This window comes from Lacerta agilis, chromosome 11 (assembly GCF_009819535.1).
Source record: "Lacerta agilis isolate rLacAgi1 chromosome 11, rLacAgi1.pri, whole genome shotgun sequence".
Taxonomy (NCBI): domain Eukaryota; kingdom Metazoa; phylum Chordata; class Lepidosauria; order Squamata; family Lacertidae; genus Lacerta; species Lacerta agilis.
Genome location: NC_046322.1, coordinates 26,360,417 through 26,421,220, shown reverse-complemented (window position 1 = coordinate 26,421,220; position 60,804 = coordinate 26,360,417). Strand labels below are relative to the sequence as shown.

The window sequence follows — 60,804 nt, the reverse complement described above, 5'->3', positions numbered from 1 at the left end:
ATATTACGGGGATAGAAAAATCCGTGGTTTTCTTCTCGGGTCTCAACTTCTCTGCCCACCCAGGAGTGCTAGTGAGGGCTGTCCATTGAAGAAGAAAAAAGGAGAAATTTGGGCTTTCGACATAACTGATTATTGGGAAGCTGAAAGTTTGTTCGTCCCTCGCCCGCCTAAAGAAAGGTAGCGGCAGAGGAACCCCCTGCTTTGATTTCTAGTGACTGTTTTGTACACGTTTAAAAGCACCTTGCCAGTGAACTCCAGTATCCCCATATTGTAAGTGTGCCCCTTGGGGTGGGGAGGGGTACGGGGATGACCAGCTGGTGACAGGCCAGAAATGTATTCCATTGTTAATATTGCTGGTCAAAAGCACCCTCAGATTGCAGCAGGGGCCAGCGCTACCATTGGGCAGGAGAGCAGTCAGACTTTATCAGTTGGCGTATAACTGTGCATATATTGCCAGCCCTTGACCTGGTGAGCTCACCTGCTGCCCTCAGGAGTGGTAGGTGTGTGCTATTTTATCGTAACAAGTAATGTGGCCTACAATATATTGTTACTCTCATTGGCCATGCTGACCAAGGCTAGTGGAAGCTGAAGTTGAACTCAACACCAGGAAAGGCACAGGTTCTCATCCGTGCTTGAAAATGAGTATTTAATACAGTATCAGCTTTCATGGACCACAATCCACTGCACTGGATCATATATAAATTGCAATCGTAAGTTGGCCAAGTATATACACAGAGTTTAGGGAGAACTATATAGCTATGGTTTTCCCAGTAGTGATGTATGGAAGTGAGAGCTGGACCATAAAGGGTGATTGCCGAAGAATTGATGCTTTTGAATTATGGTGCTGGAGGAGACTCTTGAGAGTCCCATGGACTGCAAGAAGATCAAACCTATCCATTCTTAAGGAAATCAGGCCTGAGTGCTCAATGGAAGAACAGATCCTGAAGCTGAGGCCTCCAGTACTTTGGCCACCTCATGAGAAGAGAAGACTCCCTGGAAAAGACCCTGATGTTGGGAAAGATGGAGGGCACAAGGAGAAGGGGGCGGACAGAGGACGAGATGGTTGGACAGGTTCTTGAAGCTACCCTGCCTCACTGCGGGAGGCAGTGAAGGACAGGCATGCTGGCGTGCTCTGGTCCATGGGTCACAAAAGAGTCAGGACACGACCTGAATGACTGCACAACAACATAGAGGAGTGAGCAAACTCCAGTGAACCTCAACCACTTTGCTCAAGCAGCTCCTCTTTTCAAGTTCCCAAGTGCCAAGGCAGCCACTGCACCTGACTACAGCAGTAAAGATAACATACTGTAATAAATGCCATGTTTGGGTTACACAAAATGAGTCTGAGAAAATATAAATGCAGCACAATGTGTTACAAGTTTATTTACTCAGAAGCAAATTCCAAAAAATAAGTAGGCATGCACATCCTGATTGTTGTTGTGTTGTTTCAACTTTCCAAACAAAAGATGAATTTATTACTATATTTATTTTCAAGGATTATACCCTGCAGCTTTTTATTTAGGCCACTTTGTAGATAAACTAAAGAGCAAAATAAGCACTTCAAAATTAACAGTTGCAGCTTTATTGTTAATCAACCATCACATTTAGAAGATTCCACAATTTGATGTAGGTGAAGCAGAACCCATTTTGTTTCAAATTGAAATGTCATTTCATGATGACCAGGGAATCAAAAGGGAAGTAGATATCCGGCTACAATGTGGATGCAACCAACATTTTATTTGTAAGGCATATTTATTGCCTTCCTTGGCAGATTTCATTCATGCATTTATTTTTAAGAAGTGCTATAGCTCAGTGGTAGCACATATGCTTTCTATTTTAAAAAGTTCCAGATTCAATCTCTGGAAGCTGTATGCAATAGATGGGAAACCTCTTTACAATGAGATTTATATAAATGGATCTCTCTGTATTTCCAACACTTTCCACCTATAGAATTCTCACTTAAGAACACAGCTTTATCAATCCCTGCCCCCCCCCCCACTCAGAAACAATTTGCAGTGATCCTTGCAAACTTAGGAGTGGTTGGAAGATGGGGGGGGGGAGTTCCAGGCCTCAACTCTAACTGATGTTAGTAGTTAGAACTTGTAATATGTTTCTAAAGCACAAAGATGAGCAGAAGCAAGGTCAGGACGACATGGGTGCAGCAGCAGGAGTGTCAGATTGATCGTAGTGCTCCCAGCCATATAACTGGGTAGGCCTGACCTTACTATAGATAAGCTACAGTGACACTGGTGTTGGAAGGGTAACTCTCTGGCTGCTACTATGTGTACTGATAGATGCCTCATTTCATTAAAATAAATGGGCACCTGAGCCTTCAGAAGACCCTCATTTCACATCACAACTGATGAGGATCACAGGAACAAAGTCCATTTTGAGACCAAAGGGTAGTATCAATACTAAACTTGATTGATGAGTAGATGGTGCAAACATTTTAATTTCTTATTCTTTTGAGATTTCAAAAGAAAAACCTCTAGTCATTAGCATAACTTAGAGATACATTTTAAAATGTGTTCTTGCATATTTGGACAACATTTCATCTGACAAGCAAGCTGAGTGAGAGTAGTACCTACAAGTGGAACTGTCAAGAATGGAGGCCTGTATTTCTTTCCAAAACAGCAGGCAGGTAAGTTTGCAATAATATGTAACTGATGTTTAATAAATACAATTCATCCACTATCATCTGCAAGTTCTGTCTTGATACTGTTTCTTACACCCCCCACCCTTTAAAAAACTCTCCCAAAGGACATGGTTGATGCTGTTGGAGAGAAGAAACAAATATTGCTTTCCTTCATGCCAGACAGGCATTATATGAACAGTGAAAACATCACAAGATTTTGCTGTTCTTCCTTAGTGTATCAACAACAGCTACAAAGAAGATAACAAAACCATTATTGCTAAATAGAACAATAAAAAAATTTTAATTGTAGAGTTGTATAAAGTGGAGTAACAATTACTCAAAACAGAATGGTCTTCTGTTCTAGGACACAGCCACTTTCTGAAGAAGCATTTACCTTCTCATCCCTCATGAAAGACCTTTAACAAAGCTATTTGCTTTTAGACATTTATAACATTCAGAGAGTGAGGAAGGCCTTTGTTGTGAATATAAGAGTTTGTTGTACACCAGTAGCTAACCGGAGTCTTGTGCATTATTCTGGACCTCCACGCTGTAAGAAAAAAATTGGTTATTTATCTTTCAACAAAAAGAAAAATCAATCTTGCACTGATATCAATTTGCATTTGGATAAAGTGACTGATGTCTAACTTTATAGGGATACAGAATAACAGCAAGCCACACATAATTTTTCTGTTGCCATTTGGACTTTTCTGTAGTGTGCTATATCCCACTTACTATTTACGGGTCCAGTAAATTAACTGCCTGTCAGTATTTCTCAAAACAATATAAATTTGAGTCCCTTGGGCCCAACCCACAGTTGTGCACTAAGTTTTCTCCCCCAAATACTGCAATCTTGAACATGAAACCATTCCATGTAATCCAGGAAGGTCATGTGGGATTTGCAGTAAAGTGTCATCAAAATGTGGACACCCATTGCTATTTCTCCTTTTTGTCCAAGTAAGGCAGCTGATGTTCCGAACAGCCATTTTAAGATAGGTGGTGGCAACACTTGGCTTTCCAGACATTGCTGAATTACAACTTCATCATTTTGGGTGATGTGCTATTCTTGCTGGGATTCATGAGAGCTGTAGTTCAGTGACATCTGCAAGGATAAAGGTTCTCCACACCTGCACAGGTAGTGAACCAATGGAAGAAGTAAGGAGCAAAGTTATGGATTGGTTACAGTACCATCAATTATAAGATTTGTTTAAAACAGACTAAAAAATGGATTTTGGACCAAAGCTCAGTTTGAAAGAGAGTTACTATGGAATTAGGATAAATTATTGTCTAAAATGTATAACACTGCTAGAATGGGAAACAAACAATGAGCTAGTTAAAGCTTTTGACACACTGGGCAATGGATATAGGCATAACATAGATTAAACTCTGGGAGAAACTCTGGAAGAATCATTTCAAATTCTCTGCATGTTATACACTGAAAAGAATTATATGAAAATGATTCATAGATGGTATTTGACTCTGAGTAGGTTGGCTAAGATGTATAAAGCAGAATCAGATATGTACAGTGGTGGCTTGCTAGACGAAAATAATTCGTTCTGCGAGTATTTTCGTCTAGCGAAGCACCAATGCAAACCGCGGTTTTCGCTAGACGAAAAGAAAAATTTCGTCTTGCAGGCAGCCCCATACACTTTTCCGTCTTGCGGGGCAGCCTTCCGCTAGACGAATGCCTTCGCCTAGCGAATTTTTCGTCTAGCGAGGCATTCGTCTAGCGGGGCACCACTGTATTGGAAATGTAAATAAATGGAAGGAACCTTTTTCATATGTAGTGGCTATGTAACAAAGTCAAGAATATTGGGAAATGATTTTCAATAAGTTGAAAAGAATGTTTAAAACTTTCCCAAAAAGCTTTCCCTGAAGCTTTTTGTTAGGAATAGTTTGAACTGACGTTCCCAGATATCAGAGAAATCTATTAATGTATGCAACAATGGCGGCTTGAGTTTTGTTAGCCCAAAGATAGAAAGTGAGGCAGGTCCCTCATAAGGAAGATTGGAACTTAATATGATAGAATTTTCAAGTTTAATTTATAGATTACAAGAGCAAGAATAATTTTTATTTATAGAGGAGTGGAATTTTTTTGCTGATTCTTTAGAAAATAACTGTGTACAACTGAAAATGCTGGCAGCATTAAGATAAACTCAACAGTGTGATTAATAATTGAAGTTGTCCATGCTTTAGTAACACAAAGGGCTGACTACCATAACACATTATATATGGAGCTGCCTCTGAAAATTTAAACTGGTTCAGAATGCAGCAGCTAGGTTGCAGATCATGGCTTGTTATGCAAGCATACACCTGCTCTAAAGATCAACAGTGGCCTTCGGGCTGTTCCTGGGAACAATGCAAACTTCTGTTTTTAACATTTAAAGCCAGGCTGTCTCACTTCCATATCAACTGGCCTGGGAACTGATCATCATAGCTACAACACAGAAAACATTAAAACATGTTTTTATATATGTTGGAAGCTGCCCAGAGTGGCTGGGGCAACCCAGTCAGATGGGCAGGGTACAAATAATAGATGATGATTATGATAATTTTGATATACAGTATCTACAGGAATAGAAACATCAGGCCTCTGAATACCAGTTGCTGAAAAACAATAATGAAAAAGAGCTATTGGCAACAGGTCCTTCTTGTGGACTATCCATACGTCTCTAGCTGATCCAGCAGAGTTTTTTGTGTTTTTATCACCAGAGACTTTCTCTGGGTACCCTAATTGGTGAAGTTTAGAAAAGGTTAGGAGAGAGGGGGCCCTTTGTACAGTTGCACCCCATCTGTGGAACTTCATTCCATGAAAGATCCACCTGGCGACCTAATTTTTTCTAGGCACTAGGCTGTCTTATTATCCAGGTTTTGACAGTTTGGTTTTTCACCTAATGCTTATTTTATTGTTTGGCTATGAGCTGTTGGAACTGTTTCAATGTTGGCTATTGTTTTATCAATGCAGCACTAGATTGCAGACATTCCCATTGACTGCTCTAGGCTTTTATTTTGGAACTGTTTAAACTATTTCATTTAATGGCCACCTTGTGTCCAATTTATAAGAGAGGCAACATAATAGATATTTCAGTAAAACAAATGCAAATAATAAATTATGTAGGAAATCTCTGGGACCTTACTTGGATATACTCCATCTCTTCCACTGACATGGGTTTCCTTCTATATTTTTGAGGTAACATTTTTACTAATTCTGAAGTGTCAGGTGTGCCTTGAATTCTACTGGAGAATGAAATATTTGTAGATGATGACGGCCCACCTCCTGCAGAGACTTGTGAGGCTGAACCATGAGCCAGAGGCACTCTTGACTGTAGAGGCTCCTGTACTGAAGGAACAAGAGACAGATTCTAAACCATTTACTTTAGCAAAAATATTCAGGAAACCCTAGATCATGAAGCATTCAGAGTAATAGTCTTGTTATTCTGTTAAGGAAAAAACAACAACAAAAATAACTTTTTTAAGTGAAAAGGGGAATTTTGGAATGGTATGTTCAAAGAAACAGCAAATGTCAGTTAACACCAATTTCCAGTCTAAGCAAAAGTGTCGGAATACGTTTCACGGATCCGCCATGGATTCATATTTATTTGGTTATTTCATGAGTTTTTCGAGGTCTACTTTTGGTATAATTGCGCGCAAAAGCGAAAGTGAAAGCATGAATGAATAGTGTGGTTCACTTATGAGATTAATCCGCTTTATTTTATAGTTCCGGTCATGTTCAAAGTTGTTAATGAGCGTTAAACTTGCTTCCCGCCTTTTTGGAGGGCAGCAACAGTGATTTTATGGTTGAGGCATTAATGATGTCACGTTTGTTCCCTAATAAAAGGCAGAGGCACCCCGCTTAGGCACGTTTTGTTCGTGCATTCTTTCATTTTGTTTAGTTGGGTTTTAGTTGAGTTCAAGTTTAGTTTAAGGGATTAGGGCGGGCTGGACGGGTTGGATGGGTTTTTTCTTTAGTTAGAGTTAGGTCGCGGAAGATCATTCGGTTTTAGTTTAGATAGGTTCTTTTAGGTTAGCCTAGGGTTAGGCCCGCGGAAGATATTTCGGTTTTAGTTTATTTAGTTAGCCTCGCGGAAGATTGGGCGCGCAGGGACTTTAAGCTTAGGAGAACTTAGCTTAGGGGACGAGCCTATGCGGGTTCTGCCGAAGCCACTAAAGATACAACCGGGTCTGTCTTCCTTTGGGGTTAAAGGGGGGAGTAAAGTAAAATTTTTAATTTCTTTAAGCTGGTCCGTCTATTCAGAGTCAGGGTATATATTTTATTTCACGAGGCAACTTTTCATTAAAGAAGGCAATTAGGAACTCACACATCATCGGAGTCATCAATTGGCTTACTCAACATCCTTCAGACTGTGAGACTTGGCTGGCGACCGTGCTCAAAAGCACCGGAACGCTGGCCGCTTTCCCACAACTGGTACCTCGTGCATAACCAGTCCAAGGCCGTGCACGAGGAGCTCCAGCACCCAAACCCCGACAAGTGGTGCCCTCTCTGAGGCAAAGCGTAGTCGAAAATCGCTTCCACGAAGACTCCGGTTAAAGGCAACATATCGGAAGTGGCTCGGAAACAGACATTGAGAGGTGAGGTATAACGGCCCGGTTTATCCAGGATTTCGCTGCAGTAGCGCGAATCCACCGCTTGCCAAAGTAGTGTAAATAGAAATTGCGCCGTGTGTTTTGCCCCAAGGGGTCCCCGGGTAGAGCGGCAAGGAGTTTAGTGTAAGCCTACGGGCAGGGTAAGGTCTTCCCTAAAGCCTACGGGTGGGAAGGGTTCTGGCAAAAGCCTACGGGTGCCAGGGTTTCGGTCAAAGCCTACGGTAGGGCCGGTGTCTCCCGAAAAAGCCTACGGGTGGGAGGGAAAGGTTTTCTGGCTAAAGCCTACGGGTGCCAGGTTTTTCGGTCAAAGCCTACGGGTAGGGCCGGTAGCCCCTAGTAGAAGCCCACGGGTGGGGGTGGGTTTTCTGGCTAAAGCCTACGGGTGCCAGGTTTTTCGGTCAAAGCCTACGGGTAGGACCGGTGTCCCCTAGTAGAAGCCTACGGGTGGGGGAGGAAAAGTTTTGGAAAAGTGCTAAAAAATGGGCTCCTCACTCTCAACTGCTCAAGTTAAATTTTGTGAAGATTTATTGTACCTTTTGAAAAGAAATGGTCACCCTGTCTCTGAATCAGAAGTAGAGCTTTAGTTAAAACTATTGGGAAATTTGCCCTTGGGTCCCTAAGGAGGGAACGAAAGATTTAGCTTCATGGGAAAGGATCGGGTTAGAATTTATGGCCAACCCGAAAATCGGAATTCCTGTACAATTAGTATGGAGCAAAGTAAGAAACTGCTTTCAACAAATCGCTCCAAGAAATGTTTTGCTTAATGGAACAGTGAATTTGGGAAATACTGCTTTTAATAGTGCCCCTGTGCTGCCGCTTGCGGTTGTGCCATTTTCGGCCCCCTCGCAGCAGCCAGTTCAGGCCCCGTTGTCGTACACGCACTCGCCTTGTCCAATTTGTCATTGCCAGATTATTGCCGCCTGTGCCGGTGCAGCAGACGCCGTCGGCCTTTCAAGCCCCGCCGCGGACTGCCCCACCGCCAGTCGTCTCAGCAGTCATCGCAGGCCTTTTAAGCCAGCGCATCTCAAGTCAGCAGCAGCCGCGGACCTCGCTCCAAGCAACGGTCCCGCTTCCTCCATCGCAAGCCGCGCTTTTGCCAGCGATCCAGCAGCAGCAGCAGCAAGCAGCCTTTTTGCCAGCAAACCCTGCTGCCCTGCAGGCCGTGCTCAAGCCAGCAGCTCCAGTTTTGCAGCAAGCTGATTCCAATCAACAGCAATCCAAGCTTCAATGCAAGCAGCACAACAGCAATTTACCAACCCTTCAGCACCTCCGATGCCAATGCAGATTCCAAGACAAGAACAAAGCCAAACGATGATGATCCAGATGCCAGGACTTGCAGTACAGAGCCAACACTTATGCTCCAACTTCAAAGTCAGCCAATCGTCTTCATCCAACTTCAAGTCAGCCATCTTGTCTTCATCCAACTTCGAGTCAGCCATCTTGTCTTCATCCAACTTCAAGTCAGCCATCTTGTCTTCATAGTCAGCCATCTTCAAGGCATCCAGATGTCAAAGACTCTTTAGCACCATCTAGTGGCTCACCATTTGGAAAGCATCAAGAAGATTTAAACTCACTGATGCCACCTACAGATCCAACAGCAATGCAACCCATCTGCAGAACTCAAGCGTTGGAAGCAGCTTTGGGACAAATAGACTTTAGTGCTGACCAATGCACATCTTTCCAGTGATTCGTGCCAATGGAGGACAACCTGCAAGATATCAAGCCATTCCTTTTTAAACACTACGTGAACTGCGAAAAGCCATACGCGAAAATGGACTTCAAGCTCCTTATACTAGAAGTTTACTTGAAGGACTGTCCACTAGTAGACTTCTGCCATCTGATTGGAAGTTGATACTTCGCACCTTCCTGTCGCCTACAGATGCTCTTCTGTGCCTGCAAGAGTGGAAAGAAGTAGCAGCCAGACGTGCAACGCCACTCGCCACAGAAGATATGCTCACAGGATCAGGACATACTCCAATCTCAATCAACAGCTAGCCATACCTGATGCTGCACTCGTCACCATAGCAGACATCGTAGTCAAAGCTTGGCGCAGATTACCCAATCGCACAGATGCCAGCTCAGTATCAGGATTCGCTGCAGTTAGGCAAGGTCCAAAAGAGCCTTATGGGGACTTCGTGGATCGCCTGATTGTTGCAGTGGAACGCCAGATAGAAGATCGTCATGCCAGAAACATGCTGACAAAACAACTTGCCTTTGAAAATGCCAACGATGACTGCAAGAATGCCCTAACAGCAGTTGCAGCTCGTCCAGATGCCACATTGACTGAGATGCTACGCGTCTGCCAGAATGTTGGTACCCACTCCTACAAAGCACAACTCTTGGCAGCTGCGGTACAGATGCCACGTCAAGACAGCTCTACGCCAGTCAAGAAGTGCTATGGGTGTGGAGGCGATGGGCATTTCAGGTCGCAGTGCACGGCAACACCAAGGCCTTCTGCCAAGCCGCCAGAGAGATGTCCCATCTGTCAAAAAGGATTTCATTGGGCGAATGATTGTCGTTTGAACCCACAAAATACATCACCTACCTCATCTCCAGTTCAGGGAAACGGTTCTGCGGGCCGCACCCCGGCCCCGGTAAAACAATAGGGTGCAAGTTCAAGAACATCATGAAGGTCAACCATCCCAGAAAGGTGAACAACGCTACTCCTATCCAGGTCATCAGGAAAAAAGAGTGATCCAGAGAGATATCTACTCTTCAGATGTCCAGAGAAAAGATGTGACCTCATCAAACATTCAGGTTCCAGAGGTTTCATCATCTGCCTTACCTATTCAAAGGGTTCCAGTAGAGAACACAGCATTCAGTTCACCTTCTGCTAACCGCCCTTCAGTTCCTGCTGATGTCACCCCCGCTTCACAGCAAGCAATCACAGTCAAGTCTCTGATCGCAGAATTGCCTTCAACGTTGAGAAGACATCCTACTGAAGTCAACCTTGCAACACCTGAGCTTTATTCACCTTCAAATCAAGGTCAGCCTATCGTTGAAGAACATTTGCCCTTGGTGAAACAGCAGTGTTCAAGTTGCAACCCAGCTGATGATCACTTTCCATGTGGCCAAAGAATACAAGTGAGTGAGACAGCTCCCTCTTGTGGAAGCTTAAACATCACTCCAGTTAACAATGTCCACACCTTTGTGTCACCTCCAGCTTTTAAGCTCAGCCCGCCACAACCAAACAATTATCATGAACAACAACTTCGACTGCCTTGTGTCAAAGAAGAAGTTCCATCCTGCCAGTTTGATGCACAACTGACTGAATGCCAGCAGGTTCAACAGCATCAGCAACTCTTACCAACGGAAGAACCTCAAGTTTGCCAACTCAACGCCAAGCAGCTTCAAAGTTGCCAACTTCAGCAGTGCAAAAAACCCGAAGCCAAAAAGATGTCTTCAGACACTGCCAACGAAGAACAAGAAGCTTCTTCTGTCCCAGGTATACCACTTTCTTAACAGAGGACTGTTACTTTTCAAATCCATGGTTTGCTCAGCAATTGCCAACATCCATTCGTGGTCCATTCCCAGACACCTCGATTTGCCTTATCCTGCCTAGGATGGATCGCCTCCCTGCCACAGTCACACTGACTGCAGGCCTAGTTCGAATCACAGATTCATCGCAGTTGCTGATTCCAGGATTTTCAACTGTTCCTTGTGTCCTAACAAAAGGTTTGGAAATTGCCAGACTCTATTTGCTTACTTCTAGCCTACAGCTCCTGTAGACTCTTTGCCTCCTCAGGCAGCAATGGCGCTAATCAAGATTACAGAAGAACGCCCTCATCTCGTCTTAGAAATGGGTGGACGAAAGATCAAGGGTCTTCTTGATACAGGCGCAGATGTCACAGTGATCGCCAGAAAGGATTGGCCTGACCAGTGGGCAACGACTGTCACCCAGGAAGTCTTCGGAGTCGGAGGTTTCGAACCCCGCCCACCAGAGCGTGCATCCGATTACCTTCCAGTCAGACTCAGGCTCCATGGTGCAGCTCCGTCCACTTGTTATGAATGTGCCTATCACCCTTGGGGTAGAGACTTATTGTCAAAAGCAAGAACTGTTGTCCATACACATTTTTGATGTGGGCCTTTGCATCAGCGCCAGTACATGCTCTTCCACTCACATGGAAGGAAGGACCCCCTGTATGGGTCGACCAATGGGCGCTGACGTCAGAAAAGCTCGCTGCAGCAGAGGCCCTAATCAAAGAGCTGCTACACCAGGATCGTATGCAACCCTTTACTCTCCGTCAGTACCTCATGGATAAAGCTCCACAGCCATTGACCTTAGAGCGTTCCCTTGATAGTCTTAAAACTGTCCTTTGCAATAAGCCTATTGCAAAGTTCCCCTGGAAAGTTTCACTGCTTGTAAGGTGAATTCTCCTGTCTACAAGTTCTGTTCAGCAGCATCTTCAAGCGCTCTCACGCCGTTGAAACTTTCCTTTGTCCCAGTGATCCAATCGTCGACCATGGGACGCTCCTTGCTATGTTCCGTGCTGTCTTTTGCATGGGCATTCTGTTGGCTGGTTTTCAATGGTACTCACCGTGTCTACAGATTGCTGCCATCACTTCTTGCAGCATACCTGTTTCCAACCAAACCGCAAACCCTTTTCACCTGCTTTCTGTTGCTCTCTACCTGATTGCAAATATGCTCCGCATCTCCCCAGGTATCTTTTGGAGTATCTTTTCCTGCATCAACCAAGAACTCTACTACAGGCTCCTCAGGCGGTTCCCTCCTTGTGCTCAGAAGTACTGTCTTCCGCAAGGAACTCTTCACCTGAAGGTCAAGTCATGTAACCCTGCGTGGTACTTGCCAGCCTGCATCTTCAACGACAGCCCTTGTTGCTTAATCCTTCTCAGCGGAGGACTGTCCTTACTTCTGCGGAAAAAACTCCTACTTCCCACACCCTGTTGTGTGTTACAAATAGCACCAGTTGAGTTCTGGGCAGTTTGCCTTACCCTCCTACTGCCTAGGCCTTTTGTTTGCCTCTAGGCAGCCCCTTGGTTCCTGGCTGCCTGGATTTGTTCCAGTTACTCTCTTACCTGCATTAACTAGCAGATCACCCCTGATTTGCTTGCTTAACCTCCTTTCTTCTACAGGTATCGTTGTTCTTCAGAACTCGATGTTTCAGAACTTTCCTGAGCTCCATGAACTTTTCCTGAGTTCCAGGACTATTTCTTCTACATGGTCGTGTGTAGTCGGAGAAGAAGACGACCGGCAACTCATTCATCGTCTTCATCCTCCTCTCCAACACCATTTTGCAGTTCTAAACCTGTCTTGTACTTTATATTGTACTTGTAAAAATTGCATATTTACCTTTGTATGCTTCTTGAAATATCCGCCTCGCATGTTACATGTGTTTTCCTTATAGCTTGGTAATTAATGATATGGATGTTTATATATACAAAGCTTTTCTGAAATGGTTTCCATTTAGAGCGTCACAATTTTGATGATATGGAAATGTTTATGTAAGGTCTCAGTATCGCCTTTGTGCAGTTCTAGTCATAGACATATTCATGCATATATGTTTTATTTCAGTAATCTTAAATCTCCTCGTTGTGCTTACAAAAGTTGTAGTTCAAAATGTGGTAACACTTATATACCTTATTTGAAATACTTTCCTTGGTCAAAGAATTGGTCATTCTCGGATTTGTTCAAGATATATATGTCAAGTCTGATGGCATCCTACCCTCTTGGTACCCCTTTTTTTTTCTTTGAAAATCCCCTCTATATGCTACCTTTGGCAGTAAACCAGGTTCCCAGCTTTTCCTTTCACTCTAAATCCCATCTCGTTTCGCTGGAAACCCTTGCGTAGATGGCTTAAATCCTTCCTCATGGTTGGGAGACCTTTACTTAGGTGGCTTAAATCCCAACTCAACGGCTGGAAAGCCATTACATAGGTGGCTTAAATCCCCTCTCTGGAATCGGATCCTAGTTCCCCGTACCTGTGGTCGCTGTGGTAAGTCCGAATCTACCTTCCTGAAAGTTCCCTCGATTCTGTAGCCTCGGAGCCACAACCCTTTCCGTTACCTTATCCATTTTCCTCAGTTTTCCAAATAAAAAAATAAAAAAAAAATGGGGGAGGGGTCTGGGTAGGCTATGTAGCCCCAGCTCTAGTTATACTTTAATTTTGGGTCCCGGATCGGGACCTCTCTTATGTTGGGCAGTCGTTATCCGTTATTTTTAATTTTGGACCTGTATCAGGTCCTCTCTTGTGTTTGGGGAGTAATTTGTTGTTTTACGCTGCACGCGAAAGTATACATGCTTATGAGGTGATTTGTTGTGTTACACTACATATTGAAGTATTTATATATGCCTAAAAGGTTTACAGTGTATCGGATCGATCACTTTTATGTTCGGCTAGTGGTTTGTTATTTTCATGACTTTATTGCTACATTATTGTACAAGTATTTCCTCCTATGAAAGGGGTGGATGTTGATGGTTTTGCTGGTGTTTATATCACAGTTTGATGTAGACTTTGGTGTGGACACTGTCGACATTGTCGACGTTCGCCTTTTCATGTCGAGGTCTATATCAAACAAATGGTAATGTTTGTGTCAGATAAATGCTTATGATATCTCTAACCTTCTTTTTATATAACTAAATCAAAATTAATTTAATTTAAAACAAAAAAGAAAGATGATATGTCGGAATACGTTTCACGGATCCGCCATGGATTCATATTTATTTGGTTATTTCATGAGTTTTTCGAGGTCTACTTTTGGTATAATTGCGCGCAAAAGCGGAAAGTGAAAGCATGAATGAATAGTGTGGTCACTTATGAGATTAATCCGCCTTTATTTTATAGTTCCGGTCATGTTCAAAGTTGTTAATGAGCGTTAAACTTGCTTCCCGCCTTTTTGGAGGGCAGCAACAGTGATTTTATTGGTTGAGGCATTAATGATGATGTCCCGTTTGTTCCCTAATAAAAGGCAGAGGCCACCCCGCTTAGGCACGTTTTGTTCGTGCATTCTTCATTTTGTTTAGTTGGGTTTTAGTTGAGTTCAAGTTTAGTTTAAGGGATTAGGAGCGGGCTGGACGGGTTTTTCTTTAGTTAGAGTTAGGTCGCGGAAGATCATTCGGTTTTAGTTTTAGATAGGTTCTTTTTAGGTTAGCCTAGGGTTAGGCCCGCGGAAGATATTTCGGTTTTAGTTATTTAGTTAGCCTCGCGGAAGATTGGGCGCGCAGGGACTTAAGCTTAGGAGAACTTAGCTTAGGGGACGAGCCTATGCGGGTTCTGCCGAAGCCACTAAAGATACAACCGGTGTCTGTCTTCCTTTGGGGTTAAAGGGGGGAGTAAAGTAAAATTTTTAATTTCTTTAAGCTGGTCCGTCTATCAGAGTCAGGGTATATATTTTATTTCACGAGGCAACTTTTCATTAAAGAAGGCAATTAGGAACTCACACATCATCGGAGTCATCAATTGGCTTACTCAACATCCTTCAGACTGTGAGACTTGGCCGGCGACCGTGCTCAAAAGCACGCGGAACGCTGGCCGCTTTCCCCACAACTGGTACCCTCGTGCATAACCAGTCCAAGGCCGTGCACGAGGAGCTCCAGCACCCAAACCCCGACACAAAAGAAATATGGTGACTAAGGCTGCAATCCTATACATTCTTCATGTAAGTAGGTCACATGGAACCCAATAAGACATAGTTATGAGTACACAAGCCTGGGATGGATGGTATTATGGCAAACTTTTTCTAAACATTACTAGATACAATGAATATACCTTTACAAAAAAAGATACTTACTTGTAGGTTTGGGAGTATTTCTTCTGTCTGGAAACTTAATTAAGGGTGTATGTGGCTTCACTACCTAGAGTAAAACAGGTAAATGGAAGGCAATGCAATATAACTAGGACAGCAATTCAATATACATATTCACATTTCTTGCAAAGGAAAGGTGTAATCCACCAAGCACTGTTGCTAAATGGCATTTTAGTGGGGAGCCCAACCCAACTCCTTTGGAACAGAACATTGGCAACAGCAATGGCTTCTGAGTAGAATGGGATGGAATGCAAACTGGCTTGTTTGGGACCAAATACAAAGGCATTTGAAGGTTTCAACTTTTACATTTGAAATGTTGGAGTAGTTGAAGAACAAAACCTAACATGTAAATTCTAGAAACACTACTCACTTACTCATTCACAATCTAATGCTATCCAAAGACAAATGAAACATAGCTGGTGGACTATTTTACTACATGAGGCAGGTTTATCTGCATGAATAGTTAACAAGCACTAAGTACAAGGTCCAGTGGTCATACTTGAATTAATTGCAGAGATTTCTCCAGAAGTGTTTCTTTAGCCATTATTATTTCTATTGCAGGGAAGAAAGGTTTTTTTGTTTGTTCTGTTTACTGTTTACCTAAGGGGTGGTCAGGAAGGGGTATATCACTTGCTATCCTCATAGAATGTTGCTCACAAGCGGCAGTCTGTAGCTGCTGTGATGCCTGAAATGTAGATCATTTATATGTTCTGCAAGAGTAAAGTGTGCTGGAATAAGGGAAACCTGCATGACAGAAATATGATAGAAAAACTACCTTTTTCTAATTCCCATTTAAAACAATCTAAGAGCCAAACTAGAAGTGGCACTAAAAGAATTGCTAGTAACAATGTTTACATTTTTTTTTAAAAAAACAACAATGGCAAGTATGAAAATGGGATTTTTGTTGGAGCTGTAGTTTTGGAAAGGCTTAAATCTAACTTCAATACAAGCTGCTGTACTGATGAAAAACACCTCCTACACCTGGCATTACTTTTATTTAAAGCATAAAATAAGTGGCTAATAATGACACATTTTGCATCAAGTCTAGTTTGGCACAACTTGTGGCTGTGAATTCCCTAAATTAATGAATGCTTTGTGCACATTAGTTTGCTTTTTATTTTGGCTATTCCAGTTCTACTGTCAAATATCAATTCCATGGGATTACCTGAGTTCCAATATTACGAAAGAGGAAGAAAAAGTTATTTCGCACCCCAAACAATGCCTTTCCCTATACACCTTTTGCTTTTCCACCCTAAACTCAAGATGTACAAATATTTAAGTAAGGTGCTCTAGCCACCTTACTGCTAAAGGACAGGAAAATGCCAGTTACTTTGGTTATTATCACCATCCCGCTTGCTGCCCCAAGCACTAAAACGGACTGAGCCACTTCTCTCCAAGTCGCCAGAAATCTTTTAAGGCATTGCCTGGGAGGAAAAACGGGGTCAAACTGCTCGTCAGCATGTCCAGTCCAACAGAGTATATATTTATTTTTATTAAAAATGCCTCTCCCTCTTCTGCCAGGGAACTGCAAACGCTGATATTTCACTCAACTCTTATTTATAGTTGACAGGCTTGTCACTGACACGAGGGCTGAGACTTCCTAAAGAGACTTAATCCGGAGTTAGATTGCAGGGTACAGAAGGGTCTAATCCCGAGACGATGGTGGCGATGAGGAAGATGATGGTGCATCGTAGGACAGCATTGCGACCCTGTTGCTTTGAGTTGGGACCCTCGGGGGAAAAGGCGGAGGACAGGCGAAGCGACGGGGAAAGGCTGCACAACAAACCTCTGCCTCTTCCCTCCGATGCCGCCAAGGTGGCGAGGCCCAGCCGAGCTGCTTTCTCGACTTCCTCTCCCGAGGTCGATAGGCAGCGCATCCCCCCTCGGCCGCCTTCCCTCCTGAGCTCTCTCCCCCTGCCCGCCCAAGGGCACCGGCCTCGGCAACTCCCACGGGGCGAGGGACCCGGCTCCCCGCCGCCGGACGCCGAAGCCTGGCTCAGAGGTGCGAGGCCCGGCCGTGCGCCAAGCCTGCGGGGTCTCTTGTGGCAGAAGCGCCTTAAAGGACTTACCTGAACGACCCTACTGGCGGCCGCCATCTTGCTGCCCATGGTGACCGCCTGCCCGGCCCAGGCAGGGGAAAGTGCGCGCCGACGGGGGCCGGGGCTTCGAGGAGTGGGCGGCGGCCTAGCGAAGCGCCGCCCATGGGAGGGGCCTTGGCGGCGACGCTCAGCCCACGGAGTGCATCCGTGAGGCGGCTTCGGAAAAGAAAAGAGGCCGGGCGTCACACGCTGCGTTACTGAATGCAGTTACTCAGAGTTCAAGCGCACAAGCATGGGCGGGCTCCTGACACTCGCTTTGTCTGATTTTGCCCTTAACAGCCGAGGGTGGTTTTATGGATGTTGGGGGTGTCCTAAAGCTATCAAGAAACCAATAGCAATGGTCTGCTGCTGGATTAATTTCCGTTGGGAAAAAAAATTCTTCATATGAGCCGCTGGATCAGGGCCCTTGGCCCACCCCTAGAAGCATCCTGGTACTACAGTGGCCAACTAGATACTGTTATGAAGAAAAACAACTGCTCCTTTTCCCTTATAGGGTACCCAACAGCCCATACAAAGTCCTTTTGTAGGTTCTCGGTAGCAGAAAATAACAGAGACCAACCAGAGAATATTGAGAAACAAAGCAGCTAGTAAGCCTGATCTTTATTAAACTGTTGCACAGGGTCCTCACTCACCACAGCAGGAAAGAGGAGGAACCCAGAACAAAGGTGTGCGGCCCTTATATGTTGTTATTTAGTCGTTTAGACCCCATGGACCTTGCCCACCCTCAAACTCCAGACCACCCCCAGAAACATCATACATCCATCACAGAAGGGGTGTATCCCAGGACCATCTCCCCCAGTGCATCATACATTACAGGGGGCGGTCTAAAACAGAATCCTGAGTGTGTTATCTCCTGTTTGGCAGGTTACCTGATTGCATTATCTGGATTTTGGCCACTCTTTTGTTATTATAGGTAAAGGTAAAGGTAAATTCTCCCTGATTATTTAACTTATATGCAGAATTCATCATGCGAAAGGCTGGGCTGGATGAATCCCAAACCGGAATTAAGATTGCCGGAAAAAATAACAACAACCTCAGATATGCTGATGATACAACCTTGATGGCAGAAAGTGAGGAGGAATTAAAGAACCTTTTAATGAGGGTGAAAGAGGAGAGTGCAAAATATGGTCTGAAGCCCAACATAAAAAAAAACTAAGATCATGGCCACTGGTCCCATCACCTCCTGGCAAATAGAAGGGGAAGAAATTGAGGCAGTGAGAGATTTCACTTTCTTGGGTTCCATGATCACTGCAGATGGTGACAGCAGTCACGACATTAGAAGACGCCTGCTTCTTGGGAGAAAAGCAATGACAAACCTAGACAGCACCTTAAAAAGCAAAGACATCACCTTGCCGACAAAGGTCCGTATAGTTAAAGCTATGGTTTTCCCAGTAGTAATGTACGGAAGTGAGAGCTGGACCATAAAGAAGGCTGATCGCCAAAGAATTGATGCTTTTGAATTATGGTGCTGGAGGAGACTCTTGAGAGTCCCATGGACTGCAAGAAGATCAAACCTATCCATTCTCAAAGAAATCAGCCCTGAGTGCTCACTGGAAGGACAGATCCTGAAGTTGAGGCTCCAGTACTTTGGCCACCTCATGAGAAGAGAAGACTCCCTAGAAAAGACCCTGAACCATATAGAAGACACAAAGCTATTTTATTTCACTGCAAACGCAACCAACAATATGGCATAACATGTATAAACAATACTAGAATTCAACCTATGGTCATGCTACAGTAAGATTTCTCCACCCATGTCCTTTCCTTCATTATGTTCCTCATTATTTTAGATTTTAAGTTCCTTGGAGTCAGGCATCTAACTTTTTTAATGAAACACTTAAATGCACAATGTTACATGAATACTGATGGCACTGCAATAATAGCAGCAGCCAACTATTTAAATGCACAACAGTTAACTAAACATGCATAACACGCCACTGTAGTGAAATGGCTTTGGAAATCCATTGAATATAACAAAAATGATCACAAAAATGATCCCTCAAAATGCTAAGCTGCTTTCCAGTGGCACATAAAAATGATGTGCTACTTATAGGTGGTAAAGTCAGTCAAAATGTAAGGAAAGGCATTCCTGCCTTCCCAGCAGGAAACAATATTTAAAAGGCAAACCTATTGCTCTGTCTTCATTCCAAGGCAACAGCCAATAATTTTTCTGGAAATTGAGGAGGCGATGGTAAGAATGTTGTAGTTACAATACTCTTTGTTAATAGCTCCTTCCATAAAACTGGAATGATTCTTCCAAGGTATAGCAAAAAAAATCTAGCCATTAAGTTAGTCACCATATTTTACAGCAGGAAGTCCTCAAGTCCATCTGTGCATCAATATAATTAAGCGCCATTACAGTTATGATTATGAAAACAAACCTCTTTGTCACAATAGCTAGTCACACTACTGCTTCTCCTCTGAATTAGCAAACTATAGAAATTGTACTGCTCTGCTTCTTCTTCACATTGTAGAAACATTTTTCTCCAGTTGCAGAACAATTTCCTTCAAAGCTGGATCTTCTGCCCAATTGACCCCATTTCCAATAATGAGATTCTGAAACAAAATCAGTTTGTTTAGCTTTTAAAAAAAATACATCAGATACTCCATGCTCCCAATTATGGGGTTGCTTTAAGATGCAAACACACTCATTTCAATTCAAGGTTCACTTAGGTTGCGCCTTATCTTTGCAGATATTATATATTTTCAGTATTGTGGCAGATATTATATATTTTTCATATTTACAATCTTTAAACATAACACAAGGCCATTAATTTCACTTAATTGATAGCAAACGGAACTCTCTTCAGGATGTCAATACTAAAAAAGGAATAAAAATGTGGGCTGATAAAGTGGTCATGCATCGTGCAAGTTATACGTTTGGTCATTCTCCATCTAGGCGCAGAAATTTTAAAGTTTAATATATTAAACTGTCAATAGATCACAAAATTCCCCTGTAAAAGCAGCTTTCTCATCAGTAAAGTCATTCTTGCTAGTAGGATATAAATTGACTCAATTTATATTTAGTACAGATTTGTCATAGGTGATCAAAATGAACTATTTTACCTGGAAGATGTTTTGAATCAATGTCGTCTTCTCAATTTCCTTTTGCAGATTTCTACGGGCTTTCTTCAACATTTCACTCACTTCCATATTGTCGAGTTGCTCTTTTTGTTTCATTTTCCTATTATGTATATCTGCCAGTTTGCAATTCATAGCTTGATTTAGTGCTATTGAATTATGAGGAGAAAAATATGAAACTTGGTCATTTTCCAAACCCTAGTGCAAGAATAGGCTTTGTAGTGAGTGATTTATGACATGATTCTAAAATAAAGAAATACAGTTGTACCTTGGTTGTCGAACACCCTGAAACTTATACGTTTTGGCTCCCAAACCCGGAAGCGATTGTTCTGGTTTGTGAATGTTCTTTTGGAACCCGAACGTCCGATGGGGCTTCCGATTGGTTGCAGGAGCTTCCTGCAGCCAATCAGAAGCAGTGATTGGTTTTCGAACATTTTGGAAGTTGAACGGACTTCCAGAACGGATTCCATTCAAGCAGAACAGCCTTCCATCTGACACAACTTCAATTCCCTTTCCTTTTTTCCCCTCCTGCAGCCATCTACGCATCCTCAAAAGCTGCTCTGCAGGATTGGGGGACCTTCCAGAGCAGACTTATGGGCATGCATAGTATTAATACAACCAATAAAGAGCTACAATACACTTAAAGAAGCTACTACAATGCAAGTATTGCATTTCAATACTGCTTGTAAAAAGTAGCAAGTCAGCACTGAGTAGCAACAAAGATCAAAGGTAGGTGATCTTATATACTAATTGCAAACTTTGAGTGGGGAGCGCCTGGCTGTTTAGAAGCAAAATGGACCAAAGAAAAATCAAGGCACTAGTTTCTACATACTAAGGGGATTCCCCGTGTATTTAGAAGTATATGTGAGTGTGCAAATAAAAACAAGTTCTGCTGATTCTACAAAAACTTAGTTTTGGAAGAAAGTGTGCACACATTAAGGCAGGTCTGTGAGGGTGGGGGCAGCCAGGCCCACTTGCCCTGGGCATCGGAGGGCTAAGCTAGCCAAGGGGCCCTCCAGACATGCTGTCATGCCAAGAACGCCCTGTGACAGACCGGGGACATATGGGGTGAAACAACTATGCCTGTCCGTATGCAATGCAAGGCTTTGATAGTAAAATCTGGACCTGCATTCTGCATACTAGTGTGTAGTTTCAGGTCAGATTAGGCATTGGCCTGTCTCACGGACAAGCCTCCTGCCCTGGGCTTCAGACAAGCTCTGCATGGACCTGCATTAAGGCCATAATATGGCTTAAGGTTCTTTTCTAATGAAAACATGAGTAAAGCAAGTGGCAGTAATCATCCAGTAAGTCCAGAATTGGAGTAGTTAACGGAAAGCTTTGTGGGGATGCTTACCTATCTCCATTATTGTTCTTGCATGCCCACAGAAAGTAACCTTAGCACCTGTGTAATTGCACACAATGGTACTGTGATGTGGCCTTTATACTGTTCTTGGGGTACCTTCCTCCCCACACCCCTTTTGCACTAACCACCAGACTGACTATTCATGGGAATTTATAATGTGCACATCCATTATTGAGTGGAATGATAATGTTTCCAACACACTCTCATTTTTATGGCACACCACCTTTATAAGATACAAAAGGGAAACCGATATTTCACGACTGTTAAAACTTACATTGTCTTCTCTGCTTAACTTCATTCAATTTTTCTTCCAGTTCACGTGACTGCTATATTAAAAAAGCAGTTCATTAAGATATTTTGTAAAAAAATATCTACCCCGGTTGTTAGAGTAATACTTGTTGGCATCCGTCTACTTCGAGAGACAATGGAGTGCTCTTCTAGAGGTGAAGTCAAAACACTTTACATATTCAGAAGTCCCTTATTCACTGAGTGTTTGAGACCCATTGACTCCCCTCACCTGGTTTAGCTGGCCAGTCAAAGCCGTTCTCAGAGTGTGGCTACTGTTGCATGCTGACAGCTTCTAGGAGCCACAGGTGCAGGGTGGGGACCAAAGGTGGACAAGCTGCCTTGTAAAGAGCACAATGTGTCCTCCCCACTACTCCACCCCTGACACCCCAAAGTAATACTGTAACTGAATATTAATTTTAGGACTTCCATGGGTTGCAAATATATATTTTCTAGACAATGAGCCTTTATACTGTTCTTGGGGTACCTTCCTGCCCACACCCCACGTTTTAACAGAAAAGATATACTTGCCTGCTTTGATTTAATTACTGCAGTACTAAGCATCACAATGTGTTTTATAGTCTGCTCGATCAACCTAATGAAAGCATAAACAGAAATCAGCATGACCCTGAGGCCCATACAATCAAATCAAACTTATATGCAAATGCACTTAAACAGAAGCCTGATGCCCTTTTCTTCTAAGAAAAGCATATATAGGGACATATAAAGTTGTCTTATGTCAAGGAAGACCACTGGTCCACCTAGCTCAGTACTGTTTACATGACTGGCAGTGGCTCTTCAGGGTTTCAGATAGGGGACATTCCCAGCAAAGCATGCAAAGCTCTACCACCGAACTACAGCCCTTTCTCTTTGGGATGGGGTGATTTAGAGTGATTATGCAGTGTTGGATTAAGCTGCTTAATTATTTCCCTGGCTGTGGTTCTCTACTGTAAATCCCCCCTTCCCACATTGTTTTTTTTCCCCTACAGAGTTTCAAATGTGTTTCCCACAGGGGGAGTTGCAGCAGAAAGCAGTTGCCAAAGATTAAGCAGCCCCCATACTGCTATTTCTCTACAAATCATCCCATCCTAAAGTGGTTGTTATATTCTTGTGCATTTTGTGTACAGCATTTCATTTGGTCCTTAGTTTACACCAGGCCTGCGAAACTCTTGAGTCTTCCAGGTGTTAGCCAATTCCCATCAACTGGGATGGCCAATAGTCAGGGATTATGGAAAATATATTTTGGAATCTTGGTTAAGACTTTATTGACACATTTTCCCTGCAGTATGACCCAGCCTTGTATGTTTTACTGAACATGATATACAGTTTTATTCTGTATTTTATGTTATATTATATCATATTGAGTTTCTTGCTTTGGTGCCTAGATATCTTTATGTTGAGTGGTGTAGAAACTCTGATTGATAAACAAACAAACAAACAAACAAACAAACAAACAAACAAACAAACGTAGGCTAACAACATCTGGAGGGCCACAGATTCCCCACCCTTGGTTTAAATCTATTCACAGACTCAATTTAAGTGAAGGCAGTTTGACTTCAATCCACTTTTCTCTAACAAAAAGAGTTGAAAACTGCCTGCACCAGATCAGCTCTAAAAGCCAGGTGATGGGGGTATTTCTAATGGCCAAATATTCATATATCAAGAGATCTGTCTTTGGCTTTTACAAGTACTTCTATGTGTGTATTATGCCAGCTAAGCATGCAACACACCCAGGCATCAAGATATTCAACAACAAGAAAAATGCAGTATTTAGAGAAAAAGACTCAAAAGTACATGTTAGCCAGGGACGTGGGTGGTGCTGTGGGTTAAACCACAGAACCTAGGGCTTGCCGAGCAGAAGGTCGGCAGTTCAAATCCCCATGACAGGGTGGGCTCCCGTTGCTCAGTCCCTGCTCCTGCCAACCTAGCAGTTTGAAAGCATGCAGTGCACATAGATAAATAGGTACTGCTCTGGCGGGAAGGTAAACAGCGCTTCCGTGTGCTGCTCTGGTTCGCCAGAAGTGGCTTAGTCATGCTGGCCACATGACCCGGAAGATGTACCGGTATGCCTGTAAAGTGAGATGAGCGCCACAACCCCAGAGTCGCCCGCAACTGGACCTAATGGTCAGGGCTCCCTTTACCTTTACGGCAACAGCACCTGTGTGCTGTAATGCAGATTTGGTCAAGTTCCTATGAAGCAAAGGGGCTGGAGCCATTTAAAAACCAGGGTGGGGACAGCAGCATGCTAGACCGCCCACTTTTTTATTGTCCATGTTTTCCCCTCCTCAGCTGTTTTCCTAGGGGAGTTACTTTCACTGTTATGACTTTCCTGTGAGAAACAGCCAAAACATGTTATGGGGAGGTAAATGACATAGGCGCTTACTCTGTTAGTGGACGCTGCCAAACAAACAAACCAAAAACAAAAGCAGCAGCTTCTACAAAAATCAGCAGCAGCACAATTCTAAGGAACAGGTTTGCTGAGATCACAGCTACCGGTAATTTTAACCTGATTCTAGTTTTAAACTGTATCCCAGTTGTAGTTAAATGGAACCACAGTAGGAGAGTTTTACAAAGGACAAAAATAGGGCATTGCGACAGCTGATTTAAACCAACTATAAGGGACTAGAAATTTCATCTAGGAATATCAGTTGTCTAACCAGAGTGCCTTTCTGAAATATTCTATTATCCACAGAAGCAGTATTTGCATATCAATTCCATAGTCATTAAACAAGCCACAAATACTCTTGTCAGTTATATAAATCAGTTTAAAGAACTCCTTGGACTTTCAAATCCCCTTACTTTAAGTTGTCATCATTGTCCCTCAGCTTGGATCTAAGTGCATCATTTACTTGCAACCTATAAAGTTAAAAAGAAGAAAAGTAAGATGTGTTCTGAGGAAATGCATGACAGTGTGTCTAGGACATTTACAGAAGAAATAAGAACTGGATTCTAAGAATTTTTTTTGTGCTTTCATATACACATTTCCATGAACAAGTGTTGCACCATAACCTACTGGATAAACATTACAGATCACATCAGAGTATTTCAAAGATCAAGATGTATATAAAACTCTGTATAGTAAGGAAGCTTGTGTTTATATTTCTGAGGAAATTCCAATAATATATTTTTTTTCAATTAGTGGTTAAGCTGTTTCATGTGCTAAACGTCATAGGTTATATTTATATATTCACTAAACCACTAAATCATTAAAAAAAAGAAACAGACATAAATGAAGTTCAATAGAAGGCAGCTGCAGAATAAAAAGTTTTTTTAATGCTCAATTTTGTAAAGCATAATTTCACATATGTAACTTTGCTGCACAATCAAGCACTGAGTTGGATGCACAAGCCCATTAATTTCAGTGGATCTTAATTCCACATAACATTTGCTGGATTGTGGCTTGGATTTTTTATCTTCCATGTAGTAAGAATCTGACCAAACAAGCCATCCCTGTGGTAACAGACACAGTGTATTTTCAGTTCCTCCAATCTACGTTAGTTCTTCATTCATGTCATATGTTATAGCCTATGTGGCTTAGGAACCTCGTACTTATGGGACCGCCTCTCCTGGTATGCCCCACAGAGGACCTTAAGGTCCACAAATAACAATAGTTTAAGGGCCCCGGGCCCATAATAAGCCAGATTATCCTCCACAAGGGCCAGGGCTTTTTCAGTGTTGGCTCCAACCTGGTGGAATACTCTGTCCCACGAGACTAGGGCCCTGCAGGACCTGACCTCCTTCCGCAGTGCCTGTAAGACAGTTATTCCGCCTGGCCTTTAATCTAGCCTGATCCCCTATTCCTTTTCCCTTTCCCTTCTTTCTGAAGAAACCCTTCTGGGTCCCTACATTAAAATTCCTCCCTAGTCTCCCTACTGGCCTAGCATGACTAACCTGGCCAGTTAGCCCTGGTGATCCCACTGATGTTTGTTTTTTATGCTGTTTCTAAGCTGTTTTTTAAGTTGTTTAATCATTGTCTTATATTTGTTGTTAGCTGCTCTGAGCCCGGTTTTTGGATTGGGAAGGGCGGGGTAGAAATAAAAATTTATTATTATTATACTTCAACTTTTCAGAAAGATTGAATCTTTACCTTTGTAATGCCAAAGTTTTGTGTTTGTGTGATAGCTTCACTTCTTCCAATTCCCTTTCCAAGTCTTCTATTGTGCTAAGAGCAACATTAAAGAAATCTCAGGTAAACAGAAACCAAGGATCAGGTGATCTGAAAAGTTTATTTCTTAGAAGGTGATTCTTCTATCAAACTTTTCTAACAACTGGAGAAGTTTTTAACACATTTTCCTAGTTATTGATGTTTGAAGAGCAATATTGCTCTGCTCAGATATTGGTCCTTACTCTTTTTGCAAGTTGCACTGGGAACTTGGAGATGTAGAACAGCAAGTAGATATGTAATGCTAAAATTATTCATATAATGATATCTGCTGCTCCTCCGCATTTAATGTAACATCTGTGTTGCCAGCATTATTGGGTGGAAAACTTTCTGAGACCATGCTGCACAAGCACGTAACTTGTTATTGGATGCAGCATTCAGCATACAGATTTCAACTTTCATTGAGAAATTAATACAGTTTCTAGACCCCAAGGCTATAAAACAAGGTTGGGTGTGTGGACAATACAGGGGAAGGGGATGATAAGGGATTGAGCAAAATTCCCCAGACAGGGAATGGAGTATTAACACCATGGACAGCTTGTTGCTCTTCTTGATTACAAGGGGCAAACATACAAAATATGCGGACAGCCATTTACACAATTTAAACTGGCCACAGAACTTCCAGTTTATTATTTTTTTAACATGGTCTGTGCACAATGAACAAAACCACAAGCTGCTTATCCCATTTACCTTGCTTTCACATGCATTCCCTTGGAGATACATCCCACTGAAATAAGTACAGTTTACTTTCAACTATGTTTATTAAGGATAAACAGTTCCAAAGCTTGCCATTTAAACTCGGAACAAGCATAAAGATAAGATATTTTAGACACTTTTAAACACAAGCCTGATAGTTTATAAATACTACATGTTCAGTTATTTTGTTAAATCACAGATAATTCTGCAAATAGAAATGAACTAGACTATGCAACATGTAAAGAGATACAAGTTGATGCTTTGTGCCCATTTCCTTCTCACAAACATAACACTGCTGTTAGCTCTTTGTATTTTGCATAGAGCACAAAAGTAAATTTTTGCTTGTTTGAACTGTACGTGGGGGAAAACTATGGAAACATCATAGTAGCATATGCATTAATAAGTTATGACGACATACCACACAAGGGCCTTTTCATCAATAACTTGATCCGTAATGATTTCTTCAGCTGTCACATAAAATACGAATATATTAGAATTAACTGAAAAACACTTTCCCTCCCAAGAGCAACATGCCAATAGTATAGTAAGTTTTAAAACACCATTTCATAGGATTATACATTACAAAGAGAAATAAGGTCCTCAAGAGACTTCATCCTGGTATTTACTTTCTAAACAAGGGATAATCAAATAACTTTACATGTTTGTACTGTATTTTTTATTTAGCAATATATAAACATAAGAAAGTTTTTTTCTTTTTCACAATGGTAGTCACACACTTACTTGCATTAATTGTTGCATTATATTCCAAAAGTTGTTGGTTTATTTGTTCTCTTATTCTACAAAGTAAAAAACAAATTAACAGGGGGGAAAATCAAGAGTGGATCTGGTAGTAGTTTACAAAAAAATTATCTTGTTCACATATGAATTAATAACATCCACCTTTTATCTGATAATGAAATCTTAAAGATAGTAGCATTCTGATCAGTATTTTTAAAGAGGAGCTAGGTATGTATTTAGAAAGACCCAATCTTCGGATGAAGGGCAATATACAAATTTAATAATAATAAAAAAATTAACATCCCAAAAGGGTCTTGCTTTTCCCATTACCACAACCTTGGATTCCAGAAGAAATCAGCCATGACTCACTCTCTGGCTTTGCAGCCTGCAGCCTCTCTCCCAACTTCTCATTCACATAACATAACTGAATTTTCAACTATGGCCTTTTACTTTTACCTAACTAATCAGGGAGGGAGGCCCACCCATTTGGCCTCTGGCACAGAGCCACTCCCTTTGTTCTCTTAATGAATCATAATTAGCAGGCCATTATCAGACTGTCTTGGATATTCCAGCAATTGAATCCATGTTGGATCCAGGAATTTTAAGGGGGGGCTCAAGCATAGTCTACCACTTGAAACTCATAACCTATAACTTGAGAGTGTGTGGGTGCCATTGAGGTTGGTTTGGAAGCTGCAGCTAATGCAAAACACAATGGCTCAACTAGCTGTAATGTCAATACAGCTGGACAAAGCCCAATACAGCCTGGAACCATAATCTCCAAAATATAATCTTATCCCTTTATGCCCAGCCTATGACCGCACTCTGAAGGAGAGGGTTTCTTACAGATAACATATCCTCAGGAGGCCTGCTCCATGCAATGTAGAAATTGGGGCTTTAGTGTGGCAGCACCTACTCTTTGAAACTCCCTCCCACTGCATATCAGATGCTGCCTCTATAGTCTTTTGAAGAATTTCCTTTTCCCACAAGCCTCTTAAGGGTAGAATTTTGTTTTGTATTGGACCTGAAGTTGTTTTTTATGCATGTTTTCACTGTTAAATCGCTTCAGGACTTTTTTGCTTGGGAAGCAACAAATAAAAGTCACAGAATCATAAAGTTGGACGGGACCCTGAGGATAATCTAGTCCAACCCCCTGCAACGCAGGAATCCTGCCACAGCCATGCCTGGGTGGGCTCAAACCACTAACCTTCTGCTTAACAGCCAGATGCACAGACCCATTGCACCAACCCTGGCACTTTAATAAATAACTATATGCACAATTACAGGGACGCGGGTAGCGGCTTAGTCATGCTGGCCACATGATCCGGAAGCTGTCTGTGTACAAACACTGGCTCCCACAGCCAGTAAAGCGAGATGAGCGCCGCAACCCCAGAGTTATCCGCGACTGGACCTAATGGTCAGGGGTCCTTTTACCTTTATATGCACAATTAAGGTTTACATGCTTCCAATACATTTCTTTGGTCTTTCTAAATATTATAGAGGTGGCACAGAAATTCAAATCTACCATGATTGGAAACAGCAAATGCGGCAGTTTGGAGGGTGTGTGTTTGTGCGTGGGTGCTTGTAGAGAGGGCAGGGGTGCCAACATGAATAAAATATTTTTTTGGGGGGGCATAATGCCCATCAACTCTAGGGCGGCGGCCCCTTCAAATATTTTATGGGGGAGCGAAGGGCGTTGGCTCCTATGAGAGGGAGTGTGAGTGTGTGTTGAGACTCCGCCCGACACCAATACACAGAGAGGGCCTGACCTTAAAAGCGACACTATGTCCAGCTTCTCCTGCCCCTCCTCGCCGTCGAGCCGTCGGGCTTCTTCTGATGTCTCTTCAACGAAGCCGTCGAGAGGAGCCGCCATCGCGCTCCCCCTCGTTTCCATCCCTTCCCTCTGTTTCAAAAGGCCCGCCGCCGCAGCCTTACGTCACGATCGCGAGGGAGAGCGGCGATCGATTGCTCCTGCCTGAGATAAGCCCCACTGCCATCTCCTCCTCCAGCTCCGAACGAAATCCGAAGACGCTCTACCTTCCGGCCTGGTGGGCCAACCTCCCAGCTGCGATGGGCGTGCCGAAGACAGCTCCTCTTCAAGGGGGCGGGGCGTCGCGTCAACTACGTGGAGCCGCGATTGGACCCCGCAGAAGGGGAAGAGAGTTTTTTTCGTGGGCCATCATTTTATTAATTACTACTACTAATACAGCGTTAGGTCCCCTCTCGCGTGCACACACATAAAACAAAATAGGTAAATGAGGGTGGTCGATTATAAACCAATTAAACCAAGGGGCGGGGCTTAAGGCTGCAATCCTAAACACACTTACACCTTGAAACAAAATAGAAAATTCTTCAGTAGCACCTTAGAGACCAACTGTGTTTGTTCTTGGTATGAGCTTTCGTGTGCATGCACACTTCTGAAGAAGTGTGTCTCTAAGGTGGTCTCTAAGGTGCTACTGAAAAGAATTTTCTATTTTGTTTCGACTATGGCAGACCAACACGGCTACCCACCTGTAACATTTACACCTTGAATTTGGTTGAACTAGTGAATTTGCAGTGTTAGGATGAAAAAATAACAAGTTGTCCAGTAGAACCTTATAGACCAACTAAGTTTGTTCTGGGTATAAGCTTTCGTGTGCATGTACGCTTCAGATACATTGAAGCAGAAGTCACCAGACCCCTATATTCTTATTTGGCAATCACTTGTAGCCCAGTAAGATTGTCTTCCATAAACACGGTTTTAACAATGAGTCCGTAAGTGACTGTGGAGGCCAATTCTGGATCCACTCGCCTTTCCATGGTGGAGACATTGGTTTGCGGGTGGGAGTTGATCAAGGTGTGGTTTTGCGAAGAGTTGACCTATATATAAGGGTAGGGTGATCACTGGAGAATTTATGGTTTTGAATTGTGCTGGAGGAGACTCTTGAGAGTCCCATGGACTGCAAAAAGATCAAACCTATCCATTCTGAAGGAAATCAACCCTGAGTGCTCAATGGAAGGACAAATTCCGAAGCTGGGGCTCAAATACTCTGGCCACCTCATGAGAAACAGCCAGTTACTTGTGTAAATAGAAGTAGGATGGGCTTACTAGAGCTCGCTATACCTTAGCATCTGCCAAGACTGACGTATATCATACATGACCACGTTCATTGTAGTCATTACATTGGTTGGTTTTAACAACAGCTGCAGCTATCTTGTGTTTAGACAAATTCAAGTGTGCAATACCCTCCCTTTTGCCCGATTGAACTGGAAATATTTCCAATCAGTGTAATTGTAGTAGTGCTCTTCCCAAGATCACAGGTCTTGCAAATTTGTGACCATTAATCCTTACTAGCATGGTTGAGTTGCTCTGAATAAATATTTTTCCTCCCACCACACCCAACTGCAGGAATAGCACACATGTTGCACCTGGCTCAGATAAATTGAAGTCCCTCAATGATTGCACCAATTCAGATAGGCAGCCATTTCCCATCCTTTTCAGCATGGCTTGCTACTTTTAAAGTGACAGAACCCTAAAGTTGACTAGCTTCAGGCTAACCTTCCCCAATCAAGTTGTTTTATTAAACTTTCACCAAACTCTGGAAGCTACAGTATGAAACGCCCCAGGCAATTTATTATAAATTCAAATAATAAAAACTAGGGTATATCTCAGCTGCCCTCTCCAGAAAATCCAATTTGTAAGGCCTGAGCTGACAGCTATAATTTCTCTATGGACCTTTTTGCATTAGCTAAAACAATGTTAATTTAAAAGTGTGTTCTGTTATTCCTTCATAATTGCTGCTGCAACAAGTATTGAAGTTTAAAAACTACACTAAGAGAATTGGCCACCCCATAAGAGAAGACTCCTTGGAAAAGACCCTGATGTTGGGAAAGATGGAGGGCACAAGGAGAAGGGGATGATAGAGGACAAGATGGTTGGACTGGCGTGCTCTGGTCCATGGGGTCACGAAGAGTCAGACACAACTAAACGACTAAACAACAACAGGAGGGAAGGGAGGCCTTACATCCCAGGTATCAGAGACTGATCTAAACGTCAAGTAGTCATGGCTCATTTTATGTTCCATGTACCTGTGATTACATTTGATTTCCACTTGTGTCCAAAATAGCAGCTTGGTCATCCTAACAAGAGTGGCTACAGGACAGCAATAAAATAGACTTTAAAAGAACAGGAAGAGTTCTTGACTATTATAAGTTGTTCTTGCAACTTACTTTTTCTGCAAAGAGGCAACCTAAAAGTCTAGTCAAATTAGTTTCCCCAAAGTATAATTTTATAATGGTTTGCCAATCAGCTGCTTTTTAGTAAAGTTTGCTCATGTATGCTCCATTGAGCTAAAGAACATACAACCATCTTCATATCAAGAAGTGAAAGATTTAAAGCTTATTTAAAATTATAGACTACCTTTGTGAATCAACAACTCACTAGCTAATCTGCAGTTCAGGAATTTCAATTAGACCATGACAAGGAGGTTAAAGTAAAAAAGAAGTTTATTAAAACTTATAACCACTATATTTATAATATACACACACTTAAGTAGCAACACACGGTGTCAACTTTGTCCAACAGTTAAATTAGGTTTATTTCGAGAATGGTTTAGCCAGATCCTTTATGACTGCAGAGTTCAGTGCTGGAAGGGTGCTGATCTTCCCATGCTTGCTGGTTGCATATTTGTTCTTGACAGTCTGTGGAGAGATTGATCAATAGTTAACATAATTTTTGCACCATTGTAGAGCCAACCATATCACTATATATTAGCATAACCAAAGCACACCTGTGCTTAATCACATTGACCTAGCTATAAACCTCGTTTAGTAGCAAGTTAGGACTTACATGTAACCAGACGCACAGTGGTATGGTTTTTGCTTACCAGATGCTTTGCATTGCCTTTGTTTACCAACATCACATTCTTTGCCATATGCTGCATAACAGGAATAAGATCAGTCTCGGTATACTGCATGTAGTGTTGTAGAGCTGTTGTCTAAGGGCAAGAAGTTAAGCATTAGAAATCCTTCTGAGCAACACTGAAGGTCGTGGAAGAGCTCAGAATGTCCTATGAACCTCCTTCGTACTTGATCTAGGGACCCTGGCACACATAACGGCGTGCTTAAGGCTACCTAGAGGGTTTGTAGCAGAGGCAAGTTTTGAGGCAGATCTTCCAGGTTCACAGCTTATTCTCCAAGCCACTCTGCTCTAGCAATTCTAGCTCACACATGGGAATGAAAGTCATGGAAACAAATACCCAAAGTCATTTTTGGTATTTAGTGGAGGTGAAAAGCGAAGTCTTTTACCTTACGAATTTAAGGCTATCTCTGGGCTCAGTTACTTACCCATTCTCCCTCTTCAAGTATTTTAGTAGATAGGCAAAAGGCCGCAGCAGCAATTTGAGAGGGAGGGTAATGTGCCATGTCATAATCCACCAGTGAGAGCTCCATCAGGTATTTTGCAAGTGTGTGTTGCTGTACATCGGCCTGGAATAGTTAGGGTAAGATAGTGTTTATCGCCAGTGAACCCTGAAGATCAACAAGGAACACTGTGCCTTGCATTACACTTCTGCCTATCTGAAGAACCGAATCAAAAGGTTGTGCCTTCAGCTATACATAGTTAAGACAAAGCAAAATGTTGAGCTTTTTACAGCTTTTTCAGGACAAAACAATCCAACTCCATAGCCAATTTTAAATTTGCCAGGCTCCATTTTGAACCACCAATGCTCATAAAAGTAGCGATAGCCTACTTCTGCTTTCCCCAAGTTTGTGTCTTTCAGTTGTTTTGGCCCAACTCCCAATAGTCATGCTGGCTGCAGCCAATGGGACTCACCCACTTGGAAGGAACCAGGTTGGAGAAGGCTGGCCTACTTGTAGGATACTGAATACACCTCCTCATGCCAAAAGGAGCCATTTTAGGATTCCAAGTTTGATCTTCCTAAACACATATTTGACTCAGGAGTGTCATACTGTGACCTAGTGAGATTGCCATCCCCTTAAACAGCATTACCTCTCCAATTTTTGATGCCCTCCGTAGGAAATGCAGTGGAAGAGGACGACCAAGATTGAAGTCCAGTGATCTTAGGATCTTCATCTCCATTTGCCTAATTTGCACGTTGGTGTAGGTGTTATCCGTCACAAAGGCAAAGTCACCAATTTCTGGAGGGTACATTTCTTCGTATTTGCTGGCAACGAACATGGCTGTTACACCAACCAGCTGCAGCATCCTCTTATGAACTTTGTTGTTCTGCAATGGAAACAACTGTTAGCCAAACTGGCTAATAACAATATTGGGGAAGACCACTTAGTCCCAAAGCGGTCACACTCTTCAGCAAGGAGTATTTATGCATTTGTTCCACTGCAAGTTCAATGGTCAACTTCCTGGACTGATAAGCCACCTCCAGTCTAGCTACCCTGGGAGAGCTGTGTAGTATGTGCATCTACTAAGCATGCAGCTTTCAATTTAAAAGGAAAGTGCATCGTTCCACGTACGATCAAATTCACTGAGCGTGGGAAACATTGTAATGCAATGTATTGCCTCCATACAATGCAGCTAAGCCCCTCTGCCTTCTGTGTCCCTGCAGATTCTTAAGGAAATACAGCTGCAAACAGGCCAAAAAAGAAAAGTGTTGCCATGCTGCTCTTACCTGCATAAAGCGGTCAATAATGGCAACAGTCATGTACATAGTCTCTTGCAGGAGTTTGAATTTCATCTGGACCTGCACAAGCCAGTCAATTAGGACTGCCCGCATGTTCCCAGTAATTTCCTGGCCTGCCAAGTAGTTTGGTCTCACTGACTGCTGACCCTGTGAAGAAAACAACAGATTTCAAATCACGTTTACCTGCACAAATGAAAGGAAGGAAGGCTTGTTGCAGCTGAAGCTGATGTGTTGCCACCATTCATTGTTTTTGAACTAGCAAGTTCCTTGCCCCCAGTTTTATAAACTAAGTTTGGATTCCACTGATATTTTTTGCAAGCACAGCAAGGGCACGCAAAGAGCAAGACTCTTAGTTGCTGCTGTCATTTTTTTGGGGGGGGGGCACACCTGCTGTGCACAAACTTAAGTAGTGAAATTTCCTAGTTAACTTAGATTTGGAAGTAACCTCAGTTTCCAGAGGCATGCATCAGGCTTGCCTTAGCTACTTGAACCAACCTCAAGATCTCTCAGGTAGTTGTAGATATCCTTCACATATTCGCTGCAAAGGTTTGGATCTGAAGCATCATCTGTATCAATGTCTTTCACTTCAAGCAGAACATCTGAAAAGGCCTGGCACAGTACTTCCTCTGCTGGTGCACAACCAGAAGTCTCCATTGGGCTGGGAGATGGAGACTCCAACTGTTGAAGAGAGGTTTTCACTTATTAATATCTGAGCTACATGTCTCCTTGGATTGTGGAACTCATGGCAGCATACATGGGGCTGCAACTGGGCTCCTAATTCAGGCACTGACAGGACTTAGGCCTGTTTAGCTTCAGCAAGGTGGCTGCATCATGAGTCCTCTGACCACTCTATAGATTGGTAGGCAAAAGGTGTATGTGATCTCTGTATGTAATAGCCCAATTACAAGTCAACTGCAAGTCTCTGCTGCGTGGGTGCTGCATCCATGTCAGGGTTGGGGGAATCTCAGGCCTAGAGGCCAAATGTAGCCTATTGGTCTTTAGAATCTCCGCAGAGATTCTAAAGGCCCTGATTTGCAAAAGTGTTTTTGTCTGGCTGGAATGTGTCCTAGGACTATTTTGCCTGTTGTCTGGGGAGGGGTGTGTGTGTGTATGTATGTAAACCACGCTATGTATGGTGCAAAGGTAAGCTTCTCATTTGTTGCTCTGCCCATATGGCCCACGAATGCTGACCAGAAGGGAAATGCCAGACTCTTGATCAATATTTTGTATAAGAGCATTGCACAGGATGAAGAGCTACTTGCGTGTTACTGACCCAGGTGTAATCATGATGCTAATGGGTAAAGAAGCATAAAGGGATCCAGTGGTAAATACCCAGGCTGCAGGAAGAACTAAGCTATAGCCCAAAAGGGGTGGGAAAGAACAGTAGTACCGGTAGTAGTAGTGTGAGAAATCAGAGACAAGTGCTAAGGTACAAGGATTCAAATATCCACCTTAAGTCAGATACTGGATTGAGTATTGGACCTGCAACCAAAGGGATTGCAATTAAAGATTCAAAAGCCCATTGTAATAGACATGGTTTGTCTCAAGTTTCTGCATCGGGGAGGGGGGGGACCCACAATACTATATTCATAGTTTATTTTCCTAAGAGAAAATCAGTATTAATCTGGCAGCAGGAAATACCCAGTGGTGTTTCGGAGACCACTGAACACACACTTTGCAAGCCCTGAAAGAAAGTTGTGTGCCATTAAGGTACATTGTTCAGACAGCCTTAAGTTTGACAATGTAGCCCACCAAGGGGTTAAAACCCAAGCCTCAGTATGCAGCCTGCCAATTATTGCTAAGGGTAGCCAATTAATGCTCAAAAATAGCAGTTTCAATATCGAGACAACATATGTACAACATATATAGCAAAAATATTCATAATCCTTAACCCCCATGCCCCACCCAACCATAAAGCTAGGCCTATCTTTAAGTCATTTGATACCTTAACGGATTCAAGGATTGGCTTTTCTTCCTTCACAGATTCATTTGGCTGTTCGGTAGGTCTTGTGACTTTTTTAGTAACTTTGTCCAAAACTGAAGGTTTCAGTATTTCCTGGGTGAGGGAAAAGAAGAGGGTAGAGGGAGGAATCATTGCAGTAGCCCTGATAGTTCCCAATGTTAAGCTCTAGTTGGAAGTGGGTAGGGAAGCAGACACTTACCTTTTTCATCACAGCCTTGGCTTTTGCTTCACATGCCTTGTTGCCAATGTCCCCCAAGGCAGTCCTAGGCCTCAAGCCGGGTCTGGCACCGTCACCTCCCCGCTTGGTAGCTGCCATTACAGCCTTGATTTTGTTCTCTGCGTTGGTCTTAGTGTTCTGCAGGAAGGAGGAAGACCCTGTGTAAGTACCTACGTTTCACCGGGAAGCATTTGCACAGCTTTCTGATAAAGTGAGGATGGGTAGGAATAAGAGTTCTGAACTTTACAAGCTTCCCTACCTTAAAAGCCCTCCTCCTATCGATTTTGATGAGACACAGTACTAATTAAGCTGAAGCCTTAACCAATTCACAACTGGTAGAACTCAACAAGCCAGGGCAACGCCCAACAACCCCCCCCCCCCCAAAATGGGCCTGGGGACCGATTTAGTAATTTTGGTAGGCAGAAAAAACTCGACACAGCATAATTCCATTTTTCAAGTGGCATTAAGCAGTTACTAGCACCACCTGCCCTTACTTTCTGTGAAACAGAAGCTTATGCACGTTTCCTCGGGAGTAAGCCGCATCTATACGCCTGCATAGGACTGCAGCCTTAAGTTTGCCAGCTGTTGCAAAAAAGAGGGCGCAGCAAGAAGCCGGAAAAACACCCCCCCCCCCAAAAGCCCCTTTCCTACCCGGGTGACTCGCAAAGCCATGACACAGACTCGATCGGCGCAACACGAGATGTTATCCGAACCAGCCGCCTCTGCTCCCAGCAAACTCTCTTCCTCGCCCAAGCTCCGAAGCGGCCGATTCCTACTGCGCACGAGTCCGACGGCCCCCCCACCTACCGCCTCAGGTTTAAAACTCGCACCAGCCTGCGCTCATTGGCTGCCTCTCTCGGCGTCCGCCGCTTCCCATTGGCCGTGCGGCGTTACACCCAGAATGCGTTTCCACAGCTACAAGGAGTCTGACTTCTCCGGGTGTTCGAAAAGGGAGGCGTGGCGAGAAGATGCGGAAGGTCACGTGGAAAGGGTGGCTAGCTTTCAGTTTGGGAGCTCAGCTGGTGGACGAGGGAGAATAAATAGGCGGAGCTGTTTGCTTCTCATCTAGAAAAGTACCTACTGGCTATCAAGAAATCAACCCAAACTATGATAGTTCTCCTTATGGGACTGTGTTTCTGAGTTGTGCGTCCTCTCCCGCTTGCTTACGTGCGCCGGATTTTGAACTTCCATTGGTCCAATTTCTTTTTCTTTCTTTCTTTTTTACAAAAAAATAAATTGGGCAAAGCCGAGCTCATTGCACAAGAATGTTTTGGACTACAGTACAACGTTTTTTCCAAAATTAACCCACTTGTAATTTTAATAGCGTCACCATAGGAAGGAATGCAACAGCCGCAGGTTTTTCCTACCCTATGGTGGGAAATGTATACTGATTGAATCTTTGTCATAAAAGCGTTGAAAAGGATAAGGAATAAATCTCTTAGGACTAGGCAAGCATAGAGGAAAAACATGGATAGGCTGAGGTCTCTGGCTCACCTTTGCCATGAATTCAGTGGGTGGCCTTACAAAAGCATTAGCATCTCACCTCAGCCCCTAACCTAAAACTGCAATATGGGGACAGTAACCTACATTGCAGGATTATTGTAAGAATTACATCAATATACTGCATCTGTCGTGCATTAAACACTTAAAAGTGCTATATAAATGCTGTTAACAACAGTTTTCCTTCCTCCCCAAAACTGAACAGTCTCAAGTTGTTACAAAGTATTTGGGGTGAGAGCTGTATTATAGAGTCTTGGTTAAAAGGTAAAGGATCCCTGACCGTTAGGGTCCAGTCGCGGGCGACTCTGTGGTTGCGGTGTTCATCTCGCTTTACTGGCAAAGGGAGCCAGTGTACAGCTTCCAGGTCATGTGACCAGCATGACTAAGCCGCTTCTGGAGAACCAGAGCAGTGCACGGAAACACCGTTTACTTTCCCGCCAGAGCGGTACCTATTTATCTACTTGCACTCCGTGCTTTCAAACTGCTAGGTTGGGAGGAGCAGGGACCAAACAGGAGCTCACCCCGTCACGGGGATTTGAACCGCTGACCTTCTGATTGGCAAGCCCTAGGCCCTGTGGTTTAACCCAGTGCCATCCACATCCTGGTTACATTGTAGCTATTAACATTTATGTAACTTCCTCCAAGGAACTCAAAACAAAATAAAATAAAAAATTCCTTCCAGTAGCACAGAAGGGTAGTGGGAATGGGTGATCAGCTGATAGGTGTGGAAAACCTTGACAACTGTTAACAACTGCCACTGGCTGAACTGCAACTAATCACCAAACTTAAAACCATGGAGAAACCTGGTCTGAACAAAGACATTGGATTCTTATCTCATTATACATGACAAAGCTATCTTTAGCCATCTCACCCCTTGCCTTTCCCTGTAAGGCCCTGTAATAATTGCAGTTGTTAACAGTCGTCAAGGTTTTCCACACCTATCAGCTGATCACCCAGTCCCACCACCCTTCTGAGTAATACCCCTCCCCACTCCCTCACTATATTTAAGGGTCTGCTGACTTCTGTTTCAGTGTATCTGAAGAAGTGTGCATGCACACGAAAGCTCATACCAAGAACAAACTTAGTTGGTCTCTAAGGTGCTACTGGAAGGAATTTTTTATTTTATTTTGTTTTGACTATGGCAGACCAACACGGCTACCTACCTGTCCAAGGAACTCAAGTCAGCATGTCATAGCCACTGAGCATGCTCAGTCCCTGTCCCATTTTAGGGTCCCCCCCCTACCAATTTTTAAAAATTGTTACTGCCTTCATGGTCAGAGGCAGTAATGCTTCTGGATACTAACTGGTGGAAACCACAGGAGGGGAGAGTACTCTTGTGTGCTGGTGATGGAAAATGAAAGCAAGCAGGAAATGTTATTTCCTGTTAACTGCTGAATACTTGGGGGTTTCAAAACCACAACTTGATTTATCTGTCTCTAGAAGGGAATCAAATATATACTAAAGGAGGAAAACTGCAGAGAAATCTTTGCATCTCTCTTCAACAGAATCCTTATGCCTGAACTAACTCAAGGAGGAACTGAGGCAAATAGTGATGACAAGAGATGAAGTCCTAGGCATTATGTATTTATTTTTATATCAGAACCTTCCTCCAAAGGAAGCCCAGGGTTATTGAATTAAAACAAAACAAATATATATTACCAGGTCCAAATAGTATCCATCCAAGAGTTGCTGAATAACTCAAATGTGAAATTGCTGATTTTCTAACAAAAATATGTAACTTGTCCCTAAGATCAGCCTCCATACCAGAGAACGATTTAAAAGAGAGGTAGATCTGGGTTATCACCCAATATGTCTTAATGACCCCAAATATTTTGTCTGCAGGAGGAATTATCTTGGAGAAGTTCTTTTCACTTACAAATCCTACATATTATGTCTTGAGGGCCTATTTTGTATATGAATAGGGTATGCCTGGGACCTGGATCCAAAAACTAAAGCATCTCTAGGTAGGACAATTTCAAAAGTCTTTAAAGGGGCTTACAGACTTTGGACCTCACCTCCTTGCAAGGAAACCCCTGTTGCAACAGAAAATAAAGGGTTTCCTTGCTTTCACTGGATCCTACCTCTCTGACTGATAATGGTTTTAGGGAACACTGAATCCCTGTAAAAGCCAACCCCATTTTTTCTGTAACTGTCAGTAATAATTAACGAACAGGAGTAGAGAGTAGGAATAAATTGACAGTTCTTACACTGCTGCGATATGAGAAGCGTGGTCTACCAATGGTTGGTATTGGGACATGTGCTTTTTAAATTGCTATGCCAGAGATTGTGATTTGTTACTCCTGCTGGCTAGAGGAGACACAAAGCAGGAACAATCTCCATGTTTACAATAAATCATTAACTACAGACTAGACCAGTTAAGAAGAAACTCATAGCAGTGTAGTACAGAACTAAATTGTCCAATCACTGGGACATCTTTCTATCCTATAAGTCAAGTTTTAAGGTGTAATCAATAATATGTCACTAGAAATATATAAAAATTATAAAATGTTTATTTTACATAGTGGTTCAAATTTCCAATTAGTTATTCAACTTTCCCACTGAACAGAAACATAGGCGTGCAAGAACAAAGAATGTATTTTTTACTCCTGACTAATTGTTAAAATAACTTTTCTTCTTTAAAAAATTAGCTCAGCTCAGTGACATTTTTAAATTGGTAGAATCTATTCTTCCTTATTTAACAAAGCTATGCTTAGAAAATAGGATTATATACAGAACTGGAATATAAAATTGTACATATTCATTTGTATCTAATGAACTTTGAAAAACTCATTTAAAAAATGTGTAGATACACATACAGCAGCAAAATAACTCTGAAGATGCCATTTTTTTGGAGTCTGGCTATTTCTGTTGCTACCTTAAATTATTTTCTTTAGGCTTGAGATGGTAGAGAAATGCTTGATATTCCTTTTGGTGGGAAATGTGCAATATAGTTGTGCTCATCCACACTCACATAGCAAAATTTCTTTAATAGACACCAAATAACAGTATTTTTACATTGCCAGTATTTCCACATATACAGCATATGTTCTACTTATCCCACCTCTTCTTAAATCTCTTGATCTTATTTTTAAAGGTATGTAACATTTTCTAAAAATCCAAATATATACGGCATTTGTTTCTATACATTTATGTGCAAATTCACCTGATGAAATACAGTGAACCCTACAGATTCAGCATCCGGTTACATGATGTAAGTGCCATCTCTGTAGTATTTCATGGATTCCATTTGTTTTGTCATTGCAAGGACATCTTGAAATCCTGTACTGAGGCCAGACATATGCTGAAAATAGGCTTCTTTTTCCACTTGGACAGTTAAATTATTAACTCCAGCATCCTTAAGAATTGCTGAAACCTGAACAGAATAAAAATACAAGCATTACATCTTTAGCAAATGTTTCTTTGGAGCTCTAAGCAAGACAATCTTGCTGCACAAAGTAGAAGTGGTATCACTTTTGAGATTTACACCATAATCTTATCCTCTGCAAAGAGTTGCATGAACCAATAAGATTCCACAAGAGCAGTGTTTTTCAACCTTTTTTGGGCAAAGGCACACTTGTTTCATGAAAAAAATCACGAGGCACACCACCATTAGAAAATGTTAAAAAAATTTAACTCTGTGCCTATATTGACTATATATAAAGTAATTTTTCAATTTTTCCCACGGCACACCAGGCAACATCTCGCGGCACACTAGTGTGCCGCGGAACAGTGGTTGAAAAACACTGCACAAGAGTCCTATTGAGCTCAAATGACTACCTTCTTTCCAAACACAGCAAAAGAGAAAAAATGGGTAGCGGAGAGTGTATGGTGTGGGACCAGGTCTACAAACTGTGATGGAAAGTATCTTTTGCAGTTATTGAATGATAAGCATAGAAGACGCAGGGATGAGGACTAGAACACACTATTACATCCCAGACACAGGTCTATTTATAGTTTGTCTGTCTTGGAGGCTCAATGTGCTCTTACTGCAACTTCTTCTGAAGAATACAGAACAAAAACTGAAGTTTCTTTTAAATTCCCCCACAATTTCTTGAAATCCCAGGCCATTAAAAATATACATGTGCTGCGATGCTTCTAAAAAGGTGTCCGCCCCAGAGACTAATACAGTCTGGTAAAGACAAGGATGCAGTAAGTTGTTTCCACCAAGAGTTAGCTGCAGCATTTTGCACTAGCTGGCGCTTCCAGACCAAGGTTAGCCTCACACAGTGCACATTGCGCTATGTCTTGGAGTCATGAATGCAAGAATCTCCATGGCCAAGCAAGCCCTGTCCAAAAATGGCTGTAGTTGGCACACCAGCCCAATCACTGAGGTCCTCAGGGAAGTCATTGTTAATGGTCCCCCATTGCTTAGACACATGGTATGCATCCACCAGGAGCCATGCATTCAGTATTGTGCAGAACTCCCAGCTGAGGTCAGAGAGCACCCTGCCTCCACCCCGTTGGATGTTCAGGCACTTGGTGAATATGCTCTTTTTAAAAAAAAATCAGCAGGCATATTAAGGAAGCTTTTCTGATTTTATGGTAAATTTTAACTGATTTTTATCTCTTTAACCTTACTGCAAACAATGTAAAAACTAGTGTTAAGGGGTATATAAACTGTTTAAATTAATGAACAACCAGGAGCGGGTGGAAAAGCACCACTTCACACTTTTGCTGCTGGAATATGCTGCAGAGATGGTGAAGAAATGAAGCCCCCGTTTGCCAAAACACCTGCCCAGCTGAAGTAATATGGGATCTCACAGAAAGTGTAAGAGCAGAAAGCTCTACAGAGCTCTACATGAGCAGTATTCAGCAGTATTCAGCCGTCACTATTACAGAGGTGGCTGTCAGCTCATAATATACCATCTAGTTTACGCTGCCGGGTGCCCACATACACATCTGTGTGGAGAAATTTGGTAGCATGAACTAGTCCTGTAGGCCTTGGTGGGCGAAGCGCAAACACACAAAGTTACCTGTTGTATAATTCTCTGCTCCATCACTTCTGACATTACTTGCACATGTATAGTGCCTGCCACAACATTAGCAGAATGACACCAAAAATGCGGATCCCTATAGGATATGACACCATCAATTTTCTGGATCTGTAAAAATAAATACATTTCTATATGTATGCAGAACTTGTAACAGTATTTTTTTGACTGTTCAGTGTTACCACTCTCTCAGTACCTGGTTTTCTCTAAATCACAGAGTTATATAATAAAGAATCATTGTATTAATGTATCAGCACATATTTGTGAATGCAAGCTTTATTTCAAAAATAGTGTAATGCTTTAAATTCTATACTCTTTAAATTGCACACTATTCTCCTCAGTGCATCTGAACGCCCTAGAAGATTCTTAGCCTGCAAGTTACTACATTAGCAAGATTTTAAAAAAAACAACACTTGTAATGTTATATACAATGCGTAAACTTGGAGGTAGTTAGAGATAAAGATTTTATAGACATGCATAAATGAAAATAATACAAAGGAACCAGGGGAGGGAGTGGAGGGAAGTCGGGGGATTCAAGTAATCCCAGAATGTGGATTTAAAATTGATTTGTTTATATAGATGTTTTAAATGTTTTTGCTTTGCTTTGTTTTTTCCTTTAATGCAATGATTTTGTATTTGTGAAAATTAATTTAAAAAAATTATATAGAGAGAAGATTCTTAGTCTGAGTAGCAACTTCTGACATAAATGGTAGAATAAACTGTACTGCTGGGGGGGGGGGGAGGATGTTATGTGGTTGACAATGAGGAGTACTTAAAACATCCTGCAGATGTTCTAAATTTCATGACACATGAGCAAATGTGAAGGAAAAAACCCCAAGAGGCAGTAAATTCTAACCTTTTCCAAAGCCATGTGCAGATCTTTCTCATGCTCTATTGGCAGCCTCAACAAGAGTACCTGACAGGCATCTTTTATCAGTGGGATCACACTGAGAAAAATCAACGTAGCAATAAAGAGGGAGCAAAGGGGATCGGCTATCAACCAGCCAAACTGCTGAATGAGTATTGTTGATATGATCACGCCAACGCTGCCAAGGGTGTCTGCCAAGATATGCAGAAATACCCCTGAAACAAACAGACAAAATTTTCCCAGATCATTAATACATAATTCAGCAGTTAAACAGACATTAACAGTGAGCATGCACTGGAAAAGCACAACATGGCTTGATATGCCAAAGTACTCCTATCATCGTACTGGATCCTTTAAATCGAGCATTCTGTTATGAAATCTTTAAAAACCAAACAACCTTATTGCAACTTTCCTTTTAGTACTGTCCCCCTCCCCCAATAAATTTGCCAAAAACAAACAAACAACCCCGACCACTTTACTGCCCCCCGCTTACCTCTCATGTTGGCATTCATGCCACCTCCCAGTGCCCCATGCGAGTGTCCGTGATTATGATTGTGCCCATGGTCACTATGGGAATGGCTGTGGCTATGGCCGTGTCCATGGTGAGAATGGCTGTGGTCGTGTGCATGGCATCCTCCCCGAGAAGGCCCATGGGAGTGGGCGTGGCTAAAGGCACAGATACCAACAAGGTTTACTATCAATCCTCCAACAGAGACAGGCTGCATGAGGGAGAGACAGAGAATCTTTAAACTGGTTACTCCTTTTAACTGTGTCGGGGGGGGGGGAACACACATACAGTATAAAGCAGGGGTGGCCTTCCAGATGCTGGATTCAAATTCCCATCAGCTCCAGCCAGCATTGCCAATGGTCACAGATGATGGGAGTTACAATACAACAACATCTGGAGGACCACAGGTTCTCTACCCTGGCTTAGGGGAAGAGATGGGATATGGGGGGGGGAGAGAGGGGAGAGATAAATAGGAGTAAGAGGGTGGAATTATGTGGCCCTGTTCAGAAGCATTACATCTGTGCTCGCTCCATGTAACTGAACAGTTGCAAGCATGTACAATATTAAGACTTTTTTCAGAAAACAAGGATGTAATTAATCTATTTGTACTTTAGGAGGAGAAGTGAAGATGAGAGCATCCTCCTCCTAAACAGTGGCTATAGCCTTTGCCCTGGAGGAAAAGAGTTATGATTATTAAGGATAAGCTGCACCAGGGCAATGTTTGAGGGATTAAAACTTTTTTGTTTCTACCATACAGATTAGAATGTTTAAGAGCAATAAATCAAGTATTAACAGAAAATAAGGTTATAAACTCACAGTCAGCATATTGGTATCAATGTCTGGAGGATCAACCAGCCTGGCCACAGACTCGATGAAAACAAAGAAAGCTATTACCATGAGAAAAAGGCCATTAATAAACCCAGAGAGAATTTCTACACGGCCAAACCTGGAAATAAGAAAGTGAGGAATAAAAAATCATTTGGAATGGAAAAAAAGAATAAAAGACATATAAAAACAATTCCACAGTAGTCTAGTAATTGTGGTGTTCTGAATTATGCAAAACCCTGAACTATTTTGCCAGAAAACCCGTGATTATTCAACCAATGAAGTCAATTAGCCTGATGTATATGACTTTGCTTGACTTCCAGGCTTACTCTATTACACAAACTGCTAATGAGTAACATTTTTTGTTTTTCAGAAAGATATGTATGAGAAATAGAGACAAGAATCTTCAGGAAGTAATACTAAGCAGCTCTGATTTTCTGGGATAAATGGGATCATTAAATGGGAAGTTTTTATGTTTTTCCATTTGACATTTCCCCCTCAAAACTTTGGAATGAAAAATAAATAAATACAAAGGTATATAAAATCAATTCCACAGTAGCCAAATAACTGCCTTGTTCTTGAGAAGTGTTTGATTATACTCTAATATTTGGCTGGGGTAGATTAACATGCAAAGCTCATTTTCCCAACATAATCCCCCACAAACCTTCATTAATATTGGAAGTTGCCTTATACCAAGCCAGTCCATTGAGCCACCTAGCTCAGAATTGTCTACACTGACCTGCAACATTTTTCTAGGGTTTCAAGACAACCACCTTTCCAGACCCTACCTGGGCAAGTCACTGACTGAACCTGGGACCTTTTACATAAAAAATCACTTGCTTTGTCACTGAGCTACAGTCCTCCTCCATCTCGAGCTATTTCTGCTAGTATTAACAGTTCTTTATAATTAGTTCAACATACATACCCATATGAGAATATGCGAGTTGCTTTCCATCTAGTCATCAGTGCTGCAAACAGACCCATAACTAATGCTGAACAGTCAAAAAGCATGTGAAATCCATCTGAGATTAAACCTAGGCTGTTGGTCCACACACCATAAAATAATTCCACAAAAGTAAAAGCCTAGAACAAAAGTGAATAACAGGTTTCATTGTGAAAATGAAACATAAAATTACTCACTGAAGAAGCATGTGACTGGCATATTTTGAAACTCCCCTTTTTGCAACTGCACTCTTGAGGAGAGGGGGCTCACATATAATGAGGAAATCAAAACTTCCACACACTACTCAGCGTAACAATATGAGGTAGAAAACTGCAGTCTTAAAATGTCTGCTTCTGTTAAAATGAGGACATGGGAAAATGCTTTATTTTCTTTTACCTTTTCTTAAAGAATGTTATCAACTTTTTGGAATAACTTAGAAATGAACTTTGAAAATAGTAGAATCGTAGAACTGTAGTGCTGGAAGAGACCCTGAGAATCATCTAGTTCTAGTCCAGCCCCCTGCAATGCAGGAATATGCAGTTGTCCCACCCTGGGTGTGTGTGTGTCAAACCTACGACCTTGGTGTTATCAGCATGATGGTCTAACCAACTGAGCTATTGTTCCAGTTAATGATCTACTGAAGTTTCTTTTGTTACTGAAAGTAATAGTGTATGCAACAAATTAAAAGTTTAGGAAGGGAACAAAGATGCCTTAATAGGGCTAGTGACAAAGCAATGGCTTGGAGAACAGCCAGGGCAGGGTCAAGATGCCAGCAGAAGGAAGCATGCAGAAATCAGGCACTCCCCCACTCCCCCTTGAAATTAAGGAATATCAACTAAAAGTATCTATGCCAGTTGGCCACACAATCTCTGCTTAAAAACCTCCAATGAAGGAGAGTCCATCACCTTCCATTTCATTCTATATTAGACATTGCATATCTGATCTTAAAACCTAAGTTTACCCCCACCTCACCAAAACCAGAAATAATTTTCTCAAAGGGATTTTAAAAAATACTTACCAGATTTAGGCACAGAAAATAGAAAATCTGCCTTGAGTCAGACTCCTCAAGAATTTGTTTCAGTGATTCTTTAATAAATCGAGGTAAGGACTGAGAGCTGTGTTGCAAAGCATCCCCCATAAAATTGTACAATGGTATTCCCTCAGGAGAATAACCTATAAGAGTGCCTTTCTGTCCTTTTCGTGTTGGGGAGGAGAGAATATTGGCAGCTGAAGAGAAAGCATATGTTGTTTACGTTTTGTAACAGTCCTGTAACACAGGGTTGTACCCAATGTTAGTCCAACTCAAGGAAGACCTATTGGAATGAATATGGCTATCTTCGGTTCATTGATTTCAATAGGACTTACCCCTGAGTATAACTTCATTGTATACAACCCATAAGCATTTTAGCTACAAACAACAACTGGAACATTTTATGCACCTGCTAATAACTCAGAATGTGGCAAGAGAATTCAAGGTCCATGGATACTTTGCGTGTTTAATGCAAAGATTTTTGCAAAACTATTGCTCATTCACCCTGTTTGTGGGAGGAGAAAAGTCCCAGGTGTGAAGGCCAAATGAACTGACCCCTAACCTGGGTTTGATGCAGCCTCAGTCCTGTGGTCATATTCACCAAAGCTGCAATTTCCAAAGGGGGTGGGCTCAGGGAATGCAGAGAAAAAGCTAACTCTAGAAGTAAAGCCAGAGATTAGTAAGCTTTCATGGAAAGGCTAGAAGCTGGTCAATGTTTCCACAAGCAGTTAAGTAAGAGAGAAGTGACAACCCATAAACCTAGTCCAATTTTAAAACACTTGTACAAGTGCAAAAACCAATGATCAATTTAGAACTGTCTACATACAAACTATATAGAAGAAACAGATGAACAATTTCCCAATGTATCACTAAAATTGTGAGGGATCAAATAAGTTGTCCCCTAAGATGATAATGCAAATGACAGCTAAGACCACACATTCTGTGATAACAAGGCATGCTGAATTTCTTTCTATTCTTCCATTCTTCTGAAGTTACTAATACGTACACAAAATGAAGAAAATGGTACTGACTACCACTCCTCCAGAAATAACATGCTCTGTGGTTTCCTGATGTGTTGGTCTGTTGATAGCTCGAAGCTGGTCCGTTATTGGATGTGTCCAAAAGTTGCCAAGAAGTAGAGCACTAATGAAAATGAGAAAGGATCCATAACGAGCACACTTTGAGACTTCTATCTTGATGGAACACACAGATTCTACGTAGAAATCCAAAACCACAACAAAAAAGATAATTGTGATGAAGGGCATGATGAGAGAAGACCAGGATTCTACTTTACTCTGCAATAAAAAGATGCAAACATTCAATACCAGCGGCAAAAACAAGTTTGCATTCACAGTAGTTGTGGTTATAAATTTAGTTTCCAGAAAGCCATTTGTTAGCGGTTATGCTACTTACCTCTGTTGTCAGAGATAAAACAATCACCCAGGGACTCAAAAGGAGGACAGAAACAAGATGAGACAGTGCTTGAAGACGTTTAGCTCCACCAATATCTACTGAGAGCTTTCGGGAAGCTGTGTGAAAACCAACTTTACAGCATAATGCTAACACTAGCAAAATTACTCCACCCTGCAAAGGAAGCGAGAGTATTATCAGTATACTTAAGAATCAAATATTGTAAATCTATCTTAAATATTATTTGTGAAAGGCCCAGAAAACACTACTTTTCCCCCCTGCCACCTTATTTGGTTCACAGAAATTCTATGCATGGGGGATTCTTAGTCTCTCAACAGGCACATACATTACTTGCAGCTTCCAATATTGGAACATAATTGATAAAATTAATGTTTATACTGTTTATACTGTTGCAATGGCAGCCATGCTTATATTTCCTAAATAAAAATTCTAGTCTATTATGATAAACACACATAGTTAATTACTGCAAACTGGAGACAGCTAAAGTAAAAATGTGTGTCAATAACAGGACCTATTTCTTAAATGTGTTTCCTTTTCTCTACGTTAGTAAGATTTTTCTGCAAAAGTTTAAAAGTAACAAAATTCAGCAACTCGTTCCTATTTATTTTTTTGTCTCTAGGGCACCAATTTTAATTTGCAAGATGGACTCCATTGTTAGATCCCAATAAGTATTTTAATAGTGGAATGGAATTTACAAAATGTCTTTATATCTGCATGCTAAGGTTCTAGGAACTCCAAAACCTTTAATCAATGGACAGAATTTTGACTGAAATAAACTGCGCAAGGAAAAAGATTGAGGATGAAGAACAGACAGCTTATGAAGTGCTGAGCATTAGCAGCTGCTAAAATCACACCAGTATGTTATGTTATCGTACTGCAAATTTGATGGTGTATTTTAATCGTTACTTATTTTTAAATGGTTATTGTTCTCAAGTAAGATTACAATGCCATTACTGAAATGACCTTTTAAGGGACAAATAAAATATGCACACCTGTTGCACATATCTGAAAACTGCTGCTGAAACGAATCAACAAAGCAATGCAACAGAACCGGAAGACATTTAAGAACTGCACTATTGCCATGAGCAACCCTTTCATGTTTCTAACATTATGTACTTTGTGCACTTTTCCAATAGTCCATCATATGAGCAGCATTTACCTTATGATCGGCAACTCCTAAGAAAGCGATGATTGTATAAAGTAAGTGTGTCAGAGCACTGTCATGGTGTCCTTCAGCTAAAGCAAGTAAAGATCAGGAAAATTCTGCAATGGAGTCCTACCCCTACCTTTCAGTCATAATCAAATATGAGCAGACAAGTATAAAAAGCACTCCCATCTTTGTGAATAAATCATTGAATAAATTAAACAAAGCTTAATAATTATAGGAAGGGAGGCATAGGAGGTTAAAAATTCATGTGACGTTAAGAGGCTAAATTGAATGGTACACTTTTCACAAAAGACACTTCTCTTGAAAATACTCCCTTAAGAATTAGAAACAATACACAGGAATTTAAACTACACAAAAGAGAAAACTGTTATTTTGCAGTACAGTCACTAAATTATGCCAGAAAATATTTTTTCACTAGCAGTAATCAGTATCTAAATTAAATCGGGCAGTTGGAACATAATTTTATCCCTTACACACAGTCAGAAAGGATACGATGTTCTGCAATTTTAGCCATGAGGTCATCATTATCAAAAAGCAAAAGACAGATCACAGCAATAATGAAAAAGGCCACACCTCTTGTCTAAAAAACAAAAAAATAACAATAGAAAAGCTGATCAGAAAAGCAGGAAAACAGAGATATGCCAAGAACTTCCAATAAAATTTAATTCTATATACCTCTGGATTTGGGGGGGGGGGCAGGCAGGGAACAGGGGAATTAAATCTGCCTTGATGTAGGTTATCTATACAATATACTGTGCTTTGAATTCCTTTGACCTTCATTAGAATAATTCCTGGTATAATAAATCTTAATTATAGTCTTAAAATGTTTTTCCACCAAGACTGTATACACTCCATGAAGGAGTATTTTAAAATTACAAAATTACAATTAGGACACAGGTGGTGCTGTGGCTTAAACCACTGAGCCTAGGGCTTGCTGATCAGAAGGTCGGCGGTTCGAATCCCCGTGACAGGGTGAGCTCCCGTTGCTTGGTCCCAGCTCCTGCCCATCTAGCAGTTCGAAAGCATGTCAAAGTGCAAGTAGATAAATAGATACCGCTCCAGTGGGAAGGCGTTTCCATGCACTGCTCTGGTTCACCAGAAGCGGCTTAGTCATGCTGGCACATGAATCCAGAAGCTGTACGCCAGCTCCCTTGGCCAGTAATGCAAGATGAGTGCCGCAACCCCAGAGTTGGACACGACTGGACCTAATGGTCAGGGGTCCCTTTACCTTTACCTTTTAGATATTCTTATGAATTTTAGACAAATGTTATGGTCACTTCTTTTATATTCCAAAACATGTGGGATATTTTCACAAAATAAATGGCTAACCTTTGCTGGTCCTCCTCCTGAACTTGTGAACAGTACGCTGAGCAGTGAAATGACAACAATATCACTGTGCTCAAAAAGCAGCAGAGTTCTGCAAAACAAGAGATACAAATCTCATTTATGACAAACAGTAAATAGAAATAATTTTAACATGCATGAATTGGATTAAAACTTAGTCTGAACAAGCAATTAAATAGATGCTTTAGCTACAATTCAAATTTTCAGTGCAGACCTAGAGATAATATTTTTATTTTTATTTTAATTCTGCTGTACTTCTGAGTATCAAGAAATCGTTACCACCAGTATTTCAGTAATGCTACACACCTATCTACTGTGATGATTAAGTGTCATCACAAAAAAGAGGAAGAGTCACTGTGAAGCTATGTGAGCTTTGTGTGGTTTCTTATTGCTAAAATCATCTGAATGACTTCTTGGATTCCTACTAACCAAACAGTTACAACAATATCTGAATATAGGCTTTCCAAACATCATACAAACCACCATCATACAAGGCCAGTCTCAAGAACATCATTGTGGTCTCCATGAAAACCTAATTATTCTGAAATTTCTATTATTTCTACATTTGGGAAGAGGTGCTTTGAAGCTAGGACAGTCAGCTGACTGTTGGGGCCCAATTGTCAGGGCTTGTGCCCGCAGAACTTAATTTCAATCCATAGAGGTGAAAATGGGATACCTGATGTCAGAATGTCAAGTGACAGGTGGGGTGATCTGCAGGGGGTGGAAAAGTAAGGATCTGGGCTGCTAGCCTGATCCAGTTCTGTACCCCTTTTTATGTGAATAAACAAGTTGTCATTTTAGATATCTACAGTAAGTACCATGACAACAACATATTTACCTTAAAGGTCCACATAGGGTGAGGCCAAAAAACCACAAGAGGGAAATTACACAGCCAACGATGGCATGTTTAATTATTTTGATCCACTGTAAGAGAAAACATAATCTCAATCATTAAAAATAACCATTACCAGTTAACATTTCAACTGCTGATTTTGGGATATACAATTCAAATGAAGTTGAATTAACAACCTAAGCATCATTACCATAACTCTATTCTGCAGGCTAGAAATGACTACTTCTCACCTGATCTGCCAACCCACTTGATTTTTTTGCTGGGTGCACAAGAAACGGCTTCATCCCATGAATGTCCAGCACAGAAACTCAGTGGACTGGTGGCTCTTTCCCTCAGCCATCACCACACCGTATTTCTATGCTGGGTGAGCTTATTCACCTGCTGCATGCCTAGCAAAGAAAGAAAGCAGGCTGTCCATTCAGTTGCCAATCTCCTCGATGGTGGGCATGTGAGAGGAAACTCATCTCCTGTGCAATTAGCAGAAATGGACTGTGGTATGTCAGAGGAGCAGCTGAATGCTTCATTCCTTCCCAAGCAGGCTGCTTAGCTTCTATGCAGGTGGTGAAGGAGGAGGTAAAGTGCTGCTCTTCAGATCCAGCATAGCAATGCAGTGAGCTGGCAGGGGAAGAATCAAGCACTGTCTTCCTTCTAGTTCATTCAGAAATTCCTAGTCAATCCATGACAACCAGTTCAGTGGGAAGCTTTCAACACAGAGTAGAGCAGATCCATAGTTTTTTTTTTAGCAGCTTCAACTAAGGTTTCCATGGGGAAATCCTCACATTGTCTAACCTAAACATGTATGTCAATTTGTCCTAAAAGCCACTTGTTTGGAGAGCTATTATTTGGAGTCTTTAACGGAACAGAGAAGTAGGGCTTTATGCAACCCAGCACTCATGAAGACAATATCAACTTCAGCCTCTAACATGGTAGATAGGGTACCATTAGCTACTGAAATAAGATTTGACAAATTGATTCCCTTTCTTCTATGGTATCTAGATCTTCAAATTTCCACATATAACCTAATGTCCATATAATTATTCAAACCACAGGCACTTTAAGTATTCCAAATGCAGGGAACTAGTCTCCAAATTCACTTTAAACTGACAATCTTCGTAATTCTTTAATTTTAAAATACTGTTCAGATACACACACACACACACACACCCCAGATACTATATTTTCTTAGCTTCCCAAGAGCATTGTCCAGATAAAAACCGTAATGACAAATCTCTTGAAGAGTTTGATTGATTTAATACAGCCACAGGGAAGCAGCAGTTTTTTGACATAGCACAAGTATTTCCATTCCCCACAAAATAAAGTAACAAATAATTCAATTCCGTGTACTGTATCAAGGGTAGGGAACCTTTTTTGCTCTGTGGGCTACATTTTATTAGGATAGTCACAGGCCAAATTTGACAGATGGGCAGACAGCCTGAGAGCCTTTTAAATCTGATACAGTTGAACTTCGGTTGTTGAAAGCTTCAGAAGCCGAACAATTCAGAACCTGAACACTAACAAATCGGAAGTGAATGTTTCCGTTTTTGAACGCGCCTCAGAGTCTAATGCCTTCCGAGGTGTGTTTCTCCTTTTTTAAAAATGAATTTGCTGACCGGCAACTGAACCTCGGTTGTTGAACGTTTCGGAAGTCGAATGGTCTTCCGGAACGGAATACAACTGAGGTTCCACTGTAGTGACAAAGGACACGAGTCCACTGCAGAACTGCTGAAATTTATTCAAATTGGCAAAATGTACCTTAATAAGCAGAACTACTCCACCATACCAAGAAATGATAATGGCCAATACGATTGAACCTAAGCTGATAAAAGTACAAAGTTTACCCATAGGTTGCAACTTTCAAAAGGGAACAAATCCACTGAGGAACTACTATGCAAACCCCACTGAAATAAACACTCATGCTCTTGTACAACTTTAATTCATTTCTATGTGGCAGTGGCCCCAAGGCAACAAGAGGTTTCCCATGAGGAGAAAAGTAGTTTTAGTTCTTAAAGTTTACATTTTAAAAGAACAAGCTACACATATACCGGTAAACCACATCTGTTATACTCACCTGATGTCTGGTGACAGGTTTTCCAGATGAAAATGGTTTTTGAAATAAAATCATAAAAAATGCCGACCTATGAAAAATTGGGATTTCCATTAGATCAAGTAAAATTACAGTTTATAAAAGGCAAGTGTTCAAACCAACACTGGCTATGTGTTTTAAAATACTTATTTAAGTATCAGTACATTTGGAATCTTAATCCTACAAAACAGAAGATGAACTCTTAGCCACTAGTTGGTCTAAACCAGCTTGCAAACATGCTTCTGACCATGGTTCTAAACAGTGGTTTGGTACCAATTATGTTTAGTGAAAACATTGGTGCAGAGTAACACCAACTATTTAGCTGTGAAAATAAATGAGGACAAGACGGATTTGCTTTGGTGACGACGAGGCATCACATTTGAACCTACATACCTCCAGGTATAGGGTGGTATATAAATTGAATAAATATGGTATATAAATTGAATTAATAATAATAATAATAATAATACATTCTCAACAGTAAATCTATGATTAGTAAAAAAAACAAGTTATAAAATTAATAAAGATATAAAATTAATCTCAATAGAAGTTGCTGTAATCAAAAGTCAACTTACCCAAGCTTCACTATGAAGATAAACTGTACAAGGTGAACTACTTTCAGGAGGTCATAAGATTCAAACAATCCTAAAGCCTTCAAAAACTTAGTTAAGCACAGTAACACAATATATTTAGTCAGGCTGGGGAGAAAAAAGGGGGGGGTTCTATGAGATATTGGCAGGCATTCATATATGAAAATTTAAATATATTCAATTTATATTATTCTAAATAGCAAAAATTTAGAGTACCATGTCAGTAAACTAAACACAACTTATTCTTGATCATAATGTTTACCTGCCCCTGGCAGATAACCATCTAATTGTGCCTAAACAAAAGGTTGAACAAAAACAAAACACTATGGGGCCTGTATTTTGTCTGTTTACTCTTCAAAGCATCCTTATATTGGAATACTTTGAAATAAATAGATTATGTTCACCTGGGGCAAATTTCAGCTCAACATGTTTATCAAATGCTGTAGTGTTGATGTGTCAAAATGTATGCAGTGATATGCCTGGAGTACAAAATGCAGTATTGCTATGGATTTCTGTGCTTCAACGTTTAAAAGAACAAGATGACTTCTGGGATAGGAGGCATTGCAACCAGCCCGCCAGCCATTGCATGTGCCATAGAACTTGAACTCTGGGTCTGGGAATGTGTGAATGGAACAAGAGGAGGCATACTTCTATGCAACTCAAAATACTGCTTACTTAACATGGTTGGTCTACTAAAAGATAACCTTTGCAAACAAGTGAGCCTAGCTATTCAACAGCCACCTGTGCAACTGAATTAAACAGATGAAACCTATATATGGAAGCTAGATCCAGAGTTTCTAAACCTTTCATGCTGCTTCACAAGCTACCAAACTCCTACACAATCCCCACTTGCAACATCACACATGACTATCCTACCTACATGCAATTAATTGTGAACATACTGCTGTGTGCCATATGCACACCAGCAGGAAATTTATATATTGCAATCTACCTGCAGAAATCATGTTACTTCTGTGCAGGAGTTTGACAATGTGTTAAATGGCTCCTGGGAGTTGCACAGAATGGAGAACTAGCTACGCAGAATGGAAAACTACACAAAATCTCAGAAGCTGTCCAATGTGGGATTTTCCCTATTAAACACAAGGCTTAAATATAGGATCACATTCTGGGTTTGGAGCTGTCACTAGGCCAGCCAGATGCAAAGAAGAGACATGTGTGTGGCTCCTATATCTTTATCATAGAGGCAATCTGGGAGATGCAGCTTGACATGTCAAAATATTGGACACAGGAGCGAAAATCTAACCAAATCTCCAGAGTTTCCCCAATTCCATATAACTATCTAAGTTTTAAACCCCAAAGAAGGGCAGCTTTGTTCATTTCTTTCAGCAAGAACACCAAGTCTCGTGACACAACAGGTTTCTTTGGGCAGAAACCTCCAGGACTCAATTTACCATTAGGCACTACATCGGATGGCATGGACTCCAACCCACCAAAGCCTGTGCCCTAAGAAGCTGGCAAGTCTTCCAAGAGAGCACAAGATCCTTCATTGTTTAAGCGGGTCAAAGTGACTGTTCTCTTTCTGATTACAATAGGAGCCCTTGAGCACTTATTCAACAGTACAGGAAGTCCTGTGCTCCTTCAACCTGGCATCCCTAAACTTAGCCTGGATGGCCGGGCGTAGCTCAAGACAATGCCCGCCTCCTTCTGAGCCCACGCCAGCCTTCCCTGCAGAGCAGGCCGAGCTGCCTTATACCGAGAGCCAGACCATCGGCCCATCTCAGCTCAGTATGGTCCGCGCTGACTGGCAGCGGCTGCCCAGGATGTCAAGCAGGAGGCTCCTCTCGACCTGGAGGCGCCCCCTTGGCCGTCTCCCTCCGCGTCCCCTAACCCGCCTGTCGGGGTGTGTTTTGGGGCGCCGGGGGGGGGGGAGGAGGCAAATCTGCAGCAAGAAGCCCCACACGCCCCGCCCGGCCCACAGGCCCTGCCTCAGGCGGGAGCCCCTCTTCCCGCTCCATCCCCGGCGCAGGCCGTTACCGGGCGCTGGGAACGTCCACGGGCCCCAGCCGCCCGCCTCCGGGCAGGACCTCGCCGCCGCCGCATTTCTCCTCCATCGCCGGCTCTCGGGCCGGGCCTCCTCAGCCGCCGCCGCCTTCGCTCCCCGCGCGGGGCTGCCTCATCCTCCGCGGGCTGAGGGCCGGCTCCGCCAACAGGCAAGGCCCGCGGGCAGGCCTGGGCCCGCAGCGGAACAGGAAGAGGCTGGGAAATGGCAGAGCCACGTCCTCACTTGACGCCGGAACTGCTGATCCGGGAGATTGGGAGAGCGCAGGACGGGGGGGGGGGTGGAGGAGGAAACGGGCGATGCCTTTAACAATTACGCTCCTCTTCCCCTCCCGCTGGCTAAATGGATTCGCCTAGCTAAAGAGTGCGGTGCAGCGCCGCCTATCGGCCGAAAGTCGGCAGTGTTTCTCCAAGCGGCCTGGTTTTCTAGCACAGGTATGTCGAAGCTTTGGCCGCCGGATATAGTTGCTGAACTACAATTCCCATCAGCCCCAGCAAGCACGGCCAGGCATGATGGGATTGGTAGTTCCCCCATACCTGTACTCGGAAGTAAGCGCGCCACTTGCACCGAGTTTTACAGAAGTCCGCGTTATGCTGGCCAGGCTCTTTGTCGGTCTAGCCCAGTATTTTATCTTCTCTGGCTGGCAGATGTAGCTTTCTAGAATCTGCGGCCTTTCCCTTTGCAGCAGGGGTACCAGATCCACCTGCTGGGATCTTCTTCATGCAAAGCCTGTCCATGAGCTGTTGCCCTTCTCCATGTTCAGTCGGGCTTCATTCTCAAACAAATGTTCGCACGGGACACAACTGCCCCCTGGGGCTTCTCCAGATTGCATTTATTGAGCATTCATCCTGATTTATTGAGCACCCAGATTCGCTTGCACAAAGCAAGCTTAGGTGATTCCCAGGATATACTGAGCATTCATTCTGACTTGTCGGTGGAGAGGTGATGTGACAACAGACATTTATCCCGATTTCATCCTGGTTTGCCTTGTGCGGTGGTTACACACCTTCCTATTAACCCATTATCCCCCCCCACACACACTTTTTGGTGCATTTCCCCATCACTTTTGGCGCCTCCAGACTGTCACTGTTTTCTGTGAGCGTTTAAAGCATACGCTGTAACTTTAGGTTTGTATCTTTGAAGTGAACTAAATAGCTTTGCCCCCTTTGTGCAGGGATTGGAGAGGGTTGGACTCCAAACTCCCATCAGCCCCAGCCAGCACGGCTGATGGGGGGAAAGGGAGCTGCACTCCAGCAACATCTGAAGGGCTGCAGGTTCCCCATCCCTGTCCTAGGGCAATAAATCAACTTAAAAATAACAACAATAACCAACAGCAAGCTAAACCTGGTATGTTTACAAATAAGAGCACAAGAAGAGCCTACTGGATCAGGCCAATGGCCCATCTAGTCCAGCATCCTGTTCTCACCATAGCCAACCAGATGCCTATAGGAAACCAGCTAGCCTTGTAGGGTTTCCCATTTCTCACATTTACCAGTTCCTCATATTTATGTCCTAAACTACCAGCTGTATTACATGCAGATTTCTGCAGAGTGATTCCATCTTTATTTCCATTCCTTGTTTCCGTCTTCCCGGTGAATGTATTTGCATGTGGAACAGATGGCAACAGACCTTGTTTGTTTGTTAATGTTACTATTTATTTCATCGTTCAGATAGATTTTTTTAAAAAAATGTAATATGGAATAGCCTTTTTTCTAAATGCAAAAAGTCCCTTTAAAAAGTGGATTTTGCAACAACTTTAATCTACTTTAATTGTACAAAGCTATATTACTGGTGCGCAACTGAATCCTGCCCTGAATGCCTGGAGGTGACCTAGGATTTCCTGGAACTTATGCAGCATTCAACAGGATTTATTTTCTCATGGAGTCCCACTCTCCAGCCTCCTCTTCCTTGGCTCGCCAGACTAAAGGAACGAGAACAATTTGACACCTTGTGATCCAGGCCTGGGAGCCTCTGTGTGTGAAATTACATTCGATTTCACCCTCTTGCCCCGATCTGATCTTAGTTGAGCCTGATCATCGTGGACGGTGCTCATCTTTGCCTGCCTGCCTGCCTGCCTGCCTGCCTCGTGCACCAAGTTACTGGAAGGTCTGGCTTGAGATGGCTGCGCCAGCAAGAGACAATTTCTTGAGGAAATCCAACAACTGTGAAAGGCGAGACTGGAGCTGGCCACATGTGACCTCAGCCATGCAGACATGCCACCAGTCTTCTGGGGCAGAGGATGGCCATTCGACACCTGGTGTCAAGGCTGTCAAGGCAGGGGCAAGAGTTGAGTATCAGGACATACTGTCCCAAAATAATTTCATTCAGGTTAACCCTTAATGTATTTGTATTACGTTGATTGAGAAGGGTGCTCAGCGTTGTTTGGAGACTCCCATTCTCTTCACAGAGCAACAATTCCCAGCATTCCCTAGGAGAATGGCTTGATTGTTAAACCACTCTGAGAATTACAGCTCTGTGAGGGGAATAGGGGTATCCTAACAACTTTTAGCACCTTTAACAAACTACAGTCCCCAGGATTGTGTTTCAGTTGGGGCCTATGTGTGTTCTTAGGCTAGGGTGCAACTTGAAACCTACAGAACACCTGAAAGGCATTATATGAGAGTATGATGCGTCCTCCAAAAGTGATTAAAGTACCAATTGTGACATCTATCTGAAGAAGTGTGCATGCACATGAAGGCTCTTACCAAGAACAAACTTAGTTGGTCTCTAAGGTGCTACTGGAAGGATTTATTTTGTTTTGATCTTAGCGAGAAGGAATAATTTGCTACTAAATTATTGTCTTAGTCATTTGCTAAATTATGCAGATTTAGTCATTTGCTAAATTATGCAGAACCAGAGCAGCACATGGAAACGCCGTTTACCTTCCCTCCGGAGTGGTATCTACAGTATTTATCTACTTGCACTTTGACGTGCTTTCGAACTGCTAGGTAGGCAGGAGCTGGGACTGAACAACGGGAGCTCACCCCGTCGTGGGGATTTGAACCACCAACCTTCTGATTGGCAAGCCCTAGGCTCTGTGGTTTAGACCACAACGCCCCCCGTGTCCCTGTATAATCAGTACAGAGCCTAAATTTACACTCGCCCACATTGCCCCGACTGGGAAAAGAAAAGTTTGGCACAGTGCCTCCTTAGCCCACACAAACCCCTCTGGTGAGGGGAGGAGGAGGAGCTTGTGCTGTAATATCAAAGGAGGAGAAACTGTTGCTAGGACATTGCTTTTCCAGTGACTCATACAGCACGGATTTAAAATCCTTTGAGCTGTACAACTGATAATATATCACTCTTGGTTTCAATGAAAGGTCGGGAGGGTGGTGGTGGGGAGAGTGTCGTTGCTACAGACGGTGCACCTTTTCTATCCAGAAGGGGGAGATGTTGCCAAACAGCAGAGTGCATGTTACAGAGTTCTGAAAACTTGACCTCAGGATTGGAACACACTCTCTTGAAGTATGCAGCGCAAGAGTCACTGTTTGCATAGTACTTAAAGGGTTTTACCTTTGAGGGGTAGGTAACAACTCTTAAAAGCCTCCTCAAGAATATAATGTACCAACAGTGTGGCTATCTCAGGGCAGCTGAGGTTTATGGCCCTGATCCATAAAGTGAAGTTTCTGTAAAGTGCAGCTTGGCTGATAATGCACTGCTCATAGTTATGTGCGGTGGCCTCAGACAGCAGACAGGCACGCACATTTAGTTCCATATGCTTCACATGACAGATGGGGAGGAGCATCCCTGTCTGCACATTGCAGGACTGATACAGGCTGATGTTCCTTGAGATATAAGTTCCTTGAGATATGTTGGAAACAAGGCATGTGGCTCCCAATTCACCATGGGGAAAAAATTATACTGTCCCATTTATTTGATTTGGAAACCCAGGCAGTGGATGTACATATTTTGCACCAGATTCCATCAATTAAATTTGCACATGGAAGTCTATTTCTGAAATAGACCACTGTTTTGTTGCTAGTGTATTAAGAATATGTACACATTAGTACCTTAAAATGCAGCAAGGTCACCCCCCCCCCCATTTGAGCAGTATTCTTCACATCTCAGAGGGGGCTAGGATGTCCAAGGTGTGTGACTTTTTTGGTTTCCCTGCCCCCCCCCCCACTGAATGCAGCCTCAAAAACTAGCAGTGGGAGCACACTGGATTTACAATAAGTGGTGATGTGAACATACCCTAAGTGGCTGTGGCTACAATCATATACATATCTACTCAGAAGTAGCCCACTTGAGTTCAGTGAGGCTGCAATCCTGCACACATAAACCCACTAGACTAGTAGTTGGTGGAGTGGCAGCGCTCTGCTTGGCCTCCTGTTGCCCATGTCAAGAGGGGGCGAGGCAGTGGTGAAGTCGACACAGCACAAACTTGCTGGCAGGACAGATGACTGGTTC

General features: G+C 42.3%; 4 protein-coding genes across 4 annotated transcripts; all 4 read right to left on the bottom strand.

Annotated features, from left to right (window-relative positions):
• Positions 1-2,432: 2,432 nt before the first annotated feature.
• MRPS36 (mitochondrial ribosomal protein S36) lies at positions 2,433-17,188 on the bottom strand. Its single transcript, XM_033164298.1, has 4 exons — positions 17,071-17,188; positions 14,987-15,050; positions 5,770-5,972; positions 2,433-3,182 (listed from the first exon to the last, which is right to left on the bottom strand). The coding sequence occupies exons 1-4, from the start codon at positions 17,107-17,109 to the stop codon at positions 3,165-3,167; spliced, it is 324 nt and encodes a 107-aa protein (XP_033020189.1). The 5' UTR covers positions 17,110-17,188; the 3' UTR covers positions 2,433-3,164.
• Positions 17,189-18,907: 1,719 nt separating this feature from the next.
• Positions 18,908-29,343, bottom strand: CENPH (centromere protein H). The gene is made up of 9 exons (XM_033164590.1): positions 29,192-29,343; positions 27,429-27,484; positions 27,106-27,154; positions 25,917-25,991; positions 24,629-24,685; positions 22,361-22,424; positions 21,819-21,870; positions 20,167-20,330; positions 18,908-19,656 (listed from the first exon to the last, which is right to left on the bottom strand). The coding sequence occupies exons 1-9, from the start codon at positions 29,314-29,316 to the stop codon at positions 19,564-19,566; spliced, it is 735 nt and encodes a 244-aa protein (XP_033020481.1). The 5' UTR covers positions 29,317-29,343; the 3' UTR covers positions 18,908-19,563.
• A 2,546-nt stretch (positions 29,344-31,889) lies between these two features.
• On the bottom strand, positions 31,890-37,040 carry CCNB1 (cyclin B1). Its single transcript, XM_033164343.1, has 9 exons — positions 36,892-37,040; positions 36,223-36,378; positions 36,006-36,116; positions 34,556-34,738; positions 34,049-34,207; positions 33,412-33,648; positions 32,748-32,888; positions 32,288-32,398; positions 31,890-32,102 (listed from the first exon to the last, which is right to left on the bottom strand). The coding sequence occupies exons 1-9, from the start codon at positions 36,910-36,912 to the stop codon at positions 31,998-32,000; spliced, it is 1,224 nt and encodes a 407-aa protein (XP_033020234.1). The 5' UTR covers positions 36,913-37,040; the 3' UTR covers positions 31,890-31,997.
• Positions 37,041-40,230: 3,190 nt separating this feature from the next.
• Positions 40,231-56,634, bottom strand: SLC30A5 (solute carrier family 30 member 5). The gene is made up of 16 exons (XM_033163669.1): positions 56,370-56,634; positions 54,360-54,482; positions 53,770-53,836; positions 51,687-51,772; positions 50,834-50,921; positions 49,997-50,084; positions 49,496-49,572; positions 48,319-48,489; positions 47,912-48,200; positions 46,894-47,102; positions 45,858-46,015; positions 44,924-45,053; positions 44,093-44,318; positions 43,588-43,814; positions 42,714-42,842; positions 40,231-41,113 (listed from the first exon to the last, which is right to left on the bottom strand). The coding sequence occupies exons 1-16, from the start codon at positions 56,444-56,446 to the stop codon at positions 40,943-40,945; spliced, it is 2,316 nt and encodes a 771-aa protein (XP_033019560.1). The 5' UTR covers positions 56,447-56,634; the 3' UTR covers positions 40,231-40,942.
• Positions 56,635-60,804: the final 4,170 nt, after the last annotated feature.

Excerpts from the sequence above, each read along its gene's own strand:
- CENPH (XM_033164590.1), bottom strand. The coding sequence starts at position 29,316 with ATGGAAACGAGGGGGAGCGCGATGGCGGCTCCTCTCGACGGCTTCGTT. Across the intron at positions 27,485-29,191 it reads GACATAGTGTCGCTTTTAAG|AATAAGAGAACAAATAAACC; the intron begins GTCAGGCCCTCT and ends TTTACTTTGTAG. Across the intron at positions 19,657-20,166 it reads TGATTCAAAACATCTTCCAG|AATCTCATTATTGGAAATGG; the intron begins GTAAAATAGTTC and ends ATTTTGTTTCAG.
- SLC30A5 (XM_033163669.1), bottom strand. The coding sequence starts at position 56,446 with ATGGAGGAGAAATGCGGCGGCGGCGAGGTCCTGCCCGGAGGCGGGCGG. Across the intron at positions 53,837-54,359 it reads ATCTTCATAGTGAAGCTTGG|GTCGGCATTTTTTATGATTT; the intron begins GTAAGTTGACTT and ends AATTTTTCATAG. Across the intron at positions 50,922-51,686 it reads ACCCTATGTGGACCTTTAAG|AACTCTGCTGCTTTTTGAGC; the intron begins GTAAATATGTTG and ends CTTGTTTTGCAG.
- MRPS36 (XM_033164298.1), bottom strand. The coding sequence starts at position 17,109 with ATGGGCAGCAAGATGGCGGCCGCCAGTAGGGTCGTTCAG. Across the intron at positions 15,051-17,070 it reads CCGCCAGTAGGGTCGTTCAG|GTAGTGAAGCCACATACACC; the intron begins GTAAGTCCTTTA and ends GTTTTACTCTAG. Across the intron at positions 5,973-14,986 it reads AAATACTCCCAAACCTACAA|TACAGGAGCCTCTACAGTCA; the intron begins GTAAGTATCTTT and ends TTGTTCCTTCAG.
- CCNB1 (XM_033164343.1), bottom strand. The coding sequence starts at position 36,912 with ATGGCTTTGCGAGTCACCCGG. Across the intron at positions 34,739-36,005 it reads CAATCCTTGAATCCGTTAAG|TTGGAGTCTCCATCTCCCAG; the intron begins GTATCAAATGAC and ends TCTCTTCAACAG. Across the intron at positions 32,889-33,411 it reads GGGCATCAAAAATTGGAGAG|GCCGATGTACAGCAACACAC; the intron begins GTAATGCTGTTT and ends TAACTATTCCAG.